General features: G+C 36.1%; 6 protein-coding genes across 6 annotated transcripts; all 6 read right to left on the bottom strand.

The window, feature by feature from the left end:
• Positions 1-10,424: 10,424 nt before the first annotated feature.
• On the bottom strand, positions 10,425-12,237 carry LOC129254696 (dynein light chain 2, cytoplasmic-like). The gene is made up of 2 exons (XM_054893204.2): positions 11,927-12,237; positions 10,425-11,367 (listed from the first exon to the last, which is right to left on the bottom strand). Exon 2 carries the CDS (start codon positions 11,349-11,351, stop codon positions 11,082-11,084), a length of 270 nt encoding a protein of 89 aa, XP_054749179.1. The 5' UTR covers positions 11,352-11,367; positions 11,927-12,237; the 3' UTR covers positions 10,425-11,081.
• Positions 12,238-22,160: 9,923 nt separating this feature from the next.
• On the bottom strand, positions 22,161-27,158 carry LOC129274743 (macrophage migration inhibitory factor-like). Its single transcript, XM_054911497.2, has 3 exons — positions 27,051-27,158; positions 23,078-23,247; positions 22,161-22,236 (listed from the first exon to the last, which is right to left on the bottom strand). The coding sequence occupies exons 1-3, from the start codon at positions 27,156-27,158 to the stop codon at positions 22,161-22,163; spliced, it is 354 nt and encodes a 117-aa protein (XP_054767472.2).
• A 2,503-nt stretch (positions 27,159-29,661) lies between these two features.
• On the bottom strand, positions 29,662-35,282 carry LOC129274755 (macrophage migration inhibitory factor-like). Its single transcript, XM_054911507.2, has 3 exons — positions 34,976-35,282; positions 32,469-32,638; positions 29,662-30,359 (listed from the first exon to the last, which is right to left on the bottom strand). Exons 1-3 carry the CDS (start codon positions 35,081-35,083, stop codon positions 30,284-30,286), a joined length of 354 nt encoding a protein of 117 aa, XP_054767482.1. The 5' UTR covers positions 35,084-35,282; the 3' UTR covers positions 29,662-30,283.
• A 2,330-nt stretch (positions 35,283-37,612) lies between these two features.
• On the bottom strand, positions 37,613-40,908 carry LOC129274765 (macrophage migration inhibitory factor-like). The gene is made up of 3 exons (XM_064111207.1): positions 40,710-40,908; positions 39,862-40,031; positions 37,613-39,310 (listed from the first exon to the last, which is right to left on the bottom strand). The coding sequence occupies exons 1-3, from the start codon at positions 40,815-40,817 to the stop codon at positions 39,241-39,243; spliced, it is 348 nt and encodes a 115-aa protein (XP_063967277.1). The 5' UTR covers positions 40,818-40,908; the 3' UTR covers positions 37,613-39,240.
• A 594-nt stretch (positions 40,909-41,502) lies between these two features.
• On the bottom strand, positions 41,503-45,305 carry LOC129274845 (mitochondrial import inner membrane translocase subunit Tim10-B-like). The gene is made up of 2 exons (XM_054911588.2): positions 44,892-45,305; positions 41,503-44,233 (listed from the first exon to the last, which is right to left on the bottom strand). Exons 1-2 carry the CDS (start codon positions 44,960-44,962, stop codon positions 44,041-44,043), a joined length of 264 nt encoding a protein of 87 aa, XP_054767563.2. The 5' UTR covers positions 44,963-45,305; the 3' UTR covers positions 41,503-44,040.
• A 2,758-nt stretch (positions 45,306-48,063) lies between these two features.
• On the bottom strand, positions 48,064-66,823 carry LOC129254698 (uncharacterized). Its single transcript, XM_054893206.2, has 14 exons — positions 66,280-66,823; positions 64,408-64,819; positions 63,424-63,556; positions 62,667-62,774; positions 61,251-61,293; positions 60,608-60,834; positions 58,945-59,055; positions 57,873-58,097; positions 56,399-56,533; positions 55,687-55,909; positions 54,964-55,227; positions 54,051-54,287; positions 52,730-52,840; positions 48,064-51,707 (listed from the first exon to the last, which is right to left on the bottom strand). Exons 1-14 carry the CDS (start codon positions 66,497-66,499, stop codon positions 50,950-50,952), a joined length of 3,207 nt encoding a protein of 1,068 aa, XP_054749181.2. The 5' UTR covers positions 66,500-66,823; the 3' UTR covers positions 48,064-50,949.
• Between the last annotated feature and the right edge of the window lie 5,266 nt (positions 66,824-72,089).

The raw sequence follows: 72,089 nt of genomic DNA, 5'->3' as shown, positions 1-72,089 counted from the left end.
ATTTGAGAGGAAAAAAAATAATCCCGTCGAGTTCACAAATAGCTGGAGCTTGGCTCGCGGTTAAAATCTCGCCTCTGATTGGATGAGTACTCGGAGAATCATAGCTTGTAACCGTAGCTTATAACAAAGATCGTAAACGATAACATAATTATTTGATCTACGTCGCTATACGCAACGAAGTGGGCAGGATAATTTGTGGTTGTCATGGCTGCGAAGAATGAAGAGGTGGCGTAAGTCGCCATAAGAGCACCTATAAATCTTTCTCGAATTTGTCAATAAACCCTTGGCGGGGTAGTCAATTTCAGGAGGGTGGGGGATGGCCTCTCCAAAAGTTTTACGACCCAAAAATAAAAGGAGAAAGGGCCAATATAAGGAATTTTAGGGAATGAGTGAAATATTACATTATTTTCTGAATTGTGTCGAAATCTATAATCTATCCAAAACATGGCCGTATGCAGTGGGTGGGGAGGGGGGCAGGGAGCAAGCAGTCCCCCACCCCAGAAAGTTTAAAAATTCAGATTTTTTTTACTGAAAATTTTCACAAATATTCACAAAAAGTATGAAAGCGCAAAATCGCCCAATACCAAGCACCGTTGCTTCGCTCTCTCGCTTTCGGGTTTTTTTTCACAAAAAAATACGCATCTTGCCCACAAGCAAAAAGATTATGCGTAGTCTTGATCCAAAATTTTGTATGAATATATGATAATATATTTATATTGATCTCTACGGGGTCATCCCCTGGTGTTCTGAAATGACCTCGGGAGCAAACTGACAAACACTTTATGTCGTCTCTCATTGAATGCTTGTATGAAACAACTAGTCTTAAAATATATATATTTTGAATTAACATTCAATATTACAGAGAATTATAGCATATAATTTCGAAATCCGTGAGTTAAGTTATACTTATTCTTTTTTCCTTAATCCTTATTCAAACCACTCTTTCCTTATTCAAAACGGACTTTTCCTTTTTCAAAATGTATTTTGAATGAGGAAAAGTGTATTTTGAATAAGAAAAAGTGTATTTTGAACAAGGAAAAGTGCATTTTGAATGAGGAAAAGTGTATTTTGAATAAGGTAAAGTGCATTTTGAATAAGGAAAAGTGTATTTTGAATAAGGAAAGCGTATTTTGGATAAGGAAAATACATTTTGAATAAGGAAAAGTGCATAGTGAATAAGGAAAAGTGTATTTTGAATAAGGAAAAGTGCATTTTGAATAAGGAAAAGTGCATTTTGAATAAGGAAAATGTATTTTTAATAAGGAAAAGTAAATAATAAGGAAAATATATTTTGAATATGGAAAAGACTGTATTTTGAATAAGGAAAAGCGCATTTTGAATAAGGAGAGGGTGGTTTTAATAAGGAAAATGGAATAAGGAGGTAACTTCACATTTTGAATAAAGAATAAATAGCTTTAAAAATTCGTACAGAGAAACTAAAATGTTATGGAGAACAAAGAACCTGTTTTGCTAGTAACATAATTAGTGTGGTATGAATGTATATGGGTGGTGAATTAGTATGTTATCATTCAAGTGGGCCAATTATGTCACAAGACTATACACAGCTCAGAATGTTTCATAATGCAAGCCAGATGTGAGTAGTTGAGGAAGTTGATGTGCATGGTGCTCTGAGGTTGCAGTTCATGGTTGCTTTAATGTGATAACATCATAAAAATCAAAATGATAAACAGAATGTGAACACAATGAATTTACCCGCTGTGGTAAAATTATTTGCATGGCCCTCTCAAGGAGTGCAGTCAGTGCAGTGAAGTTTCAGTACTGTAAATTGCAGTCTAGTTATTTTTTTTTGTCATTTTCCTTCCCGAACGTTTTTTTTTGAAGAATTATCAATTTCTAAGTTTATGGTTTTATCCGCTCAGTTATCACACTTTGTGTGATAACTGAGTTTTTGAAAGAGTTGTTGAATGATAATAATCCTTCGAAAAAAATGCAAAATTGTATACATAAATCACAATAAATACATAAACATGATAGAAAAAATATGCTTAACGAAATACCCGCGAATATACCCATCAGTAATGAAATTGGATAGGCCTATTTATTGATTAAAAAAAACAAATTATAGCGAATTTTCTGCTAACATGCTATAGGCATATAGTACAGGCTAAAATGCGACAAATTTGATAGGGAAAAGAGAAGAGTGGCTTTTGGATGGCAAGCTATTTGTGATTTGAAAGTGTAATGATATCATCAATAAGTTTTCAACCCTTACATTTAAGGTGCTTTTCTTTCGCATTTACTTGTGACTTAAGCCCCTTTCGTTAAAAAAAGAATGAAAGTGATCTTTGTATTTAGTTTGGATTTGGAGGCTTTCTCAAGCATCAAAGCGAAAACATTTAGCATCGCATTATAATTGGTTATGCTTGAATGTATTGTAGCAGTGCCTTATAACAAGCACTCAAAGGTAAAAGTTTTGTAGTTATAATTTTGTTTGATTGTCTTTTATTCTTTGAGAGAGTCCGCCCGACCAAGCGTTTGAAGTTTTGCAACCCCTAACTTATGTAATCACGGTTACAATGAATTAAAAAAAAAATACCATGTAAAATATTCCCCACTTCATGAAAAAAAATTAAGAATCACTTAGCTTTCCGAAAATGTTCATATAGTTTAAAGATATTTTGTTATGTATTCATTCTTTTATTTTCCATTATGCTTTCAGATTATGTTACCAGCCTGTTATGTTAATTATTATGAACTTTTAACGCTGATATGAACTTTTTGGTTTAAAAAGTCCCTACCCCCGGGGAGGGGGGGGGGGACTAATCGAATTATAACATGATACCTATGTATCAAACCAAAGTCGAAAATAGGGGGCTTTGAAACTAATACTTTGTCTGACAATGGTGGTCTCCGGACCGGCTCTGGGACCATCGGTTGCTAAAAAAACAATGCTTTGGAAATGACCATCAGAAAATGGGAGGGGGGGGGTCTCTGCCATGTCTGCGAAGCGGGCCATTCGGCGCCGACCGATTGAGCTGCAGTTCATGATGGGCGGAACTGGAACAAGGACAAATTTGAGGGTCTCCGGAACGGAAAAAAAACTCGAAATTTCCATGGCATTTTGTGATGCTCTGGAACGGAAATTTCTGTTGAAAATGGGGGTCTCGACCGCGGCACTTTATTTATCATACATTTATACTAAGTAGCCCCCCCCCCCCGGTCCCTATCCATGTAAAAAATGACAATGTTTTTATATATCTTTTTCTTTTAACCAAATATTGGTCATGTTGGTACTGTCAATCTGTCATGTTAACTACCCTTTTATTTTTTTTTATATAGGTGTAGCAAATATCAATGAAAGTCCAATAACAAGATTATGTCTGTCAATGTTCCCTGTGTGATTGGTTATATCAGCTTAGTCCTTTGCCAGGACTGTTCTGCTTTTCAGTATATAAGGGGTTGATCAATAACACAATCCTCGACCTCTACGCCCGAAATGAAACAGCCCCACGATTTCCTACCCTCATCTGGTGCCCGGGGGGCGAAATTATTTTTCCCACCGAGTTCTGGACCAACATATGAATATTCATGACTTGCGTCTTCGGATTAAGAGTACGCATGCGCGTGGTCGTAAGCATTCACGTTCAGTTGCTCAGAATGAATATTAGCATCGTCAAATTACCGGTACTCTTACATGCCTTAGATATATCCAATTCTTAAACACTTTTCAAACTAGCTGCCATTAATGGCAAGACATGTGCTAGGCTAGGGCTCGCTTAAGCTAGCGCATTAACTTTACCTCAAATCTGGACCTGTCTAATGCCTAGTACTAATCAGTGTTGTAGTGCCTTGGCCTTGAACATTCAAGCCTTGGCCTTGGCCTTGAGGATTTTGAGCCTTGAAATTTCAAGGCATTTTCAAGGCATTTTGTATTATGTACTTTCATTTGTTTTATAAGTAATTATAAATGTTTCAGTTGTTTTTTTTATATTTAATGACACTATAATGGTCAATACTACCAGTCACCAGTAACATTAGCAGCAGCAGCAGTAGTAAGTGTACTAGCAGTGTCATCGATTGTAATTGTCACCATTATCAAGAATTTTCAAACAAAGAATACATCAGTTATGAAAATTAGCATTATGTATTGGTAATGTGTTTTAATCATGACTAATGATGATAATGACAGTAAATAATAATGATCAAGATCAAGATAATAGTGCTTTGATGACAAGAATAAATTTGACATCTGACTGCAATTTTGACAACAATTTTCGTACTTTAAACATAGCTAACTCTAAAGCACGATAACAAGGTTGATTTCTATTCCATTAGGATTTTCCTTGTATTATTTTCTTTGGCCAACAAGAATGTTTTAAGTCTTCATGATATTCTGAAAAGATTTGGTAAACTTGAACACAGTCTTCAATTTTGTCATATCCAAATGGGTTATGTCAATGGCATGATGAGCCAGAAACTTTGAGGGGCCAAGCATGGCATATAGAGCAAAATTTCTGTCAAAAAAAAAGAAGAAATCGATTGAAGCGAGCGAGTGAACAAAATTTGTCCCCCTCTTTCTATAGGAAAAGCTAATTTTGCGATAGATTGTTTAAAAAATAATATCACATTTACTCCATCTTTTCCTTTCCCTTCCCCCCTTATCTAAGTGTATTCTTGGTGGTGGAACTTCTTCTTCTCTCTATCTCTTTTCTAAATTGTATATTTGTTTTGGGTCAGATTGACAAAACAAAGGGGGAAAATGTTTACTTCTTTTTAATCATATATCGTTCAACAGTGAATTTCATTTCTCTACAGTTTCAAGGAAATAAACAACGTATTTGTTTTTATGTCAATATGGTTTCAAGAAATAATGATTAATAAAAAAATAGTAATTGAATAATTAATTATTATTAATATTATTAACAAGTATTAATGATGGCAAGACATGTCCTAGGCCGCATACATTCGTAATTCCGAAGCTTCGTTATTCCGAAGGTTCGGATATTCCGAAGGTTCGTTATTCCGAAGGTTCGTATTTCCGAAGGTTCGTAATTCCGAAGGTTAGTTAGTCCGAAAAAGAAATGAGGTTCGTAATTCCGAAGGTTCGTTAATCCGAAAACGAAATGAGATTCGTAATTCCGAAGGTTTGTTAGTCCGAAAACGAAATGATTAACGAACCTTATTTCGTTTTCGGACTAACAAACCTTCGGAACAACGAACCTTATTTCGTTTTCGGATTAACGAACCTTCGGAACAACGAACCTTATTTCGTTTTTGGATTAACGAACCTTCGGTACATCGAACCTTATTTCGTTTTCGGATTATCGAACCTTCGGAATAACGAACCTTCGGAATAACGCCACAAATGTTCGGATTAACGAACCCTTTTACGTTTTCGGATTAACGAACATCGAGGTAAAGGCAATTTTCGTGTTTCGGAATTACGAACCTTCGGAATTACGAACCTTCGGAATTACGAAGTGTAACCGTGCTAGGCTAGGGCTAGCGTAGGCTAACGCATTAACTTTACCTCAAATCTGGACCTGTCTAATGCCTAATACTAATAGTAATAGCCGACTAATGCCATGGTTTAAAACTTCGAACCAAATTCCGAACTTTACGTTTGATTTTATTTAACATGGTTTAATATTTCTAGTCCGTATACAGTCCTAGATCTAAAAAATATCTTAGTTCTAGTCTAGTCTCTAGATCTAGACTCTGATCTACGCTGTATCAGCATGGAACAACTAGTGTACCAAGGGGGGGGGGGGCGCAGACTGCATGCCCCCTGACAATTTACAACTGATCCAGGGGACGTGCCCTCCCCCCTTTGAGAAGCCAAATCAATAATTTGTAATGTCAAAATGCAACAAAAAAAAGACTTATGTCCCCTCTTTTGAACGTGAAGATCTTTTTTTCTTGCTTGTCAATTTTTTTTCAGCTAAGAAATCCTTAATTTGGGGGGGGGGGGAGACGGGGATCAAGATCACTGACGTTAGTTTGTGCCTGACGTTATAATACGTGCATGCAATGCAGTGGCGTAGCTAGGATTTTTTTATGGGGGGGGGGCACTGGGGGGTCCTTGCTTTTTCGGGGGGGGGGGGCCACCGGCCATTTTTTCCGGTGTGTGTGTATGTGTCACGAGGGCGGATCGGACTTTCGCCAATAGGGGACGGGGCCCGAAATTATTTCACCTATGTTTTCCCCGATCAGTCACTTCTTAGTTTTATTCTTATAAAACAACATAAACATGAAATAATCTCATAAGCCTTATAAAAAGTGTGAGCGCAAAGCGCGAGCTCAAAAATTTGTGATATTCCAACCTGAAAACTGGACACGCTAAGCATTTTTTTGTGAACGGGAAGAGAACGAGTACAATAATTGATGCGAGTGCAGGAAGCCAGCCAAAAATTTGTGATATTCCAACCATTAAGCAACATTCTATACATTTTTGTAACCATGAGCAGGATTAGTACTGTACTAAACAATAATTGATGCAAGCACGATTCAAAATCTGTGATTTTCGAACCTAAAATGTATTATGTTTTATTATTAAAGAAGGTATATTTCTTTTTTTAAAAGGGCATATTTCATTTGGAAATAAAAATCCTACAGGGATTTTTTTTTTTTTTTTGGGGGGGGGCTAGAGAGCACAAAATGCAAGTTAAAATTTTTAAATGCTTAAACTGAAAATGAGTCATTTTTAGGACTCTTGTCAGCTTTCTTTTTTTTTCTGCTTACAACCACTTTTAAATTTCAATTCTCATTTCTTGTATCTTCTACATTTATTTTACCTTAAAAAAACAGAATAAAGAATACTAACAAAATAAAGTAAACAGGGCGCACCCCATACCCTTAGTTGGGAGAGGGTAAATCTTAATTATTTCTTTAAACAGTTAATCAATCATTAATTATTAATACTTGTTGATAATATTAATAATAATTAATTATTCAATTACTTTTTTTTTATTAATCATTATTTCTTGAAACCATATTGACACAAAAACAAATACGTTGTTTATTTCCTTGAAACTGTAGAGAAATGAAATTCACTGTTGAACGATATATGATTAAAAAGAAGTAAACATTTTCCCCCTTTGTTTTGTCAATCTGACCCAAAACAAATATACAATTTAGAAAAGAGATAGAGAGAAGAAGAAGTTCCACCACCAAGAATACACTTAGATAAGGGGGAAGGGAAATGAAAAGATAGAGTAAATGTGATATTATTTTTTAAACAATCTATCGCAAAATTAGCTTTTCCTATAGAAAGAGGGGGACAAATTTTGTTCACTCGCTCGCTTCAATCGCTTTCTTCTTTTTTTTGACAGAAATTTTGCTCTATATGCCATACTTGGCCCCTCAAAGTTTCTGGCTCATCATGCCATTGACATAACCCATTTGGATATGACAAAATTGAAGACTGTGTTCAAGTTTACCAAATCTTTTCATTCTTGTTGGCCAAAGAAAATAATACAAGGAAAATCCTAATGGAATAGAAATCAACCTTGTTATCGTGTGTTAGAGTTAGCTATGTTTAAAGTATGAATATTGTTGTCAAAATTGCAGTCAGATGTCAAATTTATTCTTGTCATCAAAGCACTATTATCTTGATCTTGATCATTATTATTTACTGTCATTAACATCATTAGTCATGATTACAACACATTACCAATACATAATGCTATTTTTCATAACTGATGTATTCTTTGTTTGAAAATTCTTGATAATGGTGACAATTACAATTGATGACACTGCTAGTACACATACTACTGCTGCTGCTGATGTTACTGGTGACTGGTAGTATTGACCATTAGTGTCATTAAATATAAAAAAAAAAACAACTGAAACATTTATAATTACTTATAAAACAAATGAAAGTACATAATACAAAATGCCTTGAAAATGCCTTGAAATTTCAAGGCTCAAAATCCTCAAGGCCAAGGCCAAGGCTTGAATGTTCAAGGCCAAGGCACTACAACACTGATTAGTACTAGGCATTAGACAGGTCCAGATTTGAGGTAAAGTTAATGCGCTAGCCTAAGCGAGCCCTAGCCTAGCACATGTCTTGCCATTAATGGCAGCTAGTTTGAAAAGTGTTTAAGAATTGGATATATATAAGGCATATGTAACTATGTAAGAGTACCGGTAATTTGATGATGCTAATATTCATTCTGAGCAACTGAACGTGAATGCTTACGACCAGCACTGGTCGAGGCAGAGTCCACGCGCATGCGTACTCTTAATCCGAAGACGCAAGTCATGAATATTCATATGTTGGTCCAGAACTCGGTGGGAAAAATAATTTCGCGCCCGGCGAGGGGGGGGGGCACTCAGTATATAATGCATAGTGGGTATGTGCCGCGGAGGGGACCCCCATTTTTACACTCAAATTTCCGTTCCAAGGCATAGCATTTTTGTCTTATTGAGAAAAAGAACAAAGAAAGCCGCTCCAAGGCATAGCATTTTCTTCTTATCGAGAAAAAAGAAGAAAGATACCCGCTCCAAAGCGTCGCATATTTTCCGCTACGCCGTTCCGGTCGCATTGATCTGCTACGATGAGCCGCAATTTTGGTGAAAAGCGGCCGGAGAGCGCTGTCCGACCATCGTCTCTGCGCTGGCGCAGCCGGCGCCTGTGCGCCGTGCTAGCTGCATGCACGTATGCTCGTTCCATTGGGATGCACACGCAGGCGACCCGTTCCAAGGACCCCCGTTTTCACAAACATTTGTAGTTCCGAAGCCCGTTCCGAGGACCCTCCTTTTTACAATAAGCCCGCTCCAAGGCCCCCGTTTTTTGTCTCGCCCGCGGCACACCCCTACCACTTTTTTGGTCGAGTGCCCCCCCCCCCCCGGGATCTGGTGAGGGGCGTGAATTGAAAGAGGGGATAGCGAGATCACTGGCGGATGGTGCGCAGGGGAGAATGAAGCAAGGGGAGAGAAATAACAAGTACACTGACGTCTAGAATCTAGACTAATATCAGCTTGGCGTTATATCAGCCAAAAAGCTGTCCTGCCTGGAATGGAGATACCATAAAGAAAAAAAGAAAAAAGAAAAGAGGGTATGATTCGACTATCTTATCATTGATTCTAAAAAAATGTCCCTTAGAATTCACCATGTCGCTCACCCCTAATTCGAATGAGAATATTTCTGCGTGATATCAAACAAGGTACACACTATAAACAATAATAGTTTTCGATAGCTAAATTTTTAAGGAATCAAAACTATCAATATCGTTACTATAATTGGAGACAGACTAGTTATCTAATACTTTGTCGTGGTTGTTCGTTTTTGAGGTGTTGTTTTATTTATTTCAATTTTCATTTGTTTATTTATTTATAGAAATACTATCGTTAATTAGTAATTTATGCTAAATATGAATATCACAACCATTCCATTTTACATTGCTAAAAAAAAATCGTCGCTTTTATCTAATATTATACCAATTTTCAATGGAGTTGTTGTGCTAGCTAATGGTAAATTTACCCCCTTCCTCTCTGTTTATTTTATCAACCAAGGACCTACTAGCAACCAATGACCACTTTGCAGATCCTCATTTTCTCCCAAAGACCTATTAATTCTTCCTTGTTGTAACTTGTATAGGCTGTTGTTGATGCCCCGGGCTCTTCTCTCATTTTCCTGTACTTTATCATTTCTTTCTCACCCATCAATTTATCATTTTCTCACCCCTCTCTGACCCCCCTCCTTCCTTCTCTTTCCATCGCGTTATTCTTCCACTTTGATTTGTTTTTGTCATTCCCTCACTCCCAATCACTCTCTTATCCATCAGTAAGTTATTCTCCCTGTCCTTCACCGACTCCTCATCTCTCTATCATTTTTTCTCTATCTCCATCACGTTATTCCCTCTCTTTGAGTTTTTAATGCTCTTCCCTCACTCCCGATCTCTGTCACACACACCTCCTCCATCGAGTTATTCTCCTTCTTTAATATCTTTATGCCCTAATTAATTCCCACACCCCTCCTCATCACTTTATTCTCCCTCTTTAATTTCTTTATGTCCAGTTGTCCCCTCTCTCGCACCCTCTCCATCATTTTATTCTCCCTCTTCAATTTCTGTACCCTCCCTCACTCCCAATCTTACTCTCCATCACTTTATTTTCCCTCTAAATTTATTTCCGTCATTCCCTCACTCCATATCTCTTTTTTTACACACACACCCCATTCTCCTAGTTCTCCATCACGTGATTCTTCCTGGCTTTAATTTCTTTAGTGTCCTTCCCCGACTCCTCGTCTCTCTCCTTCCATCACGTTACCCCCCTCTCTTTGATTTATTTCCGCCCCCCCCCCCCCTCACTCCCAATCTCTCGATGAATCAGATCATACTTTCCAATATTTTTCGCATTTAGCTACTCCAGCGATATCTTGTTTGAAAAGTAGGTCTATAACAGTATAATCAGACTCCAAAATCCTGCACACATTAAACATGCTATATAACGCCACAAGATTTCCGTTTCTGTGTTCGTTTAATATTATATACAGAATATTTTTTAAATAAAAAAACTCTATTGCATAGAAGTCATCATATGATAAGATCAAGAATACTGATTGAACCAATTGTGTGAATTTTCGGACAATATTGACGATATTGTTCGGTCAGCCAAAAAGTTTGTCATTTAAGATCGGTTGACATAAAATAATTATTATTTGAAAATAAAACATAGTTCATCTTCGATCGGTAATTCACCATCATGACCGTGAACATCTCTGCTCTTTCCAGTGTAGCGCTAAGCACCAACATTCAGGTGGGTTCTGTTCGTTTGCCTGTCGTCGATGTCGAAATCGTCGTCGTCATCTGAGTGCGTTTATCGTCATCATGGTCATGGCTTTCACTGGAGTGCGCCGTCATCCCCGAAGGTGGTCAGCGTTGACAACCGTGCCAGAAAGATGGATAATAGATTGGAAGCTCCGCCATCGAACTGAGGTTCGAAACAAGTGTCTTGCGACATCGAGGTCGTCGCTGATGATTCTTGCGAGCTGCCGATCCGGTCACCATTTGTTATGTAAAAGGTGCTCTGCAGATGTTAAGGTCGGTTAAAAAACAACCTGGATCAATGAAAGATGAATCGATCAGTTTGTTCGTTATAGCAAGTAGTTAATGAGTTTATCCAGACTTGAAGAGAAGCACGGCGATTTGTCCCAGATAGAAGTAGATGAAGTGCTTGGTCTCGTGTGTCACGTAGCTGCCGAAGTTGCGGCCGACGATGCAATGCCATGTCGGGTTGTACTTCTTGTCGAACTCCTTCTTGATGTGGGCAGCGATGTCCTTCTCGAGGTTGAACTTCTCCATGGCCTGGTTGGCGCAGTCGATAGCGTCTTGCTGCATGTCTTCTGACATATCAGCATTCTTGATGACGGCCTTGCGTTCAGACATGATGGCAGATTTGTGTCTGTAAGATAAAATAATCACAAATATTGATTAAATCTGAATTTTCACCTGTGTTTAAACAAAACAAAAATAAAGCATAGGATCCATGATTATTTTAAAGGGACATTAATAATGAGAAAACATAAGAGAGGCGAAGCCTGGTCACATCTCAACACATTATATCAAAATGGACTGCGGTGTAAAAGTTATGAAAATACATGGTATTGATAATTATGATCTTGAATGATTCAATTTCACAATTAAAATTACAAATATAGGCTGACAGTCCTTTGATGAATTTGAAAATAGGACTACAGATCTCCTCGCAAGAGAAAGGGGCCAAAGCAAAAAAAAAAAAAAAAAAAATACACCATGCCTTCTTAAAATATCGTTCTAAATGCAAAAAGAAATAATAATTAAGGTCAATGTTATATATTTCTGCAAGTATAATATGTGACTTGGCAGATTTATGGCCAAAATTGATAGACATGAATCTTTCTTGTTTACAATAGACGAACTTGTAACCTGCAAGACATAAAACCAAAAGTAATTAATTTTAGAGAATCATTATTTCATCCTACCTTATTATATCAAATAGTATGAGGAGAGGTGGGCAGAGGTCCAATGTCCACAATGAATTTGTTTTTTACCAACCGGTCCTTCTTATACTGATGTGGGGTTCCTCACACTCGCTCACCTAGCAACCAAGATGTCCGTCATTTCTTATTGGCTTACGAGGCAAACCATTCCGTAGCTTGTAACCAGGGCTTATAACAAAATAAAAGAAAACGGCGGGCGAAGTCCATCCTTTGCAAACTGGTCAAGTGGATCAGAAGAATGCAAAGCACACCGGTGTAAAGGTCCGATGTCGATCAATATATCTGCCCGGTATATCTGTGTAATTGATTTCTATTGGTGTACATTGTGGTCTCTCGAGTAGCTTGAAGCTATAGCTTATAACAAAATAGGTTTCTTACGTAACGAAATCAACAGCAAACATGACCAGTGCTTGCCTGCAGGGTCATTCTCAAAAAAATGTTACAATTCACAAAAAACGTGTCTCGACTATCTTATGGCCGCTAGCTTCACAACCCTGAACATTTTCTACAAAAATATTATCAAGAAAATTACAATAATAGACTAGCTCCACAAAGCATATACGACCAGTGACTAATAAAGCTCTAATTTTATTACAAAAGCCTTTTATTTTTGCTTTTTGTTAGAATCGACGCTGTCTCGGGTCAGTTTTAGATTTTACTATCATTCTCTTTCCTAAGTAGTCTGTATTTCTTACCTACATTAATGTCTGGTTAGGGCAGCTTGGTGTAAACGTCTGACATATTGCGCTTATCCTAGTATTTGATGATCCCTTTGTGATTAATTTCACTTTTAACTTTGTCCCAAATTCATTTTAACCTCCGTAACGAATACTGCCACAAGTTTTTTTTCCCATTCAAACTGAATGATATTATATGATAATGTGTCAACAAGTAGAGTGATATTCATTAATAAATAATTGATAGGGAATTATCATATGTGTTTCCTGTATTACACGGAAATAAAGGACTATTCTTAAAAAATAAAATGTATGACTAAACAGCTTTAACATCCGTAACGCACCTTAAGAAAATATGCACTTTGGCAGTTCTGTTAAGGATTCAGTATCTTATAGGATAAGAGACACCTTTCATAATAAATACAATTTTCAAAGGTATGACTGCTAAATAAGGACCACGTTGGACCATAAAGCATAAAGACATTAACTTCCGTAACGCATTAACTTCCGTAACATTTTTTCTTGAATATGCTACAAATTTGTGCTATACTGAATCACTCCGGATCATACAGATATAAATCATATAAGGTACCGTCCACCTATTTACCCATAAAAATGATAGCTATTCATCCTTGTCAAATTATTATTACACACCTTATTTTTAACATCACTTTGAAAAGAGGGAAAATTGCCAGCGAAAACAATTTCCCGAGAATTATATATGATATTTAATGTTTTTAGAATTTTAAATAATACATACTACAAATTTTGAATATTGGCATCTTCTTTAGAACTTAAGATTTCTAATTTCCTTTGCTATATAAAGTGCATTAACTTCCGTAACAATTACTGTTACGGAAGTTAATACACTTCTTTGCTGTACTTTGCTAAGATTGATAGCACGATTCTAGTTCTAGAATAGGTGACATGGCTTTGTCTAATGCTGTAGTCGGCAGAAATGGTGTAGAGAAAGGGAAGAAGGAGAAACAATTAAGCTTTCATGAACAAGGAAAGAGACAGAAAAACTGTTTGCAATGACTCATGAGGAGGGTTAATGTATCACCGATCAAAAATGTGAGCGCAAAGCGCGAGCTAAAACTTGTGAATAGTCTAACCTGAAAACTTGAAATTCTAGCATTGTTTTGTAGAAATGATCAGGATGTTATCTGAATAAACTATTAATGCGAGTAAAAAGTGCTAGCTGATTTGTTTTTCGTATTCTGACCGAAAGCTTGACATTCTAAACACTCTTTGTACCAATGCAAGGATTGGTATCTTAATTGATGCGACTGTAAATTTTTTATATGTTGATCTGAAAACAATAATTTTTGGACGTTGTAATTTGAGAACAAGATATATATCCAATAAACAATTATTGCAAAGGTAAAACGCGCGCTTTTTTTAGGTTTAGTCCCCTAAACGGGACATTCTACTAACTTTTTGTAATTATAAAAAGGATGGGTGTCTTGCTAAGGAAATGATGCGCAGTGAGTGCGAAGCGCGAACTGAAAATATGTGTCATTCCAATATGAAAACCAGACATCTTAAGCACGCTTTCAAATAAAGAGGATATAAATTGAATAAAAAATAATTTCATGCAATAGAATACAAAAAAAAAAACAAGTGGGGATTACATGTATGTACACCATCAATCAACTCTTTTAATATTCATGAAGATATGCATAGACTATATTGTTTCATTAAAATAATGCAAATCTTTAAAATGGCATAACTTCGCTATTCCTTGTTCAATTTTGATCATATTTGCAGTATTTTGTTTGTCTGCTTATTATCTGTTCAGATCATATTTTCCAGCCTGGATGACCCCTTTAACGTGCATGAAAAGCGCTTGAATAATCGATATAGGCCTACTTACATGAAAACATGGAAAGGGGTATTTCAAACTCTCACGGTTTGTTGGAATTTATAAATGAAATACGTATTTCGATAATCAAACATTTTGGCTATTCATCATTTTTTAAAATCACGAATAGAATGCGTAATTGCGTATCTCGATAAAACAAACTGATGAAAAAAAAATCGCGATTAGTTCATATAGGTCCCATTAATAATTTATGTATTTGTGATTTTTTAGCCTCTTGTTTCATTCACCTTACTTTTTTATCATTCATTTCCCCATGTCCTTTTTTAAATGTTTTTCCCTCTTTTTCTATCTTTTTTGGCTATTGGCAGGCGGCGGGATTCCTCGTTAACCCAGAGAACTCATCCTGGTAAAGGGACTGCGATTGTTATATTTTGTTTATTGCCAGAAACTTTAAAGATGAACTGTAATTCTGTTGCCCGGTTATTCGGTTTTCTCATTCCAACTTTGAACAAGAACGACAATAAAATTACAGTTTCCGTTTCCTGTTTATGTTTTTTACATTTTTTTAGGGGGGGGTTGGCAAATTAAGCTATGCGTTCCACATTTATCTTTATTTATTAATAAAAGGTTATACGAATACCTAAATATGGATTTTCCTAAGCTAACAAATAAATACTGCAATTTGTAACTTCATTTAACTTCCGTAACGAAGATTGACAAGGGTAAATGCCACTCGAGGATTTGATGGTAAAGTATAGTGGGATTCCCAGAATTGGTCATGCATTGCTTAGGATCTTGCTTAGGATTACTTAGTGCCAGAAACTTTTAAGATGAACTGCAATTCTGTGGCCCGGTTATTCGGTTTTCTCATTCCAACTTTGAACAAGAACGACAATAAAATGACAGTTGTCCGTTTCCTGTTCTGTTTTTAACATTTTTTATTTGGGGAGGGGGGGGGGGGTGGGAAAATTAAGCAATGCGTTCCACATTCATCTTCAATAAATAAAAAAAAAATGTTATACCAATACCTTAATATGGATGTTCCTAAGGTAACATAATAAGTAGTGCAATTTGTAACTTGATTTTTAATAACTTCCGTAACGAAGGTTGACATGGTTAAATGCCATCGAGAGGATTTAATGGTAAACTATATTTTGATTCCCAGCATTGGTCATGCATTGCTTAGGATCTCAGGTTATGGATGAAAGTTATTTTAAGGTTGCCTCATTCAAATTATGAACATTAAACTGAACGAAAGATGTGCAATGATTTTTATGGTTCTTTTTGTTAAATGTTATTTGGTAAAATCCTGCTTCTCAAAGAATATTGAATATTTTTTCTATCTTGCAAACATTTTTGCTTCAGTAAATAAAATTGTTGATACCACACTGAAACTTATGGTGTGCATTTCTATTTCAATAATTTCAAAGGTGATTTAATTGAGTAACATAAGTGAACAATGCTAACAATTAACCTCCGTAACGTTGATATACAGTGCTTGAGTTAATCCGGTCAGTACTTCAAATTGACGCAACAGCGACATGCCCCTTTTCTGTTGCCACTTTCTCATACATGGTACTTTCACAATCTGTATTTTTCAACCCATTTTGTAGATTTCATTTTTACGATTTTTCCCCCCATCAATTGTAGCATTTTTCTGAGAATGACCCTGCACATAATCATTATTTGACGCTTTAAGACTAGAGCATGTAGAGTGAAGACTAGACGCCAAAATTCTGTCTGTGAGAGCATGCTGTGAGCCAGCCACAGTCTAGTCCAGTGGCGTACCTAGGATTTTCCACAGGGGGGGCAAAATCGGCCGCAAAAAATTTGACAAGCAAAAAAAAAAAAAAAAAAAAAAAAAAAGGTCTTCAAGCTCGTCAGGGGGGGGGGGGGGGCAAAAAGGGTCTTTTAAGCTCGTCAGGGGGGGCAGGTATATGTCTTTTGTATGGGTTGTGGCTCGTCAGGGGGGGCAGAGTGCCCCCCCTGCCCCCCCCCCCCCCGTAGGTACGCTAGTGGTCTAGTCTCACTACTTCAGACTCTAGCTGCATCATGCACTATGAGAATTGCGAAAACCAAGGGTCTGTGCATACAGACAAAGGAGGTGCCATGGCACGAGAAGTAGGGTCCTGACTAAATGCATGAAAGTCCGGGTTCAATTTTCTGCCAAACTACCTTGCTGCCCACAGCAAGGTAGTTTTATCTGCACTGTTGATCAAAACGATGAATGCAAATAAATGGCCTCCATACTTCACCAATGTTTGCTCATCTTAATTGCTGTGTGTAATAATTTTGTGATTTAAGATGTTGGCCCTTAATCATGTTAAATGCCAGACCATAATAAATCCATACTCCGGCTGTTAAGTACATTTTCAGATTTTTTTACGAAAAGCGTAACAGAATAACCATCTTTGCTTGTTTTGGTATTTTTCACCCTGCTCTACATCAAGTTCAAGTTTATCTAAACCAATCAAACAAGAGACTTAATAATTTTTGTTACACAGTTTAACGAAAAAAATGAGAATACATGATAGGTTTGGGACCCCATAAAAGCAGAGCTTGTGAGGGGGCCCCTTATATAGAACATTACAACAAGAATGAGATGAATTTATACAATGATAATCTAGAGAGTAAATAAGAAAAATACATACAAAAATCCACACACACACACACACACACATAATGGTTTATCAAGATTCAATTTAAGATATTTTGTAATCTTTCAAATAAATAGTCGACATGAAATTTTAAATATGGGCAGTGTTGGACTGGATCTAAAGCTTTGTGGTAACTTATTCCATTCTTTGATACAAACTATCACAAAAAATTCAAAGCAGTATTTGTTCTTGCAAGTGGTTTTGGTGGATAAGATTTTTCTGCCATGTATTGAATAAATGGACATTTGAGTTAACAACAAATGCATCTTTTAAAAATGAACAGTTTTGAGAGGATTGTGATTTGTACATAAATATCAAACAATTGAAGGAGACTAAATCATCAAGAGGCAAAATCTTCAATTGCAGAAATAAAGGAATGCTTGGACATCTGTAATTCGAATATGTTATGAGCCTCATAACTTTCTTCTGAAGAATTAGCAGTTTGTTTTAATGGTTCCTATATGTATTTCCCCATGTGACATTACAATAATAAGTGTGGTATAATATCATTGCATAGGCGGATCCAGCTTATGGCGAAAGGGGGGGGGGGCGTACTGCCGAGCGGTGCACATATTTTTGCACTTCACCGGCGCCATAAAAAAAATGTTGAAAAAGGGGTAAAGTATGACCCTGTAAAATGCTCTTTTCAAAATGTAGGATTTCCAGTCATGCCATTTTGCATGACCACACGCAGATAATATTTCCGGGGGGGGGGGGGGTGGGGGGCAAGACTCGAACATATTTTTGAAAAAAATAAAATAAAAACGATAGAGTAAACGGACCGAGCTGCTCAATGGGGCGATTATTTTTTTTACAAGTGTAATAAGAGTATTTGGTGCACATCTCACATTTGCAAATTTTTCATAGTTTTCATGAAATATTAAGGAAAAAATGTGTTTTCACAACAGCTGATCGGGAATTTGCCCCCCCCCCCCCCTTCCCCCTTGCTGCGTACGACCATTCCCTGAAGTCCACTTAAACATATCTCATTATAACATAAAAAATATACATCAATTTAAACATATAATCTTTCTAAAACATATATAGAGAGAGATTGACAAACTTATTAAAGAAAGAAACAAGCAAAAAGTAACACAAATTATGCATGTTATGTGTGATTTCAAAATCTCGTGTACTAACCCTGCTATTGCGATGAGGCCAATACTTATGTATACTAATTGAGATACAAGTTTGTTTTACTATATATATACAATGATACTACATTATGAATCATTTGGAATACACCACCAATCCAGGTTTATATATTATCATTCAATTTTCATGTACATGATGTATAGGCCTAAATACAGAATTTGGTATTTATCATATTGTGATGCTTTTCACTAAATCTAATGTAATTTTTAATGATGAGTAATATTTATCTAATTACTTTGACGAAACTGGATAAGTATAATGCTTATGACCTGAATTCAGAAAGAGATCCTTGAAGACAGAGCTTTGGAATTAGTTCTCCAGTTTTACAGGTATCGTTATCTTTGTTTTTAACTTCTTCCTGAGTGATCATATGAATAATATTTAACTAAATGGAAGATGAAAATAAATCAAATTTTGTGGCGTAAACATTAAAACAAAGGTATTGACAAACTGTATTTTTACATTGAAAATTATATTTAGTGGTTTAAGGTCTAACGAATATACGTCTGGTTGCGTAATTATACACTCCCGGTATTAGCAACGGGTTTTAGCAAAGTTTTGGACTAAAATATCTTCATAATCTTAGTACTCCTTTTCTGCGATGTAATTTGATACACATCAACTGAGATTAATATTTCAGAATTACTTGTAATATGCATAATCATAATTGTCTATACAAAGGAGTCTCATGATGGTGCGACACTATGGAAGGAAAATATATGAGAGAATCGGGGTTCGAGGTTAGCAACCAAATATACCCAGAAAAAATAAACCACTAGAATTTGTCAGAATGTGTCGAAATTCTGCAAATAGGTCAATCTTGTGACTTTTGGATTTTTCTTGACCGGCGCCGATTTATAACTAGATGGCGCCGATTATTCTTGTCCGGCGCCGATTTAGATTTAGGTGGACCTGATTATTCTTGATTGGCGCCGGTTAAGACTCTGGCAGCGCCGATTTATAACCAGATGGCGCTGATTATTCTTGACCGGCCCCGATTTAGATATAGGTGGCGCTGATTATCCTTGATCGGCGCCGGTTAAGAACTCAGGCAGCGCCGATTTTTCTTTACCGGCGCCGATTTATAACCAGATGGCGCCGATTATTCTTGCCCGGCACCGATTTAGATTTAGGTGGAGCTGATTATCCTTGATCGGCGCCGGTTAAGACTCTGGCAGTGCAGATTTTTCCTGACTGGCGCCGATTTATAACCAAATGGCGCTGATTATTCTTGTCCGGCGCCGATTTAGATTTAGGTGGCGCTGATTATTCTTGATTGGCGCCAGTAATATGCAGGCAGCGCACTGCTGATTATTTTTAACCGGCGAAGTTGTTGGGAAAAGGGTAGTTAAAAGAAGAGATAAGGAAGATGATGTGATTGTGCTTTGCCTGGGGATAGTCTTTCCTTTACTGTTGCTAATATTATATCAGTGTATAATTCTTTTAAGCGGCGCCTTTTCTCTTCTTTCCTTTATTTTTATTTTTTAAGCGGCGCCTTTTCTTTCTTTTACTTTTTTTTTAGCGGCGCCGCTCAAATATTTGGGGGGGGGAGGCGTGCGCCCCCTGTGCCCCCCTGGAACCGCCACTGAATTGTAAAGAGTTACTAAGGTCTGCTGAGGTAGAGAGAAACGTACTTATAAATGACACCAACACTCCTTGATACCTTATAGTACAAACTTAACTGAGGTGATTTTTCCATGATAAGTGATCATCAACTACAACTCCCAGAAACCTTACATCTTGACTTCGATTGATCTTATGGCCTCCTATTGATAATGGGTTAGTATCTTCAGGGACTCTTTTCATGTAGGCCTACATCTTACAAAGGGAGTAGTAAACATAATCCATTAACCTTTTCAGGTGAAAACCGCCAATATCCATTGAAATATTCAGATAATAACATCCATTATTCGTCGGAATGCCAGATATGCGCCTTTTTTTGAATATTTTAATTTGGAACTATACAAAAAAACGTCTACAGGGCCTTATCAAGAGTAAAGGTAAAACGAGGTCTCATCATCTGATCATGCCCATCCAACTATTTCCAGAAGTCCTTTCCAATTTTGTAGTTAAGGGGCTTGATTGAAATTTCCTAGAATTTTACAAATTTAGAGAATTCTAAATACCTTTAGTTTTTGGATTTCTTCGTTTTGATTTCATATGTATGTCCTTTTCCTCTTTCATAATTTAAAAGGGCTCACGTGACATATTTTGAATGCATCGTAACTATATCGAAATTATTCAAAATAATAGTAATATTTTCTTTTTTCCTCATCAAGGTAGATATCGGAATGTGTGTCACTATCTAGGATTCCGATAGAATAGATTTCTGTATATACCCAAGCCCGATTTCTGGTAACACCGTAGGGCTGATTTCTATACACTTGATTTCAGGGATAATTGTTTATAGTCAATCGTACAAAATGAAGTGGACGAGTGGTCTAAGGCGCCTGACTAGACAAGTCCGGGGTTTGATCTCTGGTCCTGGCACTTATGCCCATGGGCATGCAAGGCAGTGCCTGCTTTCAAATAAATAAAAATCATATATGCACTCCTCGTAAAGTTGTGCACTTGTTTAAAAGGGATGTTTAAAATTCAATCGCTATAAACTTTATCACTACTACCCCTCTTTTTATTTTTCAAGGGGGGGGGGGGGATCTTTCAACATTCAGCCGTAATACGTTATTTCAGTTTAAAAGAATTGAGTTACAACTCGTGAATATAATAGCTTACCGGGACACAGAGAACATTGAAGAACATTTTCCCTGCAGTTCCATTATTTCCAACATCAATCAACGCGCAGAATATAATGATATGCACCATTTTGTTAAATGCTTTACACTGACCAACAAATCCCAACTTACATTTAAGGGGGTTTTTATGTCATACTCCCAGTTCTTTTGACGTTTGTTATGACCTTTCAAGAATTTCATCTGATATTTAAACTATATGCCTTCTCATTACGTGTGATATAAGATTTTAAAATTAAAAAAATAATGAGATTCGTAATTATGGGGGTTTCCCTTACCAGCGCGAATATATCGACGTTTTGAAACCCACTTACTGCCACAATGCAGTCAAATAATGTCAATGTACTTATATCTCTTTCTATTCACTCTTTCTTGGAAAAGAAAATATTCCTCAAACTATGTGGCAATTGCTTTTATCCATACTGAATACGGTTTTTACTTTTATTTTCTCACAAAAGTTAATCTTTCCGACAATCTCTATTCTGCAGTATCAGTGGCGGCACCAGGATTTTGAAGGGGAGAAGATGACGTAAAACTAATATTTTTTCCATTGAATTATATTGAGATAATGGAGTTATACGACCCAGAACTATCTTTTATACTATTTTTACGATAGTATGATTCGACGTGAAAATCTCTACCTTTTTCTCCCTCCTTTTTTTCATTTCCCCCATCTTATCCCCTTTTTTCACGACCGTCTATATGCCTGTAAAATCCACCTCTTTGGCCTGAACAAATATAATTATAATGAGCACCCCCCCCCCCGCCCCGCCTGCTCCTCTTTCATTTTGACATGGCCCTGTGGTCCTGGATGAGCATGTCTCCGCTTTATAGCGATTCATACCAGATACCGAATGCTTCCTGTCAACTCATTATTAAATGTTATCATTATCAAGATATTATCAAGATTGTCTGCGGTAAATCAACAAAATCCTTGGAATCTTTTTGAAGGGATCGAGCAAACATCATTTTCATTGTTGAGCTAATAATCAAGGTCCGTGAGACTGCAAAAAAGCAAACATCTCAAAATACATGTATGATACTTTTCACAAAAATGAATTACATCATTATCAAAATTTTCACAATCTTCATCTTCGACATGGGTTGATGAATATTATGTACAGGTTTCGGACTAATGTGAGTTCATGCCCCTTATGACACGCCCGCACAAGTGGTGTTGTTGTAACCAACATCCTGCCCAGCTATGTCTCTGAATATCACGTACATCCTGAAGAAAGAAAAAAAAGGAGAAGAAATTGTAAAATGCGGTGGGTCGAAAGAGAAAAGAGAGCGAAATACAAGTGAGAGAAAGAGGAGAGGGCGAGAAGGAGGAGCCTATTGAAAATTAAGTTACTTAATTTTTAATGCAAATTTTCACGAAAGTGTAGTCTGTGTCACCAAACAACACTGGCACCAGAATCCTCCCCTTTCTTCATCAATACACTTTTGTAATGAGCTCGGTTCCACCTTCCCTTGTTTAATTATATTTATAGAAAATCTTATGTTTTTGCCCTGCTATTATAAGATAAAATTTGTAGCTCATGCCTCATGCCTCCAAAACTCCCATGCAGTCCGTGCAATTGTAACAATAATATCAGTAGCTATATATCCCATGTAATTAATTATGTTGAGTTTGGCGGAAATACTTCTCTTCGTAGACAAAAAAATAGATACCTGTCATCTTTATATTGATGACCATCATAATCAGAAGTGAATATTTGTAGAGGTAGTAGTAGCAGCAGCAGCAGCAGCAGTATAGTAGTAGCAGTATTATTATTATTATTATTATCATTATTATTATTAGTCGTAGTAGTAGTAGTAGTAGTATATAGTAGTAGTAGTAATAGTAGTAGTAGTAGTAGTATTAGTAGTAGTAGTAGTAGTAGTAGTAGTAGTAGTAGTAGTAGTAGTAGTAGTAGTAGTAGTAGTAGTAGCAGTAGTAGTAGTAGTAGTAGTAGTAGTAGTAATAGTAGTAGTAATATTAGTAGTAATATTAGTAGCTGTTGTTGTTGTCGTCGAATAGTATAGTAGTATCCGCTTTTTTCACAAAATAGTTTTTTTTAAATCACCTGTCAGGGGTCACGTTGATCTTGCCCAGTGCTGCAGTGATAAGCTTCGTGATGATCTTGTTTTCCTCCACTCCTTGTTGCCCTAAACAAATCACGTTAGCGATGGCACAAGGTGCGGTAGACCCACCGAAACTCATCTTCTGGTTTGGACTTACATGGATGCACATATACTATATTACAAAATAAGAAACATGAAATATGCACAGAGCATTGCACGTGCGTAAATCCCAGGGGGAGGGGTTGGGATACCCCCCCACTTTTCGGAGATGGCATGTACAATCACCCCCTCCCCATTTCTCAAAACAGAAAGGTTTTTTTTTTTAATTATCACTATCCAATACTTCTATTAATGCGTGGATTCATCATTAAATACATTTAAGTGCTTAAATTTGCCAAATTTTGAGGAATATTCTTAAAACCCAAAATTTCTCGCGCGGTTGTCCCACTCCCGCGCTCAATCTATTCCTTCAAAATCGCATGGCATGATACTCACGAACAATTCAAATAAAGTTTATATTTAAGGTCTTAAAATGTCAAATTGGGGCACAAAGGATAATACAACATATTATACGGAACATGTCATGTTTTGAAAACAAAAAATTGCTTATTATAAACCTTTTTGGCTGAAAGTTGTAGCTGAGGGTATGTATATTAAGAATCTGACGGTTGCCACCTTGGCACCCTATGGGACAACTATTTTGATGTTTGTTGCTTGGTATTAAATTAAAGTTAACGAAAAGTCAAATGTAAAAAAAAAAAAAAACATTGGTAGTTATCTCTGCAGAAAGGTGATTCGGTGTACGTGCGATGTCAGCAGATTGAGACAATCACCAATTACAGCTTATTGGACATGGTTAGGTGTAGGCGTTTCATTATCAAGAGGCTGACGTGGAAACTATCAGTTGTCTTCTGAAGATAACACCATAGAGGAAGCACGCAAACATTATACTGACAACACATATATATTTTTTTCCAGTATTCGTTTTCGGGGTCTACACGCCTGCTGCTTCCTACTGAAAAAAAAATAATTGACAGTAAACACATTAGAGCTAGAAAAATGTTTGCTGTGCACAGCTAATGCCTTATCAGGTTGGGATATTGTATACATTCGGCAAGGGAAAAAATTCAATTTGTACTTGCTGTTCGAATGATATTTAAATCTGTAGAGCCTGATGCGGAAGTAGTGGACTGAACAGAAAATGTGATTTATACTCTCTCTCATTCATACACTATCGAAATGTAAAAGAATCTCTCACATGGCTTCATATTATTTAGCAAGAAGAAGATGCTCCAAAGATTTCCATTTTCTCCAAGCCAGCAAAAGAGCATGTCAAAGGGGTTCGTCTTCAGGGTCTTTAAATTGAGAGCAGCTGATAAGAAATGACCCCCCTCCCTGCCTACAACTAGAGTACCCTTTCCAGGTTTAGAAGGAAAGTTGAGAGGACTCTGCTACGGCACATTTTTGCTTGAGCAATTTACACATTACTGCCAAAGTGTAGAACCAATAAGTATAAAAAAATAGTTTTATTCCCTTGTGCTTATATAATTTGTAATGATAATTTATGTTTTCTTTCAAATTTTTGTTTTTGTTTGGACTCATTTTAATGGCATTATTATATAGGCATGCGGTTTCAGACAGTATGTCTGTGTACGTGTTTCCCTATTTAAATGTATAATGATTATAATTTCTTACTTTAGATGTTTTAAAATACTTTTTGATATGATGTTTATTCAATTTAGATATATAAATTATCAATCTTTGTAAGATACGAAATTTATAACTGTCAACCTTTTTTATTTGTACATAATCCAACCTTGTATACGGTTGCAATAAAGATTGAATTGAATTGAATTTTTACTGAACATTTTGGCAAATGAAAAAAAAATACCCTCATAGGGTGCCAAGGTGGCACTTGTCAGATCTCAATTTACTCAACCTCAGCAACAATTTTCAGCAAAAAATGCATACAACACCCCATATGTTTGTTTTAAAAAAATTAGGTATTCAGAATTACATGTCGTAATAATTTTGTTCCCCAATTTAAACTATTAAGAGCTGAACTGACCTTTTTAATGACCTGCACATTTTTTAAGTGCATGGTGATCCATAATATCTGCCTTAGAATTTTCCATTATCTTTTGAAAGATACCAAACATGACATGTTCAATTCATAAACTGCAGGTATAGATAGGTCATATTCAATGTGAAAAGTGAGCGGGATTCATAAAGTAAGAAAAAAGATAATGCCCAGAGATGAATAGGTAGCACTCACTAGATTCTTAATATACACACCCTCAACTACAAATTTCATTTACAAAATGCTTATAATAGTTGACTTGTTTGTATTTGAAACACGAGATTTTCTACATTATATGGAAAACTTACAACATTGTGACCTCATGCATTCGACGGGGGGGGGGGGGCAAATACCCTCGTGCCTCCCTCCTTGGTGCCGTTGAATCATGTCTATACAATATGCACAACACATCATAATTTTATATGGGCATAATACTTCATATCATACCTGAATACACTGTACTTTGTACTTTTAAATAATGCACTCTAAAATATAACTTTACCAATGTAGTCGGACGGAGATAGGGACCACACAGGGGGTTCGGGCAGTGGCGTAGCTACGGGGGGCCTGGGGGGCCTGGGGGGCACGTGCCCCCCCCCTGAGATTTGGTGTGCCCCCCTGAAAAAAATTGGCGGAGCAAAAAAAAGAATTGCCTGTTCGATGAGATTCACGTCTTGTTTTGAAGTAAATATACAAAACATATTTCAGCTCGGACATTGAGCTTTTATCATACTTTTTTTCATTTACAAACGCTCTATAAAATGTCCGCTTGATGGTCTACATATTAACATTTTAAGCTCACGCTGCGTGGTCGCATTACTTGATTTGCCAAGTCCCTATTGTCTTCGTGTATTCCATAAAGTTCTCAAAATATCAATTTTCAGATGTGATAGTCAAACATAGGACTATAAGTTAGCGCTGCGCGCTCGCATTTTGATTGGTGAGTACTCTACACATCAATTCTATAACCAAACAAGCTCCCCTTTTCATTACATTTCATTAAAAAAATTCAGCCCGTGATTCGCATTATTAATGATACCCAATTAACCATATCCTATTCATGATTTACAAAATATGACTAGAGTGTCCCGCTTTTGGGTCTAAAATCTAATTTTTCTTCCGCTCGCATCAATTATTGTTTAGTTACATACCTATCCCATTTATAATTACAAAAAGTGCTTAGAATGACAATTTTTAGGTCGGAATGTCATCAATTTTTAGCTCGCGCTTCGCGTTCCCATTATTGAAATATGTACCGTCTTGGTGGGTAACTGTAAACAGTCCTTAACAGGTCCCTTTTCGATCATGCTAGAACACTTATTAAAAAATTCTGCTCGTGCTTGGCATTCTCAGTAATTGTCTAGTTACATACGCATCTTGTTCAGGATCACAAACAGTGCCCAGAATATTAAATTTTCAGGACGAAATACATATATGAAAGTTTAAAATAAAAAAAAATTCGCTCGCGCTTCGCGCTCGCACTTTGTATATAGGGGCTACAAGATTATTTCATATTTATGTTATTTTATAAGAATAAAGCTAAGAAGTGACTGATAGGGGAAAATATAGGTGAAGGTAATTTCGGGCTCCATCCCCTATTGGCGAAAGTCGGATCCACCCTTGTGACACATACACACATATAGAAAAAATGGTGCCCCCCCCCCTGAAAAAGCAAGGACGCACCGGTGCCCCCCAGGAAAAAAATCCTAGCTACGCCACTGGGTTCGGGCGTCTATTTATGGGGTCTAAACTTATGAAGAGAAGATGTTCAGTCGTGATAATGATAATTATGGTTAATCAGGCACTAAAGCAGAACTTGTCATTCTTCAGCCGTTATCATTTTGCTGACATAAAACGATTTATGGATATTGAGTTTATAATTATGCCCCGTTTACCTTCTTTTCCTTTTTGGTCGCTTCTGCAAGAACAGAAGTTAGCTCAGTCAAGTAGTCCTTTGGAATATTATCCTCCGTGACGTTAGTGAGAATCTGAAGAATAGGCATCTTTGATGAGATCAATTAACTTTCCGTAATGAACTCTTAATAGAGATGTATTGGTAATAGTCGTGATCCGAGGAGTCTAGGTGTTAAATTTGTGGCAAAAATTATCTATGACAATCACTTAGGGCGTATTGGTGTACATTTTCGGATGGTTTGGGAAGTGCATTTTTCCCCCCGATTTCATCATTAATATGAATGGTGGCGACATAATCTGCTGTGCAAACCCTTCACTCGAGTTTAGGGTCTGAATGTGCAGTCCATTATGCTAGTTTTATATGTGCTAGTCTTTGCGTGGAGACTCACTATCAAAGTTTCAATCAGGGTCTGTACCTGCAGACTTGTGCATGGCGACACCAGATTTTTTTAAAGTGAATTGGGGACAGATGACAGGCAAGAATCACCCCCCCCCCCCGTCCCCTGTGGGCGCCGCCCAGGGGTGCCGATTTTTTTTTCTTTTTACATGAGCGCGAGGACGAGATTAAGTTTAGAAGGGATCGGTAAAATCGGGCGTAAAATACCTTTGAATTAAGTTTCAATCATTAATACGAGGAAGCTCAGCAAAAAAGAGACGGGAAATAGAACGAATGGGGGGGGGGGGGTTAGTCCGGGACTGGAAACGTCCTCGTCTCTACGCTCTGTATTAGACATAAAAGAAGAATAGAAAGGGATTAAGTCCGGGTGCGAAAGGACATTGCATTCGGTAGGTGCGGATCCTCAGGTAAGGGGGCAAGCCCGCCCCTCCCTCCCCCCCCCCCCAGCCAAAACAGAAAAAGACAGAAAGAATAGAAAAAATAGGAATGGGGAAATAAAAGGGGGAAAAGAGCAGTCTTGCATCCCTTGACAAAAAAGAAGCTGAGAGGGAATATAATAAATAAATGAATAAATAGATAAATAAATAAATAGATAAATAAATAAATAGATATAAAAAAAAAATCAAAAATGAATAAATGAATGAATAAATAAACAAACAAATAAATGAATGAATAAACGAGCCCGGGGTCGAAACACCTTTCAATAATTAAGAGATACAGATAGTCGAAAGAGGAGTTGAAGGGAACAAGGGAAATGGCGGGGGAAATGGAGAAAGGAAAGAAAGGAAACATAATTAAAAGAAAAAGCAAGAAAAGCAGAGGAAAAAGAGGAGAAAATATTAGGACGAAAGAGAGATCGTGTAAATGAAAAAATCCATTGTTAATTGCTTTCACAAAATTGTGAATCTAGAAGCATAAAAGTCCTTGTCTCCTCTTGTAACAAATAAACAAGTAAGTAAATCTAACCAGGAAGGGAAACAGGAAAATATTGGCAGATCCATGCGGCCAAATGGATCACGGCTCCCTATCTGCGGTGCAGAAAGGGGGAGAAAAGGGGGAAATAAGAAAATACGAAAAGAAAGGAATTGATAAATAAAAGAAGAGGAAGAAAAATAAAGAAAAGTTAATAAAATGAGAGAAGATGTAAACGTGGAAAATAGCAGAGTGCAGACCTTTCAGGCACTATATCAATGTAAGAATTCACCTAGCGCTTCGCGCTCGCATTGTCCGTTTGGTGAGACGCATACATCTCACTCAAAAGGGTAACATGGCGCATAAAATGTCTCGTTTTTAAGTTGAAATAGAAAGGAATAGTTCAGTTCGCGTATCCTGTTCATGTTTGTAAAGAAGAGTTCGTTATTGGGCCATTATAAAACACTTCACACCGGCAGTATATGTTTTGTTACTTGTTTATTTTTTCTTCTTTTGGGACTGATGTTACCATCATAATCATCCTATCTCCATGCAGGACCGGCGCCAAGGGGGGGATGTGGCAGGGAGGCAACCACATTTTTCAAGACGTGAATAAAAGAAAAACATGAGAAAAGGGAGGGAAAGAGGACGAAGAGTATAATAAAAAGGCCATGCAACTTTATATTACCACTGATAATTCAACGAATAAAAACATGACGTCACCTTTGTCCTTGCCCCCCAATTAAAAACATCCTGGTGCCGCCCTATCTTCCTCTTACCTCTTTTTCGCATCCCCCCCCTCTGTCTCTCTCGACTTCCCTCTCCCATTGCCTCTACCAATTAATGTTATCCATGTATTCTTTCTTTCTTACTCTATCTATGTCTTTAATTCTTTTCTTCATTCTCACTTTCATTCTTTGCTTATTTCTTTCCTTCTTTGTTTCTTTCATTTTCATTCATTTCTTTCTTTCTTGTCCTTCCAAGGAAATTTATCAGTCCTGTTCATCCGAAACACCAACATCATGAAAATATGATATTGAAAGCATGAGGATTTAGCCGTTTCAAATTTTCAACATGTTCAGTATCAAATTTGCAGATTTTTTATGATAAAACTGTCAATTTTATCAATAAACAGTGAATGAAAATCAACTTTAATTAATTGAAAGTGGATATTGAATATAAATTATTCATCACGATTCATAATCGTTGTTAAATCACATCAATCACAGTCTTAGAACTAATATTACACTCATTATGATTAGAATGAAATTGAAAGACAATAATTATCATTATACATCTTTTTTATTTTACCTCGTTTCCTTATAAATGGCATACAAAATAACATTTATATAAACAGTTTATTTCCTCTGTATTTGATCAATCGATTAGACAGGAGTTAGTTGAGGTTTTTTCATGAAAATTTTGAAACAAAGAGCATTAGCTAACAAAAAATTTATAAAAAATTATATATCTTATCCATAATAAACAGAGATATATATACACTTATAATACTGACCGATTTTGGATGCTAAATGATAAGATAATCATTAAAGAACGAAAACATCGTAAAGAAAGTATTGTGTCGTAATCGAATCGTCATTTCTGCCCCCGCCCCCCCCCAAAAAAAAAAAAAAAAGAAGAGGCACCGAGTGACGTGCGTATGAGTGATCGGTGTATTATAAACCTAAATATGCGCTCTAAATATTTTACTTAAGGAAGAAGCTTAACATCTAACCAGGCCATATTTAGACTCAACCATAATAATAACTTCTTAAAACCCGTTTGAGATTTGTCCCTTAATATATAGAAAACTGAGTTGAAGGGAGACTTCCGTTGTGAATCCATTAAAATTGAAAGTTGGCGAGCTCCGGGCTGCTCCGAAGAAACCAGCCATTCGTCAGTAGATCAAGCCAGAAATGCGAACGTAGTGTTTTTGAAACCGACATCTTGCGGGGATATATCTGTAAAAACGGCATACATCCTGCAAAGAGAATAAAGCGGTAGGTGGTAAAAACAATTATTTCAAGAAAAAGTTGTATTTAAAATGATTGAGTACATTATTTTATGGAGAGATCCCAAATCCACTTCGCAGACGCTTTCTGCAACGTTCAAAATCTATTGAAAATATCCGTCACGTCACAATGGACAGACTAGAGGTCATTGTCGAAAGTTGGTGGACCGGGGAAGTACATCGTCTTTAGATTCGGACCGGACAAAAAATGGCAAATATGTCGTTTGTCCACCGTCCAGGACGACACTGCTGTTTTGATTCACTGAATTTCGACAAAGGCTGCTTTGTTATGAAGGGCTTTTGGCAAAAGATTCTCTGCGTTAGAGAAGGCGTCTGCGAAGTGATTGCTAAAATACCCAATTATAAAATAAACCATGTATAAAGAAAATAAAATATTAGAGCTGGAATCGGACTGGAATATCTTTCATTTAGTTTTCATCGAGTTTTATTTAAGACATATTATTGTAAATAAATTTGGTGCTCTTCCATAAAGACTTAATGCACATCTGGTGATATTTCTTGTGATAAATAAGATGCCCCCATATTTTCCCAGTAATATCATGATGGGGCTCGATATATAGCACTCACAAGATCTTGAAAAATGTTTTAATTTCCATTCAGTTGCAAAATGATACAGCTATAATTTCAACTTTAGCTTATGGGAATCTGAGTAGCACACAAAAAAGGGAGATCAGTCGTGGGTAAAGACGTAGGCCTTTAAGAAATTTACGAACAGCTTAATGAAACACCATTCGGGGGGGGGGGGGGCAAGGGGATATTTCTTTACTGTTCGTTAGTTATGTAAGACTAGCCACCCGTTGTGGGGACCAATAACTTGATTCTAAGTCCTATCATGCATTTTAACATTATAATGTTTGCATCTGATAGCAAACTTTACAATCACTTTATATTCCATATGTGACAATCTTAATGCATGAAATTCAGTCCCACAAATTTGGGTATTTCTCCTATAGGACCAAAATATAAAGTCGTTGGCAACTTTCAAACAGCTTTGTAAAAGACCGGTGAGCTGTTTTTTTTTTCTTGTAATGAGATGCCCCAAAATTTCTTTGCTGTTTTAACAAAGTGGGACCGAATTTCCCTTACGCTAATAAAAATTTCGGCATATAATGAATTTTGCATACAGGTGCTTTTTAATGGATCCCTCAATTTTTGCAGAAATCGTATGTCCGATTATTATTGTTATTGTTATTATTATTATTCTACTTATGGACAAAAACATTACACCTATCTCGATGTGTATTGCTTGTAAGTATGTTAACATTTGCAAATGTCATTATAATCAAGACCATTTTATTCTGTTGGAAATGAAAATAAACAAATTTGGATTTGCCGAGAATTTTAATATTAAAAGGTCATATAATTTTAGATAATGGGAATAAAAAAAGTTAAGAATTTATCTCCCCCATTACAAGTTCCATTCATGTGTAGTCTAAAGTTGTCCGGATCTTACGAATAACTTCATGAAAACGCCCCCCCCCCCCCCCGATGTAATACTCCTGCGCATGCGGAAACACTACTGCATTCCATCTTATTGATTTCAATTAAAAATTATTAAAACATAATATAGTGTGTTAAGAACAACACCAGTCAGTGTTCAGAGAGAATCACGTCGTATGATGTTTAAAAATAACACCAAATATTAATATTGTTGAAATTTATATTAAAAGAGGGTATATACAGGGGCCGTGGAACGGTTTTCAAAGTGGGGGGGGGGGGCTGACCATGCAAAAATCACAATCCTATGGTCATTATTACGTTTTTGTACACGGTTTTGGAAAAAAGTGGGGGGGGGGGCTGAAGTCTCCCCAGCCCCCCCCCCCCCCCCCCCCGCTTCCGCGGCCCCTGATATATGCCGCAAAATTGTTAGAGCATAGACCTATAGAGTAGAATAGGTCCATCGTTAGAGTATAGTACAAGTTGAACATGGTCCAAACCTCCTTGAGATAACACCGTGAATTGTACAAGGTGTAATATATGCTAATTAGTCTGTAATCATCTGTAACACCGGTGTTGCGTTTCTAACACCACTGTTTCTGCGGTGTATTATCATCTCACCTATCAGGGGCCACACCGAGCTTGCCCATCTCTGCAGTGAGAGCCTTTGAGATAGCATTGTTTTCTTCCTTTCCCAATTTTCCTATTGACCTCACATTGAGGAGAGCGCAAGGTTCTGCGGTTCCACCGAAGTTCATCGTCTCGCCGGGAGCCAGACGGACACACATGTACTATAACGAGTAAAACATACATAATGAAGCAATGTTAATGTAAAATATCCCATTAAAAGGATCAAACCCTCATGTAAAGTTGCTTTCAAATTAGTTTAAAAAACACAGCTCAAGTTGAACAAAATCATGCAAAATGTAAGAACGATATCATATTTAATTACATATTGCATTCAGAATGGTATCGTTGGTATTTCTCTCCTTCATGAAGACATTAATTGAATTACTATTCTATTATTGAATTACTAAAATTGATTATCGCTCCTGAAAAAAGACAAACACAACCATAAGAAGATAAAATAATAGTGGAGTTGGTCCCTTCACAATCTACTCGCTAAACTGCCAATTTGAGATTAACATAGTCTTGCATGGTGATATCAATTTTTAACTTTCAAATAAATTTGTTAACGTTCTTGGAGTAAAAAACCTGAAATATTTGTTGAAATACACGCATGGGGTTGACATTGTGACATCATCAGCCTGCCAACTGCTTAGTTTATTGTCTTAGGATTTTTTTTACAATACATGTCTAGAGTAAATAATCTTGAACGCTAAATCATAAACTGATAGATCTAAAGTCAATGAGTGTCACTACGCCAATGTTGCAAATCATAATTTTCTGATTGGCAATGATGCATTTACAACAGGGGCGGCGGAACGAATTTTCGTTTGGGGGGGGGGCAAAACCCAGGGGGCCACTTATATGCGTGAAGTAGTTGTGTGTTTTGTGATAATTAAGTTGAACAAAGCATTTTTGAAGTGATTTCTGATTGATATTTATTCAAGCTTTATTTTTTCTGCGAGGGAGCGTAGCGAACGAGCGGTTTGAAAAAATTCAAGTGGTAAAACTCGCTTTTTGGTCAATTATGGCGCTAACTGTTAAAGGGCATCCTTACGAGATGTTGAGAGCTCAACAAATTTGGACATTACATGTAATAAGACATGAAAATTAAACATTCCGAGTAGGTTTTGTTGATGTTTATCTAACAAAAGAATTAACTCGAGGGCGAAGCGCGAGCAGAAATTTTTAATATACTCACCAGAAAAGGAACCTATTAAGAACTGCATTTACTGGCTCATGAATAGGACACAGTCATATCTTAATAATCGAATAATGCGAGCGCGAAGCTCGAGCTGAAAATTTGTGATGTGAACATTCTGAGCATTTTTTTGTTAACAGGAACAGAATAAGTACCTTACAAACAATAATTGATGCGAGCGCAAAGCGCGAGCCAAAAACATTGTGATTTTCTATCCTAAAATGTATTGACTTCAAAAAGGGTATTTCATTTGAAAAAGGGCATTTCCAATTTTGAAAAAAAAAAAATTACCCGGATTTTTTTATTTTATTTACAAGTCATCCTTTATTGTTTCATTTGTCAATATACGTGGACTATTATACATATTTTGTATGTTTGCTATTTTCTTCTACAGTTTTGAAGTGAAATGACTGTAATGATCTTCTATTTATTTTCTTCGTTTCTGACAAGAACTAAATGAATAAAACAAAAAAGTAATATAATTATAAAAAAAAACATTATGATAATTACTATTTAGATATACGCAGTGTATTACTCAGTAATCCTCCGAGTGATTAAGATTTTTAGTAATTTTATAGTCTAGGCTTATCCCGGGGGGGCCACTTCCATTCACGAGTGGATACCATGCGCGACCATGGGGTCTCGACAAGCACCCTAAACACGTAATTTCCATATTCTGAAAATGCACCCCTTAACAAGTATTGGCGTGTGAAACCCTACCCTTAACAAGTATTGGAAACAAAACGATACTGTTGGCAAATATTCCCTGAAATGAACCCCTAAACAAGTACAGGAATGTTTTATTGTTACGGGTCCTTCGGTCGTCGGCTTTACCTTGTTTGGTTTAGTACGACCCCACCTTCTACACCTCGCGCAAATTGGACTCTAAACACGAAGTGTTGGGGCAAAAAGGACATCCTTTACAAAACATTTTAATTTTGTTTTATCATCCCCGCAAATTCGACCCTAAACACGTAATTGTCCTAGCGAAATAGATACCCTTTTTTCATTATTTTTGTGTTTTTGACACCCTTATCACGTTACGTACGTAACGTGCCCTATCGTGAAAAAGACATCCTTTTTACGTGTTTTTTTGGTCGCGCATGGTATCCACTCGTCAATGTAAGTGGCCCCCCCGGGAGGCTTATCCAACAGGAAAGTGACTGAATATGATTGAAAAGTAGGATATCAATTTTAAACAATGAAAATTGGGGGCGTAAACAAGTTTGTCTCTCGAAGAATTTTTGTAAGAAAGTCAGGATTGCTCTTATTAGTGACATTCCCTACCATAATGACTTACTTGCATTGGTTTACCGATTGCCTTCTGCCAGACAGAATTGAGATTCTTTAAGAAACCATCTGGAATTGCCTCTGCCTTAACATTGGTGAAGATCTCGAGAATAGGCATCGTGGACTTATCGTCTGCTTTCACTCGCAACAAATTCTCCTTGTGAAAAAATGAGATAGAAGCTCAATCACTGCATCCATACATCCACATATGCACTCGAGAACCATGACTAGACACTTTCCAGTTGATTATCTAACTTTAGTGTAAAACATGCATTTATTCAAGTATCACGCAAACTACAAAATGTTGTTTGCTTTCTGGTAGCAGCAAATGGAATAGGGAAGGGGCGCCAATAATGCGTATTGCGTAACAGCCCGAGCTAACTTTAAGAAAGGGGGACACTTAATTGTGCAAAGCTTGACATTGCAAACAATTTGAATGTCTTTTCTTTTCACATAAATGTTGACTTTTGGACTATTCTTCAAGACTGAAGACTTACTTTTGGCATCGATTGCACTGGAGTAAAACGTCACCAACTCAATTGTTGCGAAAATGCATGGTGAAAGCGCACTTATAAACCGCTGCATATTATGATGTAAAAGATATTTAACCAACGTGAACAAGCAAAGTTATAAACAAGCGATCAAGAGAGTGTGACCATTGCATTATAACATGAAGAAAGGATAATGGTGATGAGACGGTACATTGAACTAGTGATTTCATGAAATTTTTTGAGACATTTTCTTCATTTGTTAAAATTAATCAAGCTACGGAAATCCTTGCATCTGACTGACAGAGAGGAATAATTTATTGAAAATCAATGGCAAGAATTTATGAAAAAAAACTTCCCACAATCTCCAGATTTTTAGAATATTGTGTTGCTCACTTTAAATAGTGGTTTAAATTACTTTTCAAGTAGGTCTATTCGTTGTAATTTAAGTAAAATTTCATATTTTTTTTTACAGCTCATTCACAGTAATATTAAGTGACATCTATCATGGACCTACTATAGGTCCATGCATCAATAAATAGAAATAAACACAAAATTTAAGTAAACAATCACTTGGATATTATGATAATTTTTTGGTTTTGTTTAGGAAGGGGTTGTCACTCAAAACCACTACTCGATAAACTCACACTACTATTTTTGAAAAAATAAAGAATTTACTTTGTCACTTTTAATTATTGAAAGCCTACTGGCATCTACATTTGATCGGTGCATCCTAAGAAATAAAACAGTAGTAAAATTTTCCTCAAACCCAAGAAATTTCAATTAATTATGTTCAATCATGTCAATAGTTCTCTTTCTTTGCATATAATATCTTAGTTTTAGTTTTTATTAAAGACATAAGTACATTCAAATAGAATTTAATTTTAGTCAGTATAAGACTAATTCGAATGTAACATAAACGTTTATAATTATCATTACCATCTACCATACTACTATTACTACTACTACTACTACTATACTACTACTACTACTATACTACTATTGCTACTACTACTACTATTACTACTACTACTATATTACTACTACTACTACTATTTCTATACTACCATTATTAACTACTCTTATTAGTGTTATAATGAAATATGCAAGGGTTCACTATTTAATCTTTATTTTCTTTGGAACTGTAATCTAGAAAAGGAAACGGTCGCACATGTGTACTGGGATATACAATTACACATATTTGTAATCAGCTTGAAATCTGTTCTATTTGATAATTTATTGGATATTGTAAAATATCTGATTGTGTTGCATTATTTCCAACAATAAGTTGATTTGAATAAAAATAGAAAAATCCAACAAGCATAACACTGACATTTCATTAAAATTTGATGTAAAATAAGAAAGTTGTGACATTTTCACAAAATAGTTATATGAACATCCTGTTCAGTATGCAAATGAGGAGACTGATGACGTCATCCACTCATTATTTCTTTTGTATTTCATTATATGAAATATTCTAATTTTCTCCTCATTGTCCAAAAGAAATAGTGAGTGAGGGACATCATCGATTACCTCATTTGCATGTCACTGAGTTGTGCATATCACGTTTTTTTTTTCAATAAGCGAAATCTTAAAATGTCAACTTTATTATGTTTCATCCGATTTTGATGAAATTTTCAGCATTATGCTTGTTTGATTTTTCTGTATTTATTCAAATCAACATTTTTCATTAATTTTTCGGAGGGGGTCGTCCCGCTTCACTGGCGTAAACCCGAGCGGTGAGCCTATTGTTCAGGGGGGGGTATCTTTTGTGTCTACGCCCCCCCCCCCCACTTGAATAGTATGACATCACGGTTTTACGCCAGCGTCCCCCTTCTTGACTTGTAAGCTTAACATCTTTGTTCGACTCCCACAAAAGGAATTCACATGGTTCAACCCGCCCCCCCCTCCCCCTCGGCCATGAAATCGCCGCCACTGACCATTCCCACCATCATCATGAGTATTATAATCACTTTCACCATCATCTCCATCAGCATCAGCATCATTACCGCCATCATCATTATCATCTTTATCATCATCCTTATCATCATCATCATCATCATCATCATCATCATCATGATGGTCACACAAAGGACACCAATCTTACATTCTAGAGATATGAATTGAGTCCGTAACATATTAAGTGAAAAGCCAAGATGTAATTGTAATTCATACATTTATTACACATTATTTTCCACATTATTTTGCAACAAACTTCTTTGGATGTATTCACGAGAAACATAATAAAGGCAAGTCATCAATACATGTATATACATGTAAAGCACACCTGTCTTACAAACATATGTGATAAATTCGAATCAAACTCAAAATAGGATTTAACTCAAATCATCAATGGGAATTTAGATTAACTTCTATTTGAATTTGATATTTTGACACTTTGTACGACTGCACCCAGACTTTGTTGGTGTATGTATTTGGAAAGTCCAATCTGCATTTTTCACAGAATTTCATTATATCATGTAGACATAGTAATATTATGGATTAAAAAATAAATAAACACATGATTCTAAAATAGCAATTTCTTTTCTTTGATGAAACAACAATAAAGAGTACTTTTAAAAGAGGGAAGACACTACCCAGGCAAGTTTAAATCAGTAGTCCATCAAAACTAGTTTCTTCTCCATCCTAACTATAAACCTCCTTATCATAAACTGTACTCCTTGTCATAATATATTTAATTATTTAGAACTGCAATAAAAATTTGTGAATCAAACTTTCAATTTCATTTTAGTTATTGCATGCAAATAAAAATAGGCCTACATGCATGTATTCACACTGAACACAAATGACCAAAATAATGAACTTCATCATCATATCATCAATATCATCATCATAAAAGTGTGACAGTCTTTTATAATACTAAAGGATACTTAAGGAAAAACCTGATATTATAAAGTAACAAAAGCAGGCTCCAAAACGGTTTGTCTAAATTTCGTTGTGTCATAAACCATGAAGAGTTTTCTTTCATTTTTCCATTCCATCCCAAAGGCGTTTCGTGTTTTGGGGTCCAGTACACAAATGACAAGTCACTAGATCATAGCATTTCTATGTGCACAAATCAATCCTTGTCACAGCACATTTTGTCTAAGTAACATACTGCAAATAATTGAGTCAACTGAAATTTGGAGGGCAGTATCTCATCTGGTACTGAATCCTTCTTCAGCATATCAGAGTCAGGAAATTGAATAAGCGCCCAGGGACCTGTTGCATAAAACTTACTATAATAGTAACTTTGCTAAAACTCTTCATAGAATTCTAGATTTTGATCGCTGCTAAGCATGGCATGTTGCTCAACAGCCAATCACAAGCCAGTATTCCATGAGGAATTACTATAAATAGCAAAGTTACTATTACAGCCAATTTTATGCAACGATTCCCTAGATCAAAAGCAAAACCCTTTCTCCACTTAAATTTCACATACGATTGACTTGATAAAATGTTTGTCTTGCAAGAGTCTATTAACCTGGATGAACCAAGATTTCCATAATTATGTAAATACCTTGTAAGCATTATGAAGTAATTTTTATAAGTCAATCTTGATCAATGCAGAGCAATTACAAAACAAGATGGTGTCATCTCAACATGAAATATTATGTCAACAGCTTATTATGTGACAGTTAGTAAAAGTTTTCGGGAACTTTTTTTTTATTCCTTTGGCAGACATATAGTCAAATGCAATTCGGGAAAGAATTAAAATATCTTGAGACATAGTTATATCACAGATCATGCTAAAAGTCAATATGAAATGAAAAAGGATATTTTTATTTCATGATGCAAAGGTAGTATTGTTCCATCCTATATCCTGTCGTGCAGCATCCCTGAACACTACATACATCCTGGAGGGTATGAAAAGTTGGTAGACAAGTTTGGCAAGAGAGTGAAACGTGTAGGAGACAGATGGAAATAAGTGCAAGCGGAAACAGAAAGGAAAGGAGACAGATGGGGAGACAGAGAGAAACTCAACATGAGTGGAGGCAAATCAAAAGTGTGAGGGAAAGAGAGGGGATTGAGAGGGTGTGGGAGAGAGAAAAAATATTGGGGGTAAAAAATTAGATCTTATTAAAAAGGAAGCAATTGATTCTCAACTATTTATAACATCAAATGTGAATCTGATTTGTGGGTACATTTAACAAAAAGAAAAGAAAATCAGTTAACTATTTATTGGGACAACCTATAAACATACATTTCTTAATAAATCACATTTCTTGACAAGCGTTACAGTTACAGGCATCGGTTTAGTGTGCTGTGATAATAGTGAATTCATTACATGATGCTTTCTAAATATACACGCTGAATTTAGCAGGTATGAAATTGGCATGGCTTCAAACCACAAATTCTAAACCACCATTCGGGCCTTAATATTCCAATTAATGAAAAGTGATCTTACCGATCTGCATTCACACCAATCTTGAGCATTTCAGTAGTAATAACCTGTGTAAGGACCTTATTCTCTTCCACTCCTAGTTTGCCTATACTAGTCACGTTGGCAATGGCACATGGCTCTGTTGATCCGCCAAAACTCATCATTTGGTTGGGCACGACATGTATACAGATATACTGAAATGTTAGAAAAATGAAACACAAGTGCAGTGCATCTGATCAAGGAGTAACCAACAGTGCTGGTAACTCCTTGATCTGATTAGTGCCTGGATGTGTTACAAAAATGAACAGTCATAAATTACTTAATTAGGTTTGCAAGGCTAGGGAGATGGTTTATGACTTGAGCCGAGACTTAGCTCTTCCCAGTAACATATCTTTTTACTCCAGCAAGCTTTTGCCATATCTTCTTTCATCAGGCCTACAAATAATAGAGTGAACATCATGATATAAGAAAAATTATATGCAAACTGTCATCAAACGTGTAGATCTAGATTAAAATACTGGACTAATATAATCATCATATCAATTATCATCAAACTCAAAGTATTTTTACTTTTAGTATTAACTATTAGTATTACATCTTCATCTTCCTTGATCTTGGCGTCACGGTCATATACGGTCATCATGTCATGATCTATGAGTATGAGCGTTGAGCAAAAGCATTAATGTCACAAATCATCAAAAGGTGTAATCCTATTTTCTAATTTAGTTTAACTTAATTTAGTTTTACCTTTTCGGTTGACACGGTATGGAATTGGGTTAATACCAAACATCGATTTAAAGACATGGGATGCAGTATACGGGACCAAGCATAATTAGGCATCTGATTTGTTTATTGCCAAGTCGAATTCTTACCTTTTCTGGCTTTCCAATTGCTTTCTGAAATACAGAACTCAGACCTGCAAAGAAGCCATCGGGAAATTCACCTTCTTTGACATTAGTGAATATCTGTAGTGTTGGCATTTTGGTAGATTTCTGGGGGTTGTCGCCGCGTCGGCTCTACCAGTTGTTTGTGGTGGTAAGTGTATGAAGTGCGAAAAATATATTTGTAAATTAATTTTGAAGAGGAGGAAAGAGGAAGCCACGGAAGAGGATGGAGAAGAGAAAGAAATTTTTAAAAAAGACAAAAGAAGAAAAAGAAGGGACGGACGAAAGATCAAAAAAAGATGAAGAAAAGTGAATGAAATAAGGGGAGGGGAATAATGGACTTTTATGGAAAGTATAACAATTTTCAGGTCAATTAAGAGACGTATAGCTCCAAACAACTTTTTGAGTTTTGCAGCTCTGTGTAAATGTATATTAGCAACTTTATACTCGCCATTCAACACTTGTGTCTCTCTCCCTCCCTCTCAATTTATATCTCATCTCCACTCTCCCACCCCACCTTGCTATCCATACCACTCTTCGCCCCTCCCCCTCATGTTCACTAGTCCCCCAAACCCCGTCTTTCTGCCATATCCCGATCAAATCCCCTTCTCTAAATCTATATTTTATCATCCCTGAATTCTTTTCAACCCCTACAACACTACGTATCTCTCTCACTGTGTCTCTCTTATTCTTTAATTTCTCTTCCCCTCAACCCCATAACCAAACAGTTTCGTTCTCCCCCCCCCCTCCCCTTCCTTCTTTCTTTTTTTCTCTCTCTCCCCTCCAATTCTTTCTCTCTCTCTCATTCCCCTCCTTTCTCTCTTCATTTATCTTGCTGTCTGAAAACGGATCCCCAGTCCCCCTTCCCAACATTAGTTTTAGGTGATAACAATTTAACCAAAAAAAAAATCATTTTTTAGACTGAAGAAGACAATCACACTTAAAGAAATATCAAGGTTATGAATTCAATTGCCTTATATATTTTCATCATATTCAATATTTTCAATAATTTTGAAAGTTAAAACAATAAAATCATATATAAACATTATATATAGGCCCCTATATGCCGTATTTTTAATCAAAATACTGTTAACAATACTCATTATATTTGAAGATATGAATTTATGAACCACGTGGATGTGTTCTCTCCCATGGACTTCAGCAGATTTGAAATGAAAGAATTACCAGTAACTGACGGAAGTAACCTTTTATAGAAAAGGCATTGACAAGAGAAAATAGAAATTCTACCATAAATCTTCAACTGAACTGATCAACACCTAAATGAACATGAAATTTCAATCTCATGAATTTGGTGGTCTAATTCATTGCATCAACTCTTCGAAGCGGTGTGGAACCAAAAAAAGTAAAAATGAAATAAATAAGACAATTTGTAATCCTCCTTGATAATATTGTGAGGAAATATAAAAACCTGATGATGCACATACATACACTTGGAAAAACAAATGTTTCTAGGTTGATCACAAAAACCAAGCAATATCTTCGATCCAGCAGAAAGAGTAATTAAAAGTGTCAACTTATTAGGTACAGATCCTGAAAGGAGGGGGAAAGAGAGCAGTCATCCTCTTTTAAAAATGTATGTTGTGCACGCCCTTTTATGAGATGAGCGAGACCAGTCCCTCCCCCTTTTATTTATTTATTATTTTTTTGAGGGGGGGGGGGTCTCTTCATAAATTTGGTAGAATATTGATTTGACCTACAGCCTGTGCCCCTCTCCACATTTTAAGAAATCATGAATCTGCCCGTAACTGCTTTTATCTTTTGGTAGTTGCATCAAAGTTACTTTTGTGATAATTTTGCTATCCAACCATGGAATATTGGCTGTCACCATGGTAGTTGCTCACTCGTAAATTGTTAAGAGTATCAATGGCAACTTTGGCAAGAATAAAATTTCAACAAACATCAATTTTCTTAACATGCCAAGTGTGCCTATACCAGTCAGTCAAGTACATTCAGATGATCATTCTTTTATAGTGATTAGTATCACTGATGATATGTAAACAGTCATGGTATAATTAAAGCTTTGGTAAAAGACAAATATACATACCAATCTTACAAAAGTGTAGTGAAAATTACCCAAGTTTCCAAAAACTAATTCTTTGTCAAATTAAATATTGACGAGATGGCAGATGTACACCACTGTACATACATGTAGCCCTATTTGTTTAACACTTATGAAGTTAACTCTCATATCAAAATCTCTTAACAAAGATTTAATCCCGATACTTGATCCATGCATGAAAGGTTATTGATACCAAAATCAAGGATTTTTGGCTCGGGACCCATTACAACCCAACATATTGATTGTTAATTTAACCTATTCATATTATATGCTGAATCAAATCTTTCACCTCAGGTGTTTTAGGATACTTTTTCATTTTATTGAAAATGGTCACTTTATCCTATCCATCTTTAGAAACATATGTTTGAAAAATACAGTATTGATTTTCACTTTGAAGCCTCACCCTTGTATTAAAAAATGCTTACTATCAGAAGTTTGGAATTGTATGCACTATGGACTACAATACAAAATTTGAAATTTTGGCAAAGCTGAATAAGCTCAAATGAAACTGAATAATTTTCTTTTTAATTCTCCAGAACATGCCTTTCTAGATACACAGAGTTTTGTTACCCCCGCAATTCCGCCAATATCAATGGCTTTAAATCTGCGATTTACCTTCTGTGACATTTAGCAAAAGTGTCAATATATTGTCCTCTCAAATCTACCATGCAATCCTGTGCTCTGCAGTCTGCACAGAACACGCTGGATAATAACATCATTGCAACACTTGCAGAGTGATTGCACCTAAATATTGCATCGTTGCTAAACCTATAGCAATTTTGCAAACATGATGCAAAAATGCAAGGCAAGAGAATGCTAGTCATATATACAAACTGACCAGATTCTGTGTCACAGAAGTTGCATCTTAATCTAAAGCAGAGTATTATCATAATTTTCTAATTAAAAAAAAAAAATCAAATTCAATGTGGGTGAGGCTTGCATGGCTCAGTTATCATTCTCTTGTCCTTCATTCAGCCCGTTGGACAAGTTACAAATTAAACTTCTCAAATATGATCTTACAAACAGGCGATATCCTGCCTTGACCACTGCTGAAAACCAAACTCCTCTGGACTTAATAGTTAATGCTTTCATGAAGCTGATATGTGGCCAAGATAACTGCATCCACAAGTTACATCTGATCTGGGTCCTATAACATTTTAAAAGCAATTCAATGAATTGTACATTCAATTGAATTGCATCTCTAATGTACCTGGGCCCTGGGCTGATTGGAGATCATCACTAACTCTGTCCCTGCATTTGTTTCATCATGGCCTCATCTTGGGCTGACTTCTCAGTCAATTTTTTACCAATGCTCTCATGGACCTCCAAATACTTAGCAACACAGCGATCCAAGCAGACAGCTTCACCTTTAGAAAGGTCACCTTCTTTGTAGGTAGGTGGAATACACTTCTTCTGACAAGCAACAGTCATCCTAAAAAAGAAAAGTACATACATTTTAAGAATTAGTTGAAATTATGGTATAAGATAATGAAATGTAGGACGATAGGATCTGGAGCCGTATTCTGAAAATTGTCTTATCTTGTATCTTCAGATAAAATCCGTAGTCTGACATTCTTGTATCTTTTCTTGTAATTTTTTTGTAACTTTGAATGAGCATGTTTGACATCACAGTTATGATGCGTAAAGTTGACAATCACAATGGCACATAAAAATATCTGTGCGCAAGATAACTAATCGAGAAAAAACATTGAAAAAGGTAGTTCTGAAAGTTCTGCTTACTTCCTTAAAATACAAGAAAATTTAAGAGATAGGGGGCTATTGTAACTTTATCATGCGATATTTATCGGTCAAAAATAATAATTTTTTGCTGCATCCCGCAAGAACATCGTTTTACAAAATGAGAAAAGATTACATAGACGGATTGGTAGACTTTTCAACAATCAATTTATCAAAAATTGGTATTCGAGTTGATGAATTTTTAATATATTACTATTAGTATTAAAAGTATTAATATTAGACTCTATATAATGTGGAGCAGCCTAGTATAATAATGTCAAAGAAAATATGATTCGGAGAACAGCCACATGCACTTTTACTACTTTTACCATGTTTACATTAGCAGTACTAACCTGTTGTACATGTCTGCCATCATTTCTACTTCTAATTCAGCCAAGAGCTGAAGCTGCTGCTGTTCATTCATGATTGTTCAAGTCTATTCGACTAGGAATTGTGAAGTCTCCTCTCTAGCGCAGTGCCGTCTTTGCCACGCCGAGGTTGCGGCGGATAATGAGACGAGCGGTCCGTCAAGCAGATGCAAAGTCCGAAGCGAAGATGGCACTGGCGAAATGAATATATCCTTATTTTTTTACAGTTTAGGTTCAGATGATTAATCGAATTAGTATAAATTATGATAATCGACGGATATTGAAACTATTAAACATACAAAGATCGATTCTCCTCTCAATATTCGTTGCAATTTTGTTTAGTATGCACGTGGACCAAGCAATTCTTATGGTAAACGCACTTACACAAATAAAAAAGTAATTATTTGGAAAAAAGGCTACTCTGAGCTGCTCATCTCATCTCATTTATTTCAAAACAAACTGCGATTTATTCAATTTCAATTCAATTCAATTTATGACAGTGGATAGTTGAATATTATTTTTATAAAAGACTTTTTTCTACAGAAGCATGGGAGCTGTGATGACTTAAGATTAATATGCCCCTTTTCACGCATTTATGGGGGGGGGGGGGGGGGCTATCTAGGGGTCGAGCTAGCTACTACACATATTTTTATGTTAAATTGCCAATTCGTCTACTGCCATCCCACTGGTCTACCTTCATTTTGTCAAATGCCATTTCGTCAATCAATATTTCATCTACCACCCATTTCGTCCAGCAGTCGTCATTTTGTCGAATATCCATTTCGTCTACCACCCATTTAGTCTGATTCCATTTAGGCTAATGCCAACTCTTCCATCAATCAGTTCGTCCAACATTTATTTGGTCCAATAGCCATGTCGGCTAATATCAGTTGGTCCAATATTCAAATTGTCTACTTATCAATTCGTTTAATTGCCATTTCGTCTAATTATCTTTTTGTCCACCAACCATTAGGTCCGATACTAGTAATCAGTTCGTCTAACAACCAATTTCTTCCAATTCCCAAATCATCCAATAGCCATTTAGTCTAATAGCTAATTGGTCCAATAGCCATTTTGTCAAACACAAATACGTTGCATTATCCGAGCAGAGGCGGCAAAATTACTTAAATATATATACCTTGAAATTATTGAAAATAAAAAATGAATTAAAAAATCATGATAACTACTATCAGGAATGGAATGAACACATGCCCCCACCCCCTTCAGCTGGCAAAAAAAAAACGGGGGAGGGGGAGGAGAAAAAGAGGAAGAAAGAGAAATGTAGTGGGGAAAGAAGAAATCATTGTATTTTATTTTAATGTTATATTATTTAACATTTGTATTATATATTGCATTATATTATACACAAGATATATTTTTCATAACTGTATGAAACACAATTTGCTTAGGGCCTATGTGTTCGTCACTCCTGGTGCTCGCATTGTCTGTTTAATGAGATAGATCATCCTGTTCAATGGCACTAAATGGTATTGAAACATCCCGTTTTCAAGTCAATATACACCAAATATATTTCCTTGCACTTCGAGCTTTTACTATTTTATGTAGTGACATATGCTTCTGTTTCATGACTACTTAATGTGATAGCCTCCGAAAACATTTCCAGTCGTGCTTAGGTCTGCATTCGCGGATTGGTGAGATATGTCTGCTCTTCATGAAAACCTAAAAACAGTCCTTAAAATGTCCCCTTTTTTCTGGTCTGAATATCAAAAATTTTCAGCTCGCGCTTCGTGCTTGAATTATTTGATTAAGGAGATACATATCCTTTTACTAACACAATCCTTAAAAGCTCTATTGTCAGTATATGAGCCCACTAAGTAACTCAAAATTCTGGTCGGATATAACAATTAAAATGATAATCATCGATCATTCATCATCATATAACAATAATAATAAAAATGAATAAATAATAGTAATAATAATAAGAAGAATGGTAATTAATATTTATAATAGATTTAGATTTAGATTTATTCATTTTCCGTTCACAAAGCACAACAAAATCAAAGTAACAATACATAGTCAAATAGTCACACACAAAAAGAAAAAAAAAGAGGAGAAAAAAGTAGGTGAGGGGAGAAAAGGAAAGAGGTAAAATAAGAGGAAGTCATGTGAATAAAACCAAAAATACAAAAACAAAATAACAAAAACAGGTGTGTATTAATCAGAAATCCTGAGCGCTACAGGAGGCGAGTCAGCAATACACAGGCACCGTACACATAGAGGGCTGCTATAGTAGAAGACTATTTATGGTTGTAGATGAAATGAATGTTGGACGAAATGATTGGCCAAGATGGCATTTGAACCTATTGGTGATTAGACCAAATGATTTTTAGACAAAATGGGTTTAGACTAAGTGATGGTAGACCAACTGCATTAGGCCAAATGGACAATAGACAAAATGAAAGTAGACTAAGTGGTCATTAGACTATTTATTTATTTATTGTGGAGCGTTGTGGCCCAGTGGATTTGTCTTCGGACTTTGAAACAGAGGGTCGTGGGTTCGAATCCCAGCCATGGCGTAATTTCCTTCGGCAAGAAATTTATCCACTTTGTGCTGCACTCGACCCAGGTGAGGTGAATGGGTACCCGGTGGGATTTATTCCTTGAATGCTTTAGCGCCTGTATGGCCGCTCAGCTACAGCCGGGGTAATAATAATATACCAAGTATATTTCAGCGCCTTGAGCACATAATCAATGTGGATTTGGCGCTTTAGAAATACTCTATATTATTATTATTATTATTATTATTATTTGCCTTTAGACCAGTTGGCTATTAGACCAAATGGTAATAGACCTAATGAGATTGGACAAAGTGGCTATTGGACCAAATGGCAAAAAAATGCAATTAGACCAAATGAGAATAGACAAAATGGTTATTAGACCAACTGGCTATTGGACAAAATGGTAATTGGACGATGTGGATAGTGGACCAACTGATGGCTGACGAAATGACATTAGACCATATGGTGAGTGGACAAAATGGCAGTAGACAAAACGGCAGAACTGAAACCATTTTTATTTAGTTTGCCAATATTCTCAGCTTTTCTGTACCATTGTTTAGTACCCATTGAAATATCCTTATAGAATGCGAAGGAATTAATATAACTGAAACGAAAGGCCAGTCAGTGGGATTTTTGTTGAGGCGATTCTTTTTAGTCAAATCAATTGAACATGTATCTTCTTTAAATTCTATTTTTCTAATACCTTTGTTTGCCTTATCATTGTTGTATGGTGTTATCACTCTATTCTATACTCTGCATTGCTTTTTATTGGAATATTGAATTGAAAATAAATTGAAATTTGCACATCATGCAAAACCCCATGCAACCATGCAGATAAATGAACATAACACTTAGCTTTCGTGAACTTGTGCAAGTTTTAATTAGAAAAAAACATATATACATGTATTAACACATGTTGTATTCATTTTTGAGAGGGGGCAATAAAGAAAAATCCACAACACAACAAAAATGTTCAGAATCCACATAGCCCTAATCTAGTCTGCAGGCACAGACCCTAATTGAAGCTTTGATCAACAATTGAGTCTCCACAGAAGACTCGCATATATAAAACTTGCTGTTTCAGTAAATATGTAGGCTGCACATTCAGACCTTTAACTCAAGTGAGGGGTTTGCACAGGAGACTAGCCAAAATCAGGAGTAAAAGGGGTTCACTAGATTTGACTTTAATTGGAGGATACAAACACATAAATGTGGAACTAAGGGGAAGTCCACCCAAACAAGTCAATTTGAATAAAAAGAAAAACAAAATCTTGCTGAACTCATACTGAAAATTTCATCAAATTCAAAATCAGAATAAAATAAGTATAGTATGACATTTTACAAATTTTGAGTAATTTCACAAGACAGTAATTTGCATATACCGGTCATTATGCAAATGAGGGAACCTTTTACATCATCCAATCACTATTTCTTTTGTAATTTATGATATGAATATAAAAAAAGTATTTTAATTTTCTCCTCATTACAAAGTGACACAAATTTTAAGTCCTCTCAAAACTTTTGAAACTGCCATCTGGCTTAATCTTTCATGGTTCAATCAAGAGGATGCTTATTATCAATCTGGAAAACTTAAAGTGTTGCTTAATTCATATAATAAAAAAGTTATTAAGCATTTGTGAGTTAACAACATCAACTGTCTCAATTGCATATCACTGAGTTATGCATAGAACTGTTTTGACAAAAATAAGCAAAAGTTCAAAATGTCAGAACTTCCTTATTTTACATCTTATTTTAATAAAATTTTCAGCACAGGCTTGCTTGATTTGTCTCTTTTGATTCAAATCAACCTTTGTCTGAGATGGACTTGACCTTTAAATAAATCTCCCATGGCTAGCCCTACCCATGTGAAAAAACCCCCTGACATTGCCTGTTTATCTATACTGACAGAAAGTAAAAAAAAGTATGGTACTAATGACTACTATCCATTTCATTTGGAAGTCTCAGGGTGGTAGGGGATAGTAGAATAATATTTTGTTCACATCCATTTAATCACCCATAAAAAATAGTTATTTTGATTGGTCAAATTTACATCATACCCTTTTCACATGTGCTTATTTCACCATCTAAACAAGAGATATCCTCATGAAATATTGAAATATAGAATTTACTATTGAAATTCTTCACAATATCAGCACCAAACATGGAGTTCAGCACATTTGACAAACTCGGAGATATCCCCTTGCCTTGATTTCTTTTTAATTTTAAAGATAGAATATCTTGTAACATACTTTGTTGTGAACAAAACTTGTTTGCCCCTGTTCTAATTTGACATACTTAACATAAAGAATACAGCACATCTCAACCAGCAGGGTCAAAAATGAAGAACAGTATTTGAGAAATACTACATAATCTGTACACAATTTTTTACATAAGGTTTGTAATACATGTACATAATACATATATATTAATGAAATAAAGAAGAAAACAATGTAGATCTAATTCAGCTTTGATTAGAAAAGAAACAAGTAATGGAAGGATATCCTCTTCAAAATAGTTACAACCTAAAATAAAATGACCAATGTTGACCGTGTACAAAATTCCTTGTTTACAATATCAAAACGAGCCATAATGCCAGAAAAATATTTTATGAAAGAAGTTGTCCGACATTTACCATATTCTCAGCCAATCAGAATCAAAATCAAAGAAAGTTGTCAGATCTGACAAGTCTGATGACTCCCTTAGCTTTTGTGGATGAAGTGCAGAATTTAATTAATGTTAATACTTAATAATTAGTTCCCAAGTTTTTTTTATTTGATTATCCTCAACCATACTAGAGTAATACAGATGAGTAACTGTCTTACACAGATGCCAAAAGATAAATTACATATGAAAATATTACAATATTTGATTTATCTGGAGTTATAGCATTTCCAATCATGTAGCACAAGACTTCGGACACATGCAAAAGAATATGTGTGCCAAATTTCACGACAATTGGTTTAAAACTGAGGAAGTAGTTCGAACTGCCAGATTTTTACCTAATTTCTACCATAATATACCGTTACCATGGCAATAAAATTTCCAACACTTGCGAAAACTGTGTCTTGCACATCTTTACTCCAAGACCAATGTGTGTTCCAAATTTCATGAGAAAAAATATGAAAGAAAAGTGTTGAAAAGTGGAGGCTGGGTCAAATAACAAATGAAATATACCTATCATTTCATTGAGGAAAAAATCTACCGTATGTCATTTTAATAAAGGCCATCTTACCCATCCCCTCCAACCAAAGTACCCTGGAACTGCCCCTAAATCAAGATGCTATTTCAAAATTGAATTCATTATCCAATTCTTCAAACAAAACATAGAAAGCTAATCGACTGGAAAATCAACCAATTGGTCCTAAATGTATCAATATTCTTTCTCATCATAATCTGAATTACTTTGAGGATTTACAATTTTTTTCCTGCTCCTAGAAGCAATGATCATCATCAACATTACCAACTCCTCAGCATTTTCATTCTTGTTGTATTCATGAATTAGTCTTTTTTTACTCGATACAATATCAGTCTTCGCTAGACATTTCTTCATCACCGCCACCTTCTTCATCGTCAACATCATCATCATCACTACCATCATTACTACCATCATCACTCACATCATCACCATCATCACTAACATCGTCACTATCATCATCACCGTCATCATCACTAGCATCATCATCATCACTGTCACCCTCCCCATCATCATCATCATCATCATCATCATCCATGTCATCGTCATCGTCATCATCTTCACCCTCCTCATTACTTGATACATCTTCTTCATCACTACTATCATCATCACTCTTTTCCACAATAATTAGCTTTCTCTTTTTTGCACCTTCTCTTTGGTGTTTCTTCTTTCCGCTAGAACTAGATCTTGATTTGTCAATATTCTTTGATTGTTTCACTCCTGTAAGCCCCTCATCATACTCCTTACTCAATGCCATCAGACGTTTCTTCATGCCCATCATTTCAATTCTAGTATAGTCTTGATCAAAAGACTTGCCTACCAAGGAAGGAATACAACGTCCTCGGGTTTCTTTGAACAATTCATCATCACTGAACTTCTTCTGGAACTCTGCTACATCGGATTTGAAGATTGCATATCGGTTTGTGACAGGATGTCTGGTGTTGTTTTCATCTCCTCCAGGTCTGTCCATCTTCTGTTTCTTCGACCTGGAATCCTCTTCTCCCTGCCCTGCATCATCATCATCTTCTTCTTCAACTCTATTACTCTTCTTGAATAACAATTTGATCTCTTTGCTTTGATGGATAAATCCTGTTTAAGAAAAAAAAGGATCCTCTGATGTTAAAGATAAAGAGCTATTAAAGGCTAAAAATAAAACTATGTCGATATGCTTTGCTTGATCTTTGGAAAAAATAAATTCTTGAGACAAGGTATGCATGCAAGCTTTGGTAAACGAAAGGGAGATTTGATCTATCGATGATTTCAGAGCAAAGTTTTTGCAGAGGACCTTTTTACTAATTCAAATAACATACTCCATAAATATTATGAAAAAAAAATGATGAATCTAACAAAACTCATTTTCATTTTGATCGTAAAAAATATCACAAAACGAACAATAATCATTATCAATTTTCCCACAACACAAGTTTCCCGTTCAAGCAACAAAAAGATGGAATCCCAACTGCAAATATAAATCCACCAATGCCAGACTAAGAATATATTATAACACCAATCTTAAATAATGACCTCTGTGACCTTTGAACTTTCACTTTTAACCCCAAATCTAATCAGATCATCCTCATTCATTTACGCATACATGAGCTCAGTCTGACATAATTCCTAAATGGTTCTTTGGTTATCATGAGAAAGAGATAGTTTTGAATATACTGTATAACAAACATTGTGACCTTTGAACTTTGACCACATGACTCCAACCTACTCAGATCCCTCCAATGAACCATATTCAAGATGATCCCTTACATGGCTCTTCAGTTATTGTGAAAATGAGACATTACAATGTATAATGTATACTGTCATATATATATACACACAAGCCTAAGCCAAGTTTGAAATTAGATACTTGAAGAATTCTTTAAATATTGGAAAAAAATGTTATATTATCTGGTAACTTTGACCTTATGATCTCAAATTCTAATAAAATCTTTGAGATTTTCCTTAGTCAACCGTACATGAGCCAAGTTAGAGGTTGAACCCAGTATGAAGCGGAATGAAAATGGGATGGACGGTTGGATGTACAACCTCAAACAATGCCAGCCAACCACTATCTATAGTGAACGGAAGTACTATACAAGTAACAATTTTCTTTTCTTTACCTATGTCCTTGATATCCAATGAAACATTCTTTCCTGCTCCACCTTCAAAGTTCATCGTCCTATTATGGATCACTTCCTGTCTGACACGTGGTTCCATACACCCGGATATACCTATCAAATTACCAAGAAAGCAACACCATCAATTGACAACATGTGAGAAATTATGTGGGAATGATACTAATATATAATCATTTATCACATCTTTTATTCCACTAGAATGACCGCAACCTTGAAAAATATTGTATTAAATTAGTGTAACAATGTCAGGCTGGAGTTTTTTGTACGAAAAACTTGCATCGAATCCAGGTCGATACAAAGAAATCAACTAACACAAGATGGGAATGTACAGGCAGTGATAACCATTACATGAATGTTTTAAGAAATAGGGACTTCTAATTTCAAAATCATCATTCAAATTCTTAACCATGGTTAAGTTTTTTTTTTTATACTGATACAATACAAATTTAATTGATCCTAAATGACCTTTGATCCTAATTATGTGACCTGCAACATGTGCAAGATGATCAGAGATATTTGCTTACTGTTATGTCTAAGTTTTGTGAAAAAGGTCCACATATTTCCAAAGTTATGATGACATTTTCAAAAACTTAACCTTGGTTAAGATTTCAATGTTGATACCACAACATGGTTGTGGTATCGAAAGCGGTGTTGGCTCAGTCGGTAACGCGTCTGCCCGTCGAACCAAAGATCGTGGGTTCGAGTCCACCCCGGGCGGATGACTGAAGCCAGTGCGTTGTGTGTAAACGTCTCTCCATGTTTCATAGATGCAGGCTATGTTACAATGGAAAACACTCCGTCCCTCGGATAGGACGTTAAATGGAGGCCCCGTGTAGAGGAGAGTCACCACCTTTGCACGTTAAGAACCCACTGCACTATTCCTGTAAGAGTAGGGGGAAACCCCGGTGTAGTGGTCCACCTGCATTCCCCCCAATCAGTTATATCGGGAGGAGAGACCTGCGGGTCATAGTGATTCAGTTCGCTTTTCGCCTCCCAGGCACAGGTGATGCCAATCAAATAATAATAATAATGGTCAAAGTTCATTGACCCTAAGCAAACTTTGACTTTGACCAAGTGACCTGAAAGTCATGCAACATGCTCGGTGATACTTGATTAGCCTTATGTACAACTTTCATGGAATATGTCCATATACTTTCTTAGTTGATTGAGACATTTCAAAAATTTAACATCGGTTTAGATTTCATGTTGATGGCACAGCCGTCATCACCGTCAAAACAAAAGCAACCATAATAGTCTAACACTGCTATGCATGCAAGACATATAAAAACAACGGTCACCTCACCTGCAAGAAGACGCTGTGCAGCCAGGAAGAAGCCATCATGTCCTTTCTTGTAGAGTTCTGGCATGTAGATTCTCCAGTAACCCATGAGAGCTTCTCCATCACCCTCTCTTTCTGCATCCCTCATACATTCATTGAAGAGACATCGCCAGGTAACCGCTTCCAGGTACCGTAGCTCCTGGTCTTCTTCAACATCATTCCTACCCTTCCGACATTGTGAAGAGCAATACCACTGCTGACCTGGACAAACAAGAATCAATAAGGACGGCGTTAAAATCTGGTGTTGGTGTTTTGAAAACACCAACATCAGCCACAACACTGTACTTGATATGAGGATGGTGTTTGGACTGACCTCAGAAAATGTGATGTACTTCCGGAAGTTTGTGGTAAGCGCTGGTGTTGTATGTCATCTGTGAACTAAGCATTACAACTGGTGTTTATGATCTACCTGTAATTTCCCCATTTACCAAAAAATTATTATTTCAAATTTGGTGATGGTTTGGTGTTGGTGATCTCAAGCTCATAGACAGGTTGTAAAAATAGCTTTTACGTTCAAGAGAAAAACCATCTGAACTATATATGTTTTGATGAGGAATAATATCTATAGTCTTTTGGATTCTTGAAGTGATTTTGGACTTAGAAATCTGAATGACAAGTTTTTACTATGATTTCTCCCCTTTTTCACTTAATCGTTCAGACTATTTCGCGTGAATTTGAGATGGTTGCCAAAGGCATGACTGCATGATCCCCTACATAGGGTCATGATCGGTATTGTTCTTCTGAACCCAGCTCAGTGTTGGAGCTCGGGTCAGCTGCCTTTTCACCCTCTCAACACCAACACTGAACGCTGAACTTGAAATTACCAAATATCTTAACATATCACTTTCCCATTGCCCTGCAAAAGCAATGTCCTAACCTTGGGCTACTGGCACAGTAGATCTCACACAACTATGGTGGAACTTTCTCCCCCGCTTGCACTTCTTGTTTGCACAGGTCCAGACCAGCTGCTCATCCGTCTTGGTCCTACATACACAGTACTCTCCACCGCACGAAGACTGGCAGGTGGGACTACAGTACCATTCATCACCCACTTGTGGATTAGAGATACACAGCTCATGGAACCACTTCCCATTCTTGCAGTTAATGTTGCTGCACGCTAGCATACGCTCCCCCTCATGATCTGATAACAAAAAGGGGATTTATATTGCTAAGTCACGATAATAATAGTATATACTTGTGGGTTTTCTTATGAAGAGTGGCAGAGTCTTTCAAAATTTGGGAGCGGCATATAGGAATGTTCTATCACCAAAGGTACGTTTTGATTTTCCAAGGAGATTTTAGCAATGTACTATCTTTTGAACAACAAAGACTGTGAGATGTTTGAGCTGATGACTTGAGTGTTAAGAGATCTTTAAAGTAGGTTGGTACCAAACCTTGAAGAGCTTTGCACATTATCAACATTATCTTAAAAACAGGATATGAGAGAGTAGGATAGAACAAAATTGAAGTACAAGGAATAGTTGACATACTCTACTTCACGTTAATATTTGAAAAGATATGTAATTATAAGAAGATTTAAAATTTGTTCATTCCTTTTAAAATAGTGACGATTACAGAACTAGAGAAAGAGAGTGCGTACTTTCTTTGCAGAAGCAGAATCTTTCGTCAGAGTCCTTGTCATATTTGATCTTGGCACTGATGATGTCAGTGATTTGATCCATAGGAATCTGATGCCAGACTCTGCGGACAACCTCTGCTGAAACCTTGGTCAAGAGAGCTTCTGGCCTTACATCGTCCATTTCATCTTCATTGCTGATCAGTACCTCGAGAGCAAAACCTACAACCATGGCACAGCACACAAACTGGATGGAAAAAGAGAATTACAAGGAGCGGGAGAGGTGATTATCATGAGAGGAGAGATGGAACAGAATATCAAGGGTAACAGTAGGAGGGAAAGAACATATACAAAGAAGAAAGCAAAAAATTTAGACAAAATTAGGAGATATGAGCTGTAGAAAGCAAGCACTTATCAATAATTAATCAGTATACTGTCTCATGTTTTCCTCCTTGCCAAACTATACAAATAAACTATATAATAACAAGGAAAATCAACAATGTCAATGTCCATTTTGATCTTCCATATTATTTATCAATACACCTAAATTGCATATTTATTCAATAAAAAAATTAAAAGCTCAATGTTAAAACATAAAATCATATATGAAATGAGTATGATGACAAATCACATAGCAGTTTGCAGCAACCATTAAATCGCAATTTTTCAAGTAGTTTTAGCCAACAGTCTCCATTTTCTCTTTATCATTTCCTATTTACTTTGTTTCTACACTAACCAATAAGAAATCATCCAGGTGATGAGAAGGTGGATTCTTATCCTTGATGCCATCGTGACCGAACATATGAATCAGATTCCGCAGGGTAGCTCTCTCATTTGGGCTTGTTGGCTCATAAAGGTCCGTCATGATGTCCTACAATAAAAAAGATTGACAATGAATCGCAAAAAATGTATATCATATACATGTACCTTCAAATTGTGAACAAGGACTGGTATGGAGAAAGGTGGTGGATGCTTCAGTTAATAGGAAATTTGACCTTTTACAAATTGGATGGATTCTGGACTACCATTCGAAATGCATGACTACACCATTGCCAGACCAAGAATACACTACACATCTTAAAATGTTCAAATAATGAATTCAAAGGCCTTGTGACCCGAATATCCACTCAGATCATCCTAACTCATATGAAGCAAGATTGAAGATGATCCCTTAAAAGCTTCTTTAATATTTGTTTTAAAAAAGAGATATTTTCATGTATTACATTTGACCTAATGACCCCCACATCTAATGAGATCATTGTTCCTCTAATATGCATATATTAAGCAAGATTGCATATGATCCTTCACACATTTCTTCAGTTAATGGCATTTCAATGTACCGTGTATGTATAACATGATCTATTTGACCTTTGACCTCATGACCCAAAAATTAAAACAGATCACCATCTCTCCCATACGCAATAGAACACCTACACGGTTCTTTAGTAATCGCAAGATAGAACAAGATACTTTCAGGTATGTGACCTTTGACTAATCAGATCAATGTCACTCTTTCATGCATACTTTGGACTAGTTTGAAGTTGATCCATCAAACATTTCTTTAATTATCATGAGAACGAAAAAGGGGGTTGAATAGACAGATGGACGACCTGCAAATATGATGCCTAGAGCTGGCAACCACCTACAAAAGGCGGAGGCATAAAAACACTACCCATATTCCCCCCCCTAGGTACAGTATATTATTATGATTTATTTATCAGCTATATATACATATGTACTTGTAAACATAATGACAGTTCATAACCAAATATATCCAAATAAACAAAGGCCAAGTCACATTCTAAAACCTATATCAAATGGGTTGGTTCTTATGATAATGGCAGTTGGCCTACCAATGTTGCTTAAACTCACCAAATCAAGCTTATTCTAAGTTACTGATGAAAGCGCAATCAATATTGTGATGGTTTGACAACATAGTCTCAATCAACACCAACCTCACATTATCCTCAGTAACATCACCGTGTATCATCATTGCCATACCATCACCATCATGTACAACAAGCATGCCATACACATCATTATCGCAGTTCACATCATGAATGCCATAATTCTAATCATTGTTGTAGTCATCATTGTCACTATGAACAAGACAATGAACATATATGACATTGGTGACTATCATCACAACCACTCTATCCTTCTCACCTCGTCAACATCATTAATAATCTAATTCATCCTCAGTGTCTTACCCTCATCATTATGCATCTCAAATGATCATCTTGAGGTACTGGTATCAATGCCCGTCGGCCATCACCTTCTACAGAGCCCTGAGCTTTACTGACATTCTTTATCATTTCTGCATGACCATACAATGGAAGGGAGTACCCCTTTGGGGTGTGTTCTTCTAGTTTCTGAAGCAGATCTGAGGCCTGGTCAGGAGTGCTGGAGTTACCATCTAAGATCCCAAGATCAACCTGTGATTTTAAAGAAGAGATTCACTATTACGAAGAAAATGATAAAGAGTAAAAGTTCAAAGGGTTCTTTGAGATATGTTCATCGACTGACAGGGTTTATTTTCAGGATACATGTAGAATGTAAATGAATAAAGAATAATGACAAGAGGTGTGGAATGAATATAACAAAACTGAACATTAAGGCTACTCATCATAAGGCATAGCACCATTTGACTGCAGCATGGAGTTGGATTCCTGCTATTGCCTATAATTCTTTTTTTCTTCTCTTAATAACCCTATATCTACAGGGAATATAGTAACAATCAAAGCTATGAGGTTTTTAGAGACAAAACTGCCTAAGTTCATGCAAAAATTTGTCTTCCGAAGTTTTAACAGAAATGCATTATGTGGTTAGACATAGGGTGACACGACATATGCTCCTGCGACATGATCATCTAAAGACCATTATTGAAAGCAAGATGCAACACATCAGAAATTCAACATAAACATATAGAGCTCCAAGAAAATGAAAACAAAGACAAATTACATACATATAAAAATACCCTAAAGACATTAAACATAACAGGGTTAGTATTTAGCAATCATGCCAGATACCATCTAAGGGTTAGCAGAATATAATTGCTTCAAAATTGTTCATCAATATTATCCAGATAAGCAAAATGCTAAGCTGTTGAAAAGTATAGTCTTATTCCTGATACATGTATTTGTTACTCTTATATCCTTTGCATTGCACATGAATGCACTACATACCTGTGAATAAAGGTCCCATTTTCTTTTGAAATAGAATGTGTCGACTTGTAATGGCAGTTCCCCCCCCCCCCCCCATCATGATACATGAATCACTTACAAAGTCACTTTTATCTGCACACAGTGAGGAATATTCGTGAGGTATGTGTTCAGTCACAAGATAATCGGCAAACAAAGCGAGATTGGCTTGGAGAATCCTTTCAATTATTACCTGTATGTGTGAAAGAAAAATATTATGATTAAACCACTATGATTGATCTAATGCTATAGCCATATCATTGCAGATTGCTGCGTAATACTCAAATGTATAGTTATTCACCAGTGCCGGCCGCACAAAAACTTTGTTAGCCTAACAGAATGCTAACAGTAAGCTCAGTCAATCTTTCGGATTGTGAAGTCAAAACACTTCTTTCAATGTGTAAGTAATGCATTGTTGTAACATTAGGCATCACTGCCACATTACCGGTTGTAACAGGGCCTCTGTTAGCACATTGTTAGCACTAACAACGTTTCAGTGTGGTCAGTACAGGACTCCCAATACGGTGATGTCAAACATGCTTACAAGTAATGACAGTGCAAATGATTGCAATAGTCACTCCCTGGTTGTTTTTTTTTTTTAACTGTCAAAATGAAAGTGAAATTATCTCTTTCTAGGGCTTGCATTTTGTGCATAAGTTACCTCTCTTGAGGTAGTTCTTATTTGAAAACTTGTATAGTTGTTGCACCTTTGCCCATACACCGCTCACCGTCAAGAAAGTTGCAGCGATTGCTGTTTATGACATTTTGATCCCCAAAATAGGCAAAAGTGTGACTGCTAGCATGGACATGTTACAAGTTAATGTTCATGCCAATATTAATGATAATTAATTTTTACACAGCAAATTAACATCAGCATTGTAGATGAAAGTCAGTCATTACATTCCCACTCCTGTAAAAACTTGCATTTTATATTGTAACGCGAGACCCTATCAAAATAACCTTTTTATAATGGTATGCTGCCACCGCAAGTTTAGAGAGTTATTGAGCTCTTGGCCAAACATTAATAACACTTGACCGTAATGAAGAACTTCCAGCAATAAATTAATGATGCAAACAACTTCCAGAGAATTTACACAAAAGGTGAGATTCTAATTTTGACTTAGAGCTACTTAAACACTCGTAAAATTTCAAAACAGACCATACCGGTCCCATAAATAGATTATACTGCTGGCTCTACGTGAATATGGCGTGACTCGGTAGAAAAACATCAATTCCTCTGCACTAACACGTATGCACGCACACCAACAATTAATCCAAGGAAATTTACCAGTCTCTCCCTGGAATTCAGGTCACAGTTCACATAGTAAAAACAGCTGATTGCAGGCATCTAACTTTTCATTCAATGGCTAGAGTGGCATTCAGTTACGTGATGTAAACAAAGCTCCAGATAAAAAAAAGGAAATTTTGGAAATCTAAATATCTCTGTTTAAAGACTTTTCTTTCAGCAGAAAGGTGGTTCCTTCACAATATTTAACTCTTTGTGAAACATACCTTCACCTCCACCCCCTTTCTGGTGATTAAAATAATTCAAACAACACAACATTCCAGATTGCCAAAATTTGTGGAAGGGAAGACAATAAAACTATTCTATTCTCTTTTATGGTAGGTAGAGGCATCAAATGTTGGTGCTGTTTATAAAACATGTAGGAATGTGCAGCCCTGCCACTGATTACCATTCACTAAACACCTGTGTGGAGAGAGGCAATAGGACTTGTAATACTAACCTGCATCCTCATACGTAACTCAAAATAGTCTAATTGATTGGGCAGGTAGACGCTGACAGAGAGCTCACAAGCTTTCTTGGGGGTCTCATCTGGGAGATGTCTAAAGGGGACCCTGTTCTTGGCAGCCATTCCGTAGCAATCCAGTCTTGAGTGCCTTCCTGTTTTGGGTTTGGAGGTCCTTTTAGACTTCTCATAGGGCTTCCTGATCATAAGCGCAAAGCCAGGATCTGCATTTGAGATCAAATGAGAGTGAATGTATCATTGACAGAAGAGTTATACTCTAGCGGAAAGTTGTTCTTGGTTTTTTTTTCAGATTAAGTAAGCTTTTCCACTCTTAATATCTTAAAGAGAACAATAACCTCATCTGCACCATGAAATCATGTCGGACATTGGTGTAGTCTTCAAATTACATATCTATTTATAGCGCTAAATATTCCTACACTACATGTAGTTCACAGGCATTAGAGGGTTACCTAAGCCTCAAGGAACATTTAGTTGAGAGACAACTAGAGTTGTCATGCCAAGGGAGATATTGAGCTGCTGTTGGTGAACAATCCCTTCACAGCTCATTTTTAATTGCTATTTTTTAGTTTATTTTTATTGATTACTGGGAGGGGGTGTCAATTCATAATGGTCTACTTACGCATATCGTCCCTTGCGTGAGCTCCAGGTGAGTTCTGTTCAGCCTGTACAGGTGTCATTGAAAACAACAAAATGGTTTCATTATGGCTAGTATTGCTCAGACAGACACACAAACAGATGGACAGACAGACAGACAGAAGGGCAGTCAGACAGTTGTTGATAAGATAATGAATACATTTATTGCACAGAACAAAGTTTAGCATGCTTATTCACAAGGAGGCAGATAGTGTTCATGTTGTAGTGCTTAGAGACATTTGTTTAGAATTTAGGTGCTATATAAAGGCAGATTTCTTCTGGTAAAATGATGTTAATAATATTTTTTTTTTTTGTTCTGCGGACAGAGGATTCCAGAACTGAGTATATGTTAGGCCCAAGAATTATTTGTCCAACATTGGAAAACCGGAATAGAAGTTTCATCCTAGATTCATAGTCAACCATCCTTCTGTCTGATGCCAAATATTCATACTCATTCCACTACTTAAAGGGGAATCCAACCCAAATAAAAACTTGTTTTTATAAGGAAAAGAAAAATCAGACAAGTTGATAGGTGAAAGTTTGAACAATATTGGACAAACAACAAGAAAGTTATGAATTTTTAAAAGTTATAAATATTGGTAATCACTATACCCATGGAGACTTCAAATTGGCCGCATATGGGAAGTCATAGTGATGTAAGGCAAGGACTACTCTTCCATGTACTCCAATACATATTATGGCTAAAATGTCATTTTCCCCAAAAGTTTTATTTCAAATTATATTTTTCTTTCATGAGGACATAAAACAATATACTACCTGGGTTATATTTATATTACTGCCCCAGGGGAATGGGCAATTAGGAGAAAACCACAAATCCCTGATAATAAAGTACATGGCCTATGGGAAAGTTGTCCTTGCCCCTTGTCATAATTTACTTACTCAGTTGCCAATTTGAAATCTACATAGTATTAGTGATCTCAATTTTAAAGCAGCTATAACTTTCTTATTGCTTGTCCGATTTCTTTCAAAATTTCACCATTCTGTTTGATTTATTTTTTTCCTTCCCAACACAACATTTTATAGCCAAGGCTGGATTTCCCTTTAAAAACAAAGAAAGTGACACAGCAATCTTTATAAAAACAGAGCTGCTCAGCTGCATATCAACAAGGGTTTTCATTTCTCATTCAACCAATTTTATTTGTGCTGGAGTGAGAATGGATCATTCACACAATCAGCAAACTTTTAATAAAAATCTAATAATATGCTTGATCTATAGACATTACAGAAAAAAAAAATTATTTTGATAAATTTACATTCCGATAATTCTCAGTGGAATAATTGTTATATAAAAATGTAGTATGGCAGGTGTATCTTCCAACCCTGTATTAAGAAATAAAGTAGTATGGGGAATGAGGGAGAGATGACTCTAACTTACACATACCTCTATTGTTTTGCACCATTTATACACAGAATTCTTCTTCCTTCGTATATATCTTGAAGCATACACATATCCTCTGGTTATTCCAAGATGGTACAGAAAGTCAATGACCTGTTCAACAGGAAATTACACAATCAGCCAATAAAATCAACACTGTTGATTTGTGGAGGTCAAATACAAGTAGTATTCAAGCAATGAAAAAAAATATAACAGGACACTCCTGTCACCCTGATGCTTTCTTTTATTACAGAATTTATGTTAGATTTGGAAAAAAATACGGGTGGGTCATCACATTCACATTTGCAAACTTGGTCCCAAAAGCATTGCTCCAATCGGTGCCTGGTCCACTGATTCAACAATTAATGAAAAATCTAAACTGGTTTAGATCCAATGAGTTTCCCTATTTATATCGAATTGAAAATTTTACTTTGAATTTCAAACCTTAAATGAACAAAATCAAATAAGGGAAAGATGATTTGAGCATACATCTTTCATGCTCAACTTCATCAGCTTCTAATAATACTATATCGTCCCAGTTGGTGTCCGCCACCATGTATGTTTATAAGTATAACTTCAACCCTTGCCCTAAAGTGGTGCTCAGCTATAGCACCATGTCAGAGAGAATGGTGAAGACATATCTTCAAATACTGTAATACTGCAGCCTAATGACCACTATGGTTATGAATGATACACCAAGTGCCAACCCTGACTGACTGTGACAACACATACAATGATTTTTGAAAAGTCTGGAGATACTTGCCGCTTTGTTCCCACCAAGACGGAACAGGTTGAGGGTTAATTCACGCTGATATCTTCTGCATTCACCATGCAGGTTAAAAAATGGCAAGTTGATCATCATGCCTACCCTGGGACTAAGCAATTTGAAGTCTTCCCTGAATAATGACAAGAAAATGGATCATAGTTGTTTGAGTCTACACAGTTTGCATCAAACAAAAATATCTGCAGTCACTTGAAGCCCGTGTATGATAAAATGAATAGAAACAAACAAAACTAATACAAAGGGGAGATATATTTCATAATGTAATTGGCATCATTGTGTCATAGCTTAGGCTACTGTGAACTCTTGTGTTTTTGTCAAATGTACAGTATTACAAAGACAAAATAAAAGTGTGTAACAAAGAAATTGAAGCATTTTTAATTGACCATTACAATGTACTTCATCAGGAAGATGAAAATGGTGATGAAAACATTACACTAATTACATGAAACAAGCTGAATCAGTGATTTTTGATCATGGACATTGGACAGTTTTACTAATATTGCCTTTCTTGTACAAGAACATAAATTCCTACTGAAAACAAGTGATTGTTCTTGAAAGACATGATTATGCCTAAGGTGTACGCATCGTGGGTGGCAGTTCCCCCCCCCCCCAGAAATTTTGAAAACTGAAACATTTTTTTTACTCAAAATTTTCACAAAATTTACTAAATATATGCCCAAACTCCTGTAATTTGAATTTCACTTTATAAAGTGCAAAAGCATCACCTGAGACACCAGAGCTATTTTTAGAATTTACAAAAGAAGAAAATATCAATTTGATATATACATGTAGGCCTACAGTATTTTTTACTGGTTAAGTTGGACCAGTGAATCTGGCTATTTCTGAAAAGTAACTGGCCCGACAGCAATTTTTACTGGTCTGGGACCGTCTTGATTGGTGCCAGTGTCCCTTGCTGCCTAGCAGCACTTGGAATCAATCAAATTTTAAACCTAATACATGTACCTTGTCATCGAGTCCTGTTGGAAGTCACTTTTGGTCATAGAAGCAAGAATCACCTCATAGAAGAGCGGAGCTACCTTCTTGACACGCTTTACGACTGATTTCCATTTTACTTTACCATTCTGCTTTCTGTTGAATGAGGGACAGATGTTTTCCTTCCTGAGCATTTTCATTTCTTGCCTGATCGCTTTTTTGATTTCTTTAACCCATACTTCCTTGACAGACTTTTTACTTATCAGCTTCCTGAAGACATACTGGAATTTGGATTGCTGGATGTGCTTGACAAGAGAAGTTTTGAAGTTTTTCCTTGAAGAAGTTTTGTGATGCCCAAGTGTTGGCAAACGCTGTGATGTTACTGATCTTTCCGACCATTCAACACTCATTCTTTCAAGAGTTTGCCTTGCTCTGTCCCACTCTGTCGATAGAAGATGTAGATACAAATTACATGGGTGGTAGGCAGGCCAGCAGTCTTGCCTGAATTACATGTACCTGAGTCTTACAGAGGAGAGTGATTTATCAATTCAGTCAATCAATAAATATGGAAAGCCAGCAAACACTATTATCTAGGACTAGATCTTCTTGAAGAAAGCCCATACAATAATGTCAGGACACTAATTTTTACAAAATATTTGTGCATTGCTGTTATTCACATGTCAAACAATGCAAAACAATTATATAAAAAAGAAAACAAAACTATGAATCTATTAGGCACTAGAAAATATACAAGTTTGAATTACTGAATCAAATAATGTTAAGAAAGAAATAAATAAACAAATGAATGAATGGATAACAAACTATAATTTCAAGTGATATTTTAAGCTTCATTCATTCAGATCTTAATCTTCTTCCCGTTTCATTAAAAAAAAATCAAATTTTAAGTGTTATCTCATTTGTTTTTAATATTAAACAATGAAAAAGAGGAGCAAAGCCAAAAGATGACTTAATCAAAATTTCACTCTAAGAAATAATAAAACCATTGATTGATCAAGAATTTTTTTCATAAATTTATCAATCTTTTATAATTTTGTGAACAAAAAGAGTTGTATACAAAAATTGATTTTAATTTAAAATAAATCATAAAAATTATTTAAAAAAATATTTAAATAAATTTTATTGAGAAACACAGTAATGTTAGTTCTTACTAACAGTACTCATTAAAGGTCAAGTCCACCCCAGAAAAATGTTGATTTGAATAAGTAGAGAAAAATCAAGCTAGCATATTGCTGAAAATTTCATCAAAATCAGATGTAAAATAAGAAAGTTATGGCATTTTAAAGTTTCGCGTATTATTCACAAAACAGTGATATATGCACAACTCAGTGACATGCCAATGGAGAGTCGATGATGTCACTCACTCACTATTTCTTTTGTTTTTTATTGTTTGAATTATACAATACTTCATTTTTTACAGATTTGACTATAAGGACCAACTTGACTGAACTATATAGTATTAAACAATGCTAATTCTACATGTTCAGGAGGAATTAATCGTTGTTTCACTTGACAATGAGGAGAAAATTAGTATTTCATATTTCATATAATAAAATACAAAAGAAATAGTGAGTGGATGACGTCATCAGTCTCCTCATTTGCAGACTGACCAGGATGCATGTGCATATAAATAACTGTTTTGTGAAATTAAGCAAAACTTCAAAATGTCATAACTTTCTTATTTTACATCCGATTTTGATGAAATTTTCAGTGTTATGCTTGTTGGATTTTTCTCTTTTTATTCAGCTCAACTCTGTGTTGGGGTGGACTTGTTCTTTAATACATGAACTTAAATCTTTTTTTTTATACACACTGCCAATGCCAATGGTAGCTGTAACTTGTAAGCCTGTAGGCTGTAATTGTAAAGATATAGTCGGTACTTACGGAACTGGATTCTCCAACAAGTTCGGCAGCATCTTTTCGTATGCCATGTCCACTCACCACCTGTTTCCGTTCCTGATCTTGTGAGAACATCTCCAAGTCTTATATTTGAATCCTCAAAGTTTGAATTCAAATTTTTCCACCTTGCTTGCACTCTTTCCTTCGGATTCGGATTAGTCTTGTCTGGAACAAATCCACACGTAAAGCACGATATCGTCGACATAATCGGGCATCCACCACGGCACGCCGCCGCGCCGGTACCGGTACGGGCGGTAGATCACGCTTGGACCGTTATTGTTGGAATCTGATGCAGCCGGATCCAGACCTCGTCGGCAGATAACGTCGATTCTGAGATATAGTGATAATAGTGTTGCAACAACCTTCAGATTCAATTTTAATTAGGCATATTCATAATGAATTTGAATAACTAAGCTCGCGTACGTTAGCGAAAAAGACACAAATTACGTTTACTTTAAGTTAACCTGCTGCAGTCGAAATCAAGTCCTCGCCAGATTCCGGTAGGTATATATGAGACGCCGTGCGTTATGGGGATTATTATTTAAAGAATTTGACAATATTTTTGTCACAGCTTAATTTGAACCATTTTTAAAAGGTTATTTCGGTTTTCCCCTTTCTTTCATATATATATTTTTAAGGTTTTTTCTTTCTCCTCTATTTACCCCCTTTTGCTTTCTCTCCCTATTTTTTTTCTTTTCCTATCGTTTTCTTTTCTTTTCTTTTTCGTTTATTTTCTTTTCTTTTTTCTTTTCATTTCTTTTCGTTCTTTTCTTTTCTTGTTTTGTCTTTGCTTCTCTTTTCTGTTTTCTTTTCTCTTCTTTCCTTTTCTATTCTTTTTTCTTCTTTTCTTTTAGTTTCATTTTCTTTTGATTATTTTCTTTTCTTTTTTTCTTTTCATTTCTTGCATTTTTGCTTCTCTTTTCTTTTCTTCTCTTTTCTGTTTTCTTTTTTCTCTTTTTTTTTTCTTCTTTTCTTCACTCATTTTTAGTATAGTTTGGTGACTTTCTTCTATTACAGATGCAAAGGAAATAAACTGGATTTGGGGCTTGGATGTCCGTGGTGAAAGAAAAAAAAACATTAATCCCATATGGGATGAAAAGTGAAAATAAACCTATGTTCTATTCATGGTATAAGTAAACAATTCAAAAGATTCTACTTTGATATATGAATCTTATTATAACAACCACATTTATTTATTGATCTATTTATTTATTTTTGTTGGAGGCGATCGGAAAATTGTCAACATCTAGTTCTATTCAGGCCGAATTCCCATATGCACGTCACTACCATAGTTAACATTAATTTTACTGGACTTGATACAGTCTGGGATTTCTTTCAGCAATATGGCTCAGTTAGGAATTAATGTTTTATCATATGCACAAATTTCAGTTTGTTTATTGATAAATTATGAAAGATGAAATATTATTAAAAATATATATATTTTTTTAAGGGAACTTCCCGGTTTCCATGAAATTGCGACTTCGAACGGCCAGATACCAAAGGCAACATACTGTCTTACTTTCGTTTGTGCTTCTTTAGAAATGAACAGCGGCTTAAAAAAAATTATTTATTGCCCATTGGAACTCCGGTCATAAGAACTTCCTTGGACAGTTCACTAAATTATGAATTTTCTCGAGCAGTGGCGGATCCAGGTGGGACGTAATGAACGCAAACCGCCTCTCTATATATTTTCAGAAAATACTATATAGCGAAATCATTATGTAGGCCTGTATTGCTCCCCCCCCCCCTTTCACACACACATTATCAGAATGCCTCTCTGATCCTTGCAAGAAAGAAAAGCGTCTGAAGTAAACAAAATTATTATCAATATGTGTCAAATTATTTCAAGCAAGAAATTAAAAAAATGATTGATCCCTACTGTGATGCCCCCTAGCTCGGACCACATCCTCTGGCTCGGTCATTTTCGTTCCTTCGATCCACACTTTTCAGACAAAAGAACCTGTAATTTAGCACCATATTCCATTGATTTTCAAAAAGAAAAAGCATAGAGTATACGTGCACTGGCATCACGGGGGCAGGGGCGGATCCAGCTTTCGCCAGTACAGGGGGCGCAGGTGCGTAGCCAGGGAGGGCGGTGGGGAGGTCGCCCCCCCAAAAAAAAAAAAAAAAAAAACGCTCCCAAAAAGAAGAAAAAGAAGTGGAAAAGGAGAAAAAGAAAAAGCGAAAGGAGAAAAGGGAAGAAAGGTATAGCTTTGTTGTCTTTTCCCTTCTTTTTTTGTTAAAAGAATAAAAATCTAAACGAGGCGTTCTTCTCTCTTTATACAAAATTTTGCTTTCGCGCTCCGCGCGGAAAAAAATATCAAAATTGCCATTCCATTTTGTTTCCCACACCTTTTTTCTACGTTTTTCCCCTTCCCCGGCTGTGGGAATCGTATATTCTTGCCAGAAATTATAAAGTATACATGGGTGTAAAGAGTATGACAAGTATTTTTTTAATATTGCATTGACAGAAAAGTTTGGCTCTTCTGTTCGGAGCGGGTAAACATTACCGTCACTCCCCGAGTCCCCAAATGCTATTTCTTCCGCTTTTCAGCAAGGAATTTTTGGCAAAGTATCTGCTCAAAGGGGGAAGCATTAAATTCGTGCCGTGCTATATGCAAAAGTATGTACGATATATATCGCTGCACATCCATGTCTTGTTTTGCGCCATTGATTTGAAATTTTGAATATCTCTGAAGTTTCTTAATCAAAAGGAAGCGCTTAATATGAGCGAAATTACACAATTTTTTTTCCAAAATAAATCACAGAGGTTTCTGCATGCGCTTCGCGAGCATGGGAAAGGAAAAGTCTCTCTTCTAGTTTGCATCATCCCTTTCACATTTTGAGCTCGTTTTTCTTCTTATTCGAGTTATATATAATCTAAGAAATATCAAATATAGAACAGGTTAAAGTTTCAGATAATTTTTTTGAATATTAGCGGGAAGGAATTTAGCGTCTATTTCCTTCCTATATACACCCGTCTTCTACTTTGTTTTTCGACTTGAGTTAAAGAAATTTGATGTGGATACACTTTTTACAATCAAATCTGATGTGACCAAGGTAGGCATAATCATTTCTGTTCTCTATTTTTATAAAACTTTTTAAGCTTCCACGCTCCGCGCGGTAAGAGAAATTATTTCAAATTCTTCAATCTATTCCCATTTTTGGGGCGCTCATAATTTCTTTCGAAAACAATTTTGTTTTAATAATAGCAAGTCAATATTCAAGTTGATAAGGGTACTAGACACGCAAGAGACGCCTTCTTTTGATTTGAATTTGATGAGATATCAAAAACTTCGCGCTCCGCGCGGGAGGGGGGAAACTCCCTGCACCCCCCCCCCCTAGGGAGCGCGCTTCGCGCGCTCTGTAATGGTTGGCACGCTTTGCGTGCACTTACCGCCCCCTCCAAAATTAAATCCTGGCTACACGGTTGAGGGGACGAATGAAATAATGCGAGCGCGAAGCGCGAGTTTAAAATTTTTGACATTCCGACCTAAAAAATTGACATTATAAGCACTTGTTGTAATCATGAAAGGGATAGGTATAATCACAATTGATGCGAGCGCGAAGCGCGAGCGTGAAAAACAACTTAGATTTCAGACCTAAAAACAAGACATATTTTTTGTAAATCATGAAAAGGACAGGTAATTGGGTATCCTCCTACATTAATAATGCGAGCGAGAAGCGCGATCAGAATTTTTTTTATACTCTGATCTGAAACTGGATAATTCAAATAAAGAACAAGCTGCGTTTTTCAATAAACATGCGTGCGCGTGTTTTAAATTTAGACCTATGCATTCTGAATAACTTTTTTCTATCATGAAGATCAATTATGCGAGCTCGATGAGCGAGCTGAAAATATTCTATATTCCGGTCTGACAAACACCTGACAAAGGGTCAATTAAGCACTTTTTCAAGCACTGTGTAGGAAAATTGTGAAGTGGATGTGGATCGCACTTCTTAAATGCGAGCGCGAAGTGGGAGCTGATATTGTCATTATCATTTTGACCTCGGATCGTCCGGGACATTCTAAGGATATTTTGTCATCACATTAAATGATGACTATCTTCCTAATCCTCTTCCTAAGCGCGAGATGAAACTTGTCGATATTCCATTCTGAAAAAAGAGACAATTTGGTTATCAGGAATTCGTGAAAATGTTATTTTCTAATTCATAATCTAATAAGCCTAATGAGAGCGTGGATTTCAGCAATTTTTGAAATTATGAATAGGATGTATGGGATAATATGTTTTTCATAATTAATGCGAGCGCAAATCGCGAGCCGATTCTTTTTTTTATAAACTGTCATGAAAGGGGATTGTTATAGAATTAATATAGAGGTATACATAACTCACCAATCAAAATGAAACGGAAAGTTTACAGAGCACTTTTAAAATGTATTTAAAAAAATCAATTTGTAAATCACACAAAAATAATGAAATGTCCGAGCTGAAGTATGTTTTGTTTATTGACTTCAAAACGTATTTTAGGCTTCATATCAGCCTATTGAGCAAGATATGAATCTCATCGAACAGGCAATGCGAGCGCTAAGCGCGAGCAAAAATTTTATATAGTGACATGATATATATTTTTTTATTATTTTCCAAGTCTTCCCCTCACCTTATTTTATTCACTCGTCTTTCTCCTCTTATTTTTCCTTTTTTCCCTTCTCTCTTTCCTTTTTTTGTTCCGCCAATGGGGGGGGGGGGGGGTTGGGCACCTCGCCCCCCTGGATCCGCCTATGGGGGGTGGTGCCATGTCCCCTAAAGCTCCACCCAAAATATAAAATGCGAGAAAGAATTTAAAAGGGGAAGGAAAGGAAAGAAATTGAAAGAATAGGGAATTAGGGAAGGGAAGGGAAAGGAAGAAGGGTGAAATTTATATAAATTCTACATATATTGTCAAGATCTATCACAAAACTTGCAAGTGAAAACTTAATGATTGCAGAAAGGAAAGATTTTGAGTGTTCTTTAATAATTATGTAGAGATGATGTGGCAAATATTTAATTCACAATTAAAATATTTAGTCGGTTGTTATGTTAATTTAAAAAAAAATTAAGCCTCTTATAAAAATGATTAATATTGTTAAGATTTGGGTTATGTTGCTGTCCTTGATGTTTTCTTATAACGTCATCGAATCAGTGGATTAAAGTCATCAGTGACCAATGCATTTTAGTATACAAATTATTATCCCTCGCTCCCACAGAGATGACCCCCCCCCCCACCCCCCATTCATGCCGGTGTATTCATATAATGTTTGGATTGATTGCATGGCCCTGGGAAGCGGGGGTGCTGCAGCACTTCCCAAATTTTCCTTGGGGGTGCTGCGTGTGTTATTTTCCATAGGCACCACCCCCTGGAAATCTGGTAGGTATGGTGAATGACAGAAATATACTGAAAATGATTGATTTTCATAATATAAAATATGTATTTAGAACGCCCAGATTCTACTGTCTACATCTAAACATGCGCAGGCAGGTTTATTCAGATACGCAGCTTGTTTTTGTTTTATTTATTTAAAACGTGCCTAAGGTTTCAGATCAGAATTTAAAAAAAATTCTGCTCGCGCTTCGCGCTCACATTATTAATGTAAAAAGATACCCAATTACACATCATCTTCCTGATTTACAAAATATGAATAGTGTCCCATTTTTTATCTTCAATTGTTCTTCACTGTTCAGGTTTAACTAGTAGTGACAATCACCATAAAGCTGTTGTTAAAAATATTCATTTCATGACTTTAACTGTTTTTAAAAGAAGATTGGATTTTATGTTGTGACAATCTCCCTCCTTAC

The sequence above is a fragment of the Lytechinus pictus genome, chromosome 2 (genome assembly GCF_037042905.1).
Source record: "Lytechinus pictus isolate F3 Inbred chromosome 2, Lp3.0, whole genome shotgun sequence".
NCBI lineage: Eukaryota > Metazoa > Echinodermata > Echinoidea > Temnopleuroida > Toxopneustidae > Lytechinus > Lytechinus pictus.
This window is presented reverse-complemented; position numbering and strand designations above follow the sequence as displayed.

Excerpts from the sequence above, each read along its gene's own strand:
- LOC129254696 (XM_054893204.2), bottom strand. The coding sequence starts at position 11,351 with ATGTCTGAACGCAAGGCCGTCATCAAGAATGCTGATATGTCAGAAGAC.
- LOC129274743 (XM_054911497.2), bottom strand. The coding sequence starts at position 27,158 with ATGCCTATTCTTCAGATTCTCACTAACGTCACGGAGGATAATATTCCA. Across the intron at positions 23,248-27,050 it reads CGACCAAAAAGGAAAAGAAG|TATATGTGCATCCATGTAAG; the intron begins GTAAACGGGGCA and ends TTTGTAATATAG. Across the intron at positions 22,237-23,077 it reads ATCAACGTGACCCCTGACAG|GATGTACGTGATATTCAGAG; the intron begins GTGATTTAAAAA and ends TTCTTTCTTCAG.
- LOC129274755 (XM_054911507.2), bottom strand. The coding sequence starts at position 35,083 with ATGCCTATTCTCGAGATCTTCACCAATGTTAAGGCAGAGGCAATTCCA. Across the intron at positions 32,639-34,975 it reads CAATCGGTAAACCAATGCAA|TACATGTGTGTCCGTCTGGC; the intron begins GTAAGTCATTAT and ends TACTCGTTATAG. Across the intron at positions 30,360-32,468 it reads CTCGGTGTGGCCCCTGATAG|GATGTATGCCGTTTTTACAG; the intron begins GTGAGATGATAA and ends TTCTCTTTGCAG.
- LOC129274765 (XM_064111207.1), bottom strand. The coding sequence starts at position 40,817 with ATGCCAACACTACAGATATTCACTAATGTCAAAGAAGGTGAATTTCCC. Across the intron at positions 40,032-40,709 it reads CAATTGGAAAGCCAGAAAAG|TATATCTGTATACATGTCGT; the intron begins GTAAGAATTCGA and ends CTAACATTTCAG. Across the intron at positions 39,311-39,861 it reads ATTGGTGTGAATGCAGATCG|GATGTATGTAGTGTTCAGGG; the intron begins GTAAGATCACTT and ends CATACCCTCCAG.
- LOC129274845 (XM_054911588.2), bottom strand. The coding sequence starts at position 44,962 with ATGAATGAACAGCAGCAGCTTCAGCTCTTGGCTGAATTAGAAGTAGAA. Across the intron at positions 44,234-44,891 it reads ATGGCAGACATGTACAACAG|GATGACTGTTGCTTGTCAGA; the intron begins GTTAGTACTGCT and ends TTTCTTTTTTAG.
- LOC129254698 (XM_054893206.2), bottom strand. The coding sequence starts at position 66,499 with ATGTCGACGATATCGTGCTTTACGTGTGGATTTGTTCCAGACAAGACT. Across the intron at positions 63,557-64,407 it reads CAACAGGACTCGATGACAAG|GGAAGACTTCAAATTGCTTA; the intron begins GTACATGTATTA and ends GTCATTATTCAG. Across the intron at positions 62,775-63,423 it reads GTCTTGGTGGGAACAAAGCG|GTCATTGACTTTCTGTACCA; the intron begins GCAAGTATCTCC and ends CCTGTTGAACAG.